The sequence below is a fragment of the Acomys russatus genome, chromosome 15 (genome assembly GCF_903995435.1).
Source record: "Acomys russatus chromosome 15, mAcoRus1.1, whole genome shotgun sequence".
NCBI lineage: Eukaryota > Metazoa > Chordata > Mammalia > Rodentia > Muridae > Acomys > Acomys russatus.
Window position 1 is genome coordinate 24,944,807 of NC_067151.1, and position 72,089 is coordinate 25,016,895.

The window sequence follows — 72,089 nt, forward strand, 5'->3', positions numbered from 1 at the left end:
TATATTCTTTGAAATGCAATTCAAACTAGCAGTTCCCAAAAGCCACCATGCCCCTTTTCTACATCCCTTTCTTCAAAATGATTACATTTTATAAACTTTTAAGATATTTAAAAATAAATACATTATATTTGATGAGTCCTTTTACAATGCTGTAGCAATAATTTCTGTTGATACATTTTTTTCAGGGACCTCAAAAATTATCTCCAACTATATATTCATTTTAAACAGTAAAATGTTCACTTTATAGGATAAATTATGCTTAAAAGTGGCCATGTGATTTCTTTCTTTCACTCAAAGCCAAAACGAAACAAAAATAGTAGGTTCTTCAATGTCTTATTATTTTCCTAGTTATGGTCCTTTGACATGATTAATGTATCAGGCATGAAATCCTTCCTATGGAGCAGATTTCATGTACGATCAAAATCAGTAGCCTGGTAATCCTGGTGTCTTCTATCTCTTCTGGCTCTTATAATCTTTCTGCCTCCACTTCCACATAATTTCTTGTGCTTTGAGAGTTTAATGGAGACCTTCTTTTTAGATTCTGTGACAGTGAAATGCCTGGCTGTGGGTCCATACATTTGTTCCGTCTGCTACCAAAGGTGCCTGGGTGATGATGACAGGCTAAGAGACTGATCTATGAGAATAAAATAATTTGAGTAAGAGGTGTATTTTGATGTATTTTGACCATTAGTATTTGGTTTTACCCAAGGTCTCTGCGCTATCTAGTCTCAGGTTCCTGGTTAACAAAGCAATGTTGCGCATGAATTCTCTCTTGTGGAAAGGGCCTTTAGTCAAATCAGTCGATTGGCTATTCCTACAAGTTTTGTGCCATTATTGCCCTAATGTGTTTTGTAGGCCAGACAGATTGTAGGTGAAGGATTTGTGGCCAAGTAGGTGTCCATATTCTGTTTATACATAAAAAATATCTTTCTGCATCAAAGTGATTGTAACATAGTTTTGAAAGCTTCATGTAAGCACCAGCTCTACTTCTCCATGTTCAGTAAGTTGCATCATTGTTGTGCTTAGCAATGGGGAGAAGGAAAGTTGTGGTATAAGGTCTTTGTGAGCATGTGTTAATGTTGTTCAAAACAAGTGAGAGATCACAGAGGATTTCCTCCTACAAAGCTGCGTCCAAGATTTGGAGGAATTGGATCTTAGGAGCAGTAGAGAAGAAGAGAATTGAGTCTGCCTTCAGCCTACTTGTTTTTAGAGGAATGGCCCTTGGGCTAGCAGGGGTAGCCTGCTAGGATTGGGAGCTGGAATAATGGGACCTAGTGTAGGAAAGGAAGGTTTGAGGTAGTGTAGTGGACAGTGGATCCAGATGAGATATGAGCTGAAGGGGTGAGCACTGGGGATGAGTCTTCTTCTTCTTCTTCTTCTTCTTCTTCTTCTTCTTCTTCTTCTTCTTCTTCTTCTTCTTCTTCTTCCTCTTCTTCTTCTTCTTCCTTCTTCTCTTCCTCCTCCTCCTCTTTCTTCCTCTTCCTTTTGTAAATCCATATTATAAACTCTAATGATTCAGATGAATTAAGGTTCTACTATATGTGTAAATTCTTACTAAGAAAAAGATTTGAAGTTGTATGTAGGCTTAGATTTTTCAAAACATACTTTATTTAGTGTTCTTCACCACTTCAACCTCACTTCTAACTCACTGACCAGAGGAAATAGAGAAAGACTGTTAACAGGAAAAAAGGGTATTTGACCTGTTTAAACAGTTCCTTGGGACAATTGCACTCTGCATTGTCAGGATAACCCAGTTCAGTCAAATGTGTAATTTCAGAAGAGTATAAAATTTCAGATCATGAATTCCTTTTCCTAAAAATTTATAAAACAAAAACAAACACAACCCAAAAAATAAGCACTGGATTTTCCTGAGGAGTGATGTGAAGGATGGGCATTTGTAAGAGCTGTAATGCAGCTTCTTAAAAAGTTGGGGAGGCCTGGTGGCACTTAAACTAAGGATAGCAGGCTACCAGGAAGAGACTTGATACCCTATGAGCATATAGAGGAGGAGGAGGTTTTCCCTCAGGCACAGTCATAGAGGAGGGGAATAGGGGGCAAGCAGAAGGGATGGAGGAATGGAAGGATACAAGGGATGGGATAACTACTGAGATGTATATGAATGAATTAATAAAATATTAAAAATTTAAAAAAAGTTGTCAGCACATGGACTGTTTCTCACTTCCACTTGCTTATTTTAGCTACGTGTGGTGCCCCTAAAGTATAAACCCAACATTCATAATTCTATGCTAACCTAGTTTATATAGCAATGATTTTCTAAATAATAATAATAGATGAACAACAAAATGTTTTATGTTTTGTCTTCAAATGTTTAGTTTCCCATTTATTCATAGGCCATGCCAACAAACAGATCCTGCTGCATTTGAATAAAATTACACAAGGAAAGTAGGAACCAACAGAACAACAATGACAAAAAGATAATATTTTTGTAAAAATGATAAGCAATGCAACTGAAGAGAAATGTGGTCAGTAAGGCCTGGATGTTGTAAAGTAAGGGTTTATTTAGTGTGCACTTTTGTCTTAACGTGTGTTTGCATGTCAGGCTGTGTGAGAATGTCCATTTGCAAGCCCGAGGCAAACATCTGTCATTTGCAATCACTTTCTGGTACCATTGTCGTCGTCATCATCATCATCATCATCATCACCATCATCACCATCATCTGGTCAGGGTTTCTTTTTATAACAAGAACCCTGACTACCCTTGAGTCACTTTTTAGACCAGGCTGTCCTCAAACTCATAGAGATCTGCCTGCCACAACCCCTGAGTCCTGAGACTAAAGGCATAAGCCACCATGCCTGGCTTGAGGTTTCTTATTAAACCAAGAGTTCACAATCTCAGCCTGTCTAGATACCTAGCTTGTCCAGAGGATCTGCTCTATCTTGTATCTCTTTAAATAATCTAGACATTAAATGCTACTTGCAAAGAAAAAGAAATACTGATAATACCTTCCATCTTATACGTTATCTGAAACAGAACTTAAACAAAACAAAACTCCAATTGCTTACTAAGTCAAGTGCTTTTTATATTTCAGGAAACAGTTTTAGTAAAATATGAAAGATCTTCTTTTCGAATAGCTTTGAAGATCCTCAATACCCCAATTTGAATACTAAAACTTCATGTCACACACATGATATATAGCATGCCACATGATTATTTGGCCAAAGAGGACATATTTTGAGAAATATCCACTTAAGCAGTGTTTTGGAAATATATTCAGAGATATTAAATTATATTTTATTATTCCTGCTAAAGAAAAATTAGAATGTTGTCATTGGATTTTCTGGATATATAAGAAGAGTTTCTCTGGGGAAAGTGTCTATTCTGTGTCTATTTGCATGGAGTAGAGAAGAAGACCATAAAGTTCTCTATAACACAAGATAGGATTCAGCAGAGTTCATGCTTATAATACATATAAATATAGATGATTGGAAAATGAAGAAAAAAATGGAATCACCTATTACATTGCAATTAAATGATAAATACTTCAATTAATAAAGTAATTAATAATTAAGTTGTATGCTTAGTCACTGTCCATTATAGCAAAGTGAATTTAATTAGATGCAATGAAATATCTATAGGTAATATTTTTAACTGAACCAGGGAATAAACAAAACGTCTATAAAAGTGCAGTAAAATTATAACATAATTCATTCGTGAAATTTACAGTATACCCACACATACATATTTACATACATTTTAATCATAACTACAGATTGAAGTTATCATAACCCACAATATAAATTCAGTATTCAGTGTTCTCAGGCCTATCAAATTAGGTATCATATACTTGCTTCTTCCTACTGTGACTCTAATTGAAATGTGCTATCTGAGTGTTTACTTCATGAAATACTTTTGGCACTTTAAGTGGGGCTCATTGTGCTGGCGGAAAAAATTTAATACAGGTAATTATCAGCTTTTCTATAGCCAAAAATAATATAATCGGTTTAGAATATTTGTAAGACCTTGAAATTTGCAATGCAACCCTTAGACATGTTTATATTTTCAAATAATATTCAATTTTAAAGTTGTTCTAAGATTTAGATTCGTTTAAAAAACTGAAAAAAAAAACTTTTTAGTTAAACATTAAAGCTGGTTTTCCGTCCATTTTATGAGTGAGAATTCATAATTTTATCCTAGTCGGAATCCATAATGTAGTGCAAACAATAAAAGCAGACAAGTCATTCTCTTCCCAGAGGTTATTTTCATATAACATCTCTGAAGTACAGATTTCAGGCAGAGGACCAAGTGTGAATACTCTTAAAATGTTAAAGCCCTTTCATTCCCTCTCATGTAGATTGGGAGGGTTTGGACCTATTTCCCTGGTGACTGGGCTCCACCTGGTAATGCTGCTGTCCTGGTCATCATATTGCATGACCCTCTGGTGGGTGATTTACCTTTGGTAATTCTCTCAATCTGAAACACTGACTTTCAAGCATCTGAATGACAATGTGGCATCTCAAGTCCATGGATGTGTCCCATGGTGATAACAAGAAGAAAATTGTTTTCTTACAACAAACTCCTTTCAAAAGGAAACTCGAGTTTAGATCTTCAGTCTTAGTGCTGTACGTGTTGGGGACACAATGCCACAGATTTGTAGCATTATAACTTAAAAATCCCGTGTGGCTATAAACTAGGAGGAAAAAAATCCATATCTCTCCAATCATACTCCATATTTTTGGGCAAAGAAGACATTAAACTATCTCTTTATATTGAGTATTCTCAATTTATGGCACACACGATATGCCTCTGCAGTATTGAATGTGGACCGTTTACATTTAATTTGATTTAAAGAAGAGATTTTCATTCCACAGTCATTAAGTCAAACTGCAGACCTTTGAAGAAGGACTTAAGTTTTGAAGTGTGTAACTAGTGGGCCATTTTTAATTTTAACTGAGCATAGCATTAAATAAACATGCAAATGACAAACTGAAGGCTGTTAATTTGTGTGAGGTGTTAAAGCTAAGAAAACAAGAGGAGAGAATCAGTTCTCTCATGCTACTCCTGCAAGGAATCCACAATTCAGACACAGGGGGAGTGAACAGGCAGTCATTTAATGTTATGTCAACACATGTATCTTGCCTTTCATTAGCAAACCCTCCCGCTGGTTTGCACAGCCAGTAGCAGACCACCTACTGAAGTTATAGAGGTGCAGAAACTGGGTGCTTTAATAATTCTGTTTTGTTTAACTCTCTTCCTTATCCTATTCAAAGCCATTTTTTCCTGCACTTTTAGAATAAGTACATATTAGCTTCATTTATAAGATAAATGTTTAACAAGTGTATGATTCAGATGACCTACTTTTCTTTTAATTCCTTGGAGCTCTTTGAAGATCCTAGCCAATAGAGTCACATTTGCCTATAAATTACCCAAGCTTTATCTCTGCACACAGTCTACCCACATCATCTGTGAATAAATAACCATAAAAAATAAATGGAGAGGAAAGGCAACTGCATCCGTCTCCCTTTCTTTCAGAAAAGTGTTCTACTGAGATGTTGGTTAATGATCTAAGCAGTATTATAGCCCTAAAGTGTTTTCCACCTCTCCAGACCAGTCTGACCAAACAAACAACCTCAATTCAACTCTTCTCTGATTTTAAGAAACATTATTTTTGTGAAATGGTTGAGTAAATAAATACAAAATATTTACATAGAAAGTCTGCATGACTATGTAAATAGCAACTAATGTAACTGCAAAAAAAAAAAAAATACAAGTAAGAAAGAGCCAGTAAACTGAAAATTAACTAAATATGGAATTAACGCAAATAATATATTCAGGTATTTTCTAGGCATAATCATGAGTCAGACACAAACTGTCTCATTTTTCTGTTTTAATTATCAAGTATAAGACTGATTCAGTGATATTGAATTACCTTGAAAATTAAAACTTGTAGTATTTTATAATAAGGTCATAGATTCATTTTTATTAAAGTATAATATCTTTATACAAACCCTTACTAAATGGCTATTTGAGATTGTAAATATTAGTAGATATGATATACAAAATAAATCACAATATTTTTGTTTCAGTTTATAAGTCCTCAATGTCAAATCCTCCATTCTTAACTTTTGGTCTTTTGTGTCTTTGGAATAAGTAAAGAACGACTTTATGTTTAGAGTAAATAAATAAATCTAAGTGGAGATTCTAACTTGCTAAAATATTTTCAAGTAAAACCAAGAAAAAATTTGGAAGTATTTGGGTTTTGTGAATTAGTACTATAAGTTTTTAACAGTAATACCAACTTTGAAAGCGCTAATGATGAATGAACTCCAGCTCTCACTGTCTATGATGACACTAGGTGTGTTATACTTATGAAGATGGAAACTGCTATGTATTAGTTATAATAAATCTCACCACAAAGGGTACTTTTCTTTCTTTTTTGTTTATAAGGTTTGTTTCCTGTGTGTTGAGTTAGTGGCTTTGGAAGAGTTGTCAGCATTCATCACACAGAGGGAATTCTTGAACTTAAGAATGGGAGGATACAAGGGATGGGATAACCATTGAGATGTAACAAGAATAAATTAATTTTAAAAATTTAAAAAAAGAATAAATAGATATTTTTCAACTGAATTGTCTCTATAATAAGATGTTTTAGATTTGTCTTTAAAATATCAAGAATTACTAAAATTATCTTTAATTATAATTTATTGACCATAACATCTCTTTATTTTATTTCCTATTTAAAATAAAACATTACTCTCAGGAGACAAGAATTTTGTAAAGATGCTTTAATTATGTGAAAACCTAAGATGATTACAAATCTTCCAACCTAAAATAATGCATGTTTTTTTCATTTTTCTAGAAGTCATGAAATTTTAAGCTTTGAAATAATAAATATTTTTTTTTTATTATTAATTTATTCTTGTTACATCTCAATGTTTATCCCATCCCTTGTATCCTCCCATTCCTCCCCCCCCCCCATTTTCCCATTATTCCCCTCCCCTATGACTGTTCCTGAGGGGGATTACGTCCCCCTATATATTCTCATAGGGTATCAAGTCTCTTCTTGGCTACTTGCTGTCCTTCCTCTGAGTGCCATCAGGTCTCCCCCTCCAGGGGACATGGTCAAATGTGAGGCACCAGAGTATGTGAGAAAGTCGTATCACACTCTCCACTCAACTGTGGAGAATATTCTGACCATTGGCTAGATCTGGGAAGGGGTTTAAAGTTTACCTCCTGTATTGTCCTTGGCTGGTGCCTTAGTTTGAGCGGGACCCCTGGGCCCAAATCTGCCTATCATATTGTACTACTTGTAGATTTCTAGGACCCTCTGGATCCTTTTGTTTTGCTGTTCTCCCATGCGTCTCTCATTTAGAGTCCCAATAGGATGCCTTCCCCTCTGTCCCAGTTTCCTGGTAAGTGAAGGCTTTCGTGGGACATGCCCCTTGGGCTAGTATGCAGATATAAGTGAGTATATACCATTTGATTCTTTCTGCTTCTGGGTTAACTCACTCATTATGATCATTTCTAGCTCAATCCATTTATCCACAAATTTCGGGAATTCCTTGTTTTTAATAGCTGAGTAGTATTCCATAGTGTATATGTACCACAGTTTCTTTATCCACTCTTCTACTGAGGGACACTTAGGCTGTTTCCATGTTCTGGCTATTATGAATAAGGCTGCTATGAACATGGTTGAGCAAATTTTCTTGTTGTGTGCTGGAGCATCTTCTGGGTATATTCCAAGGAGTGGGATAGCTGGGTTAAATTTTTAAACAGTTTATTCATAATATTTGCCACATTAAGGTGTTTTGCTTTGTTTGTTTGTTTGTTTCAACACTGGATCTTACTCTGTATCTCCAGTTGTCCTATAGTTCACTATATAGACAAGGCTCACAGAGTTCCTTCTGCCTCTGCCACATGAATGCTAGGATTAAAGATGTGTGTCACCACCATTTTACTCTTCCATGGTCACTGCCAATCTAACTTGTAAGAATGCAGTTACAAGATTCAAACAGGAAACGTTTTCTAGAATTCCGGACAAACTTTACTTTTACATGAATCAAATGAAAAAAAAAACAAGAAAAAATACTTTCCCCCCATTTTTATAGTTCAAGAATATCTGTCATCATTAATACAGAAATTGTATCCAAGTTTCCAAAGTTGTCCATTTCTTATATTTTGGAAACCGGCTAGAAATTATAGTAATAAATACCTTAAGCAGAAAATAAAGCATAATGAGTTCAAGAAAATTATGTGTAATTTCTTCCTTTATGAGGTATATACTCTTTATTGAGCACAAGGACATGTTCACAGTTAAAATACCCTATCTTTAATGAGTTCTTTAAGTTTATATTGGTTATATTTATTTAATCACAACCCTCTCATTGTAATGTCCTTTAATGTATTTTCATTTATGTCATTTACTATTTATTTAGAAAATGAGAAATTTGTGACATTTCTTTCTACATACTAGTTCTTTAAGTTAACTTTAGATTTCCTTTTTTAAAATATATTTTATTAATTTATTCATATTACATCTCAATGATTATCCCATCCCTTGTATCCTCCATTCCTACCTCCCCCCCCCCATTTTCTCCTTACTCCTTTCCCCTATGACTGTGCCTGAGGAGGTCCTCTTCCCCTTGTATATGCTCAGAGTGTATCAAGTCTCTAAGAAATACATTGCACAGGGAAGACTAAAAAAGTAAAAGCTGTGGATTGTCATTTTGTAGGAGTAAAAAGATCCCCTCTGTCTTTGTCTCTGTCACACTCTCTTTCTGACGCTCTGTGTGTATCTGTCTTTCCTCTCTGTTTGTCTCTGTCTCTTTGTCTCTCTGTCTCTGTATCTGTGTCTCTCTGTGTCTGTGTCTGTCTGTCTGTCTGTCTGTCTGTCTGTCTGTCTGTCTCTCTCTCTCTCTCTCTCTCTCTCTCTCTCTCTCTTTGTGTGTGTGTGTGTCTGTCTGTTTCTTTCCTTTGCCTCACTGTGTCTCTGTGTATGTTTGTGTTCATGTGCATACATGCACCCAAGCATTTAAGGCTGCATTCCAAACAAAATTTGGGAGATCTGTTGCCCTTAAGAAGACAGATCTGACAGAATGAAGTAGCAACTTCTCTTAAAGAACCACAACTCGATTTTTTCACTTAATATATCTGGTTTGAGTTGATTTGAAGATGTCTCCAGCACAGCATTAACAAACACTGTAATTTTCTGGGGTCAGCCAGGTCCATAGCTCGGAGACTGAAAGTCATCTTAAATTATGCTATCATCTTTCGAAAGCTCATTAGACTTAACCCATTTAGGCGCCAGTGACTTCTCGGAATCACCAATAGAACCCTAATCAGAAAACCGCAGAGGAGTCGGGCTTCTGCTATCAGAAACCTCAGTACAATTTGTATATTAATATTTCAAAACGTTTGTAGAAACACATGGTCCCTGCTGAGCACTACAACCAGACCAGATAGGGTTACAGTCAGTCAACCTGGCAAGAGATGCTGGCTGCTCCCTGTCTGTCTCCATACTTGGCGACTGGAGAGAAACACAAAGAGCAAAATGAAATGAATGCCCGCATTTGACTTGTGGTTAATCAGTTCCCATAATTGGAGATCAGATAAGCAGTAAATAGAATAATATATTTACAGGAAATTGAGAATATCCGCCGGTTGTAGTGATATGGGATTCTTAATACAATGTATGTTTCTACAGAAGGAGCACTTTTGAAGTTCAGACCCTATATAATCTAATATTCTTCAAAATGTTCAATCTACTTTTTACTATTTTTGGTGAAAGTGAAATCTCGGTGACACAGCAAAGTAAACTTACATCTAACAAATGCAACTTATAAACATCAATTTAGTAATGAAACATTATGTGTACCATGTGAAATTTCAGTGACTTTTAGACATCTCTGAAAAAACAGAAAAATATAATTTGTATCTGTGTTGAGGAGTAAAGCCTCAAGTTTAGGGAACAAAAGTAAATAGCTACACAGGAAAATATTGACAATGTTAAAGAAAATCTTCCTTTCTGATTTGTTCTCACACAAATCATATATTCACTATATAGATAAAACTGCTCATCGGTAATAGTAATAATAGTGTACAATATTTTTCAAAATGAATCTAAACAATATATTTTCAAATATTTCCAACAACAAATGATTAAAAACATTAAACTAAAAATATTCTAAAATAAAATAATTGTAATTTTAGTTAATGCTTAATATGTTCCCTAAAATAAATAAATAAAACACTGAAACAGTTTCTGGAGTAAGTGTACAAGGCCATAGTCTCCATATCGTAGGAATCTGAACAAGTCTGTACCTTTGATTATTGTAAGTATTGAGTGGATGTCCTTATGAACCATATTGGCAGGACATTGACTGATCAGAGCAAGAAGGCTCTTAGCATATAGGTCTTCTCTGGAAACTTCATTTTCATGAACCAACAAGCAGCATAATTCAGAAAATTCACACTCTTAGTGTGACTCCACCATTTCTAATGTTTTCTTCCCATTCTCACTTTCAGGACAACAAAACCTCCTATGTACATCCTGTGTTACACATTATTTATGTCAAATGTTTTGGAAGATAACTGCTGTTAGGTCTTAATCTACTTTATTTTAATGTTGCTTGATTTATAGAGGAATATATACAGGACAGTCCTTGGCATCCCAAGTTTAAGAAGGAAATTTGAAAGAGGTTCCGTATCTTTATTATATACCTACTTTCTATAACAAAATTAATGATTTCTTGAGAAACATACAGCAATTCAATTTTTGCTTGATATATTCTGTACCATTGTATGCTTTTAGAGTGACTGATAAAGAACCAGCTGGTGTTTGGTGGGGGAGTATTTCTCATTATGCAGAAAAAAGGAATAAGATAAAATTCTGCATTAGAAAAATATTCCACTATATCCTTTTGGAACTGCTCAGTTTTCCATGCTAGTTTCAGGGAATTAGAATAAAAGTTGTTGGTCTTTACTACTTTTACTGAGTCTACACAGGGCATTGTCCTGAATCTTCACTTTCTTCCACCGTCTTTAAAAATGATGAGTTTACTTAAAATGGGCTGTGATGGTACATGCCTGCTCTCACAACACTCTGACAGCTGGGGGTGTGGGGATGATATTTTGAGTTCATTCTGCGCAGCACAGGGAGCTTCAGACTAGAGTGTGACTCAAAATGAGATTAAAGTACAACAACACTCACTCCGAAGAACAGTGGAAAGTGAACAACTGTAGCCTTTCAAAGAGCCACAATGTGCAGGCTAGCTTGTTGTCATTTATGTCCACTAAAAGCTTGTATTTTCATTTCTCCTACCTTACAGAGACAAATACAATCCTGAATTTTATATTTCACTCTTATCTTAAAAGTTTACCATTTTGATTAATTGATTTTTTTTTCAGCACACAAGGAATGGTGGCATCTCTGATCAGAGAGAGGTTCTATTACTAGATTTTTTAGAAAATTCCAGTTTTTCATATTGACTATGCTAGTTTACTTTTATTGACAATTTCTCATTTTCTGCACTTTAGTTTGCACTTTTTTTTCTGCTCTATGGACTACAACGTTCTAAGTTGGGAAAAGATAAGTTATCTGTGGCTTTTCCCAGACCCTTGATGATGAAGAGAGCTTCCATGTTTCTCTTCCACATGTCTGTCTTCTCTTTAAGTGTATCAGTGCTGCTTACCTCCACATTTTCTATGCCAGATATTATAATTTTAGGTGTTGAATTATTTTATTGGTTTATACATCCTGGCTACTATTTTTTGCAGATATGTGATTTGTAGGTATTTCTGTAAACCCTATAGATTGTCTCTCCGCTCTGCAAACTTTATTTTTCTGTTCTAAAGATGTCAATAAGTATATTGATTGATGAATGTGAAAAGAAAATGTATCACTGTTTCAAAACAGAACAATATTAACTCAATAAGTTTGACATTCTCCCATTTGAAGGCTATAAGTGGACCTCAACATCATTTTGTGGAGTAAAGTCAAACACAGGGAATCAAATATTACAAATTTTGATGTATATATAGAAATAAAAAATGTCAGTATTTTAAAAGTGGACAGTATGATAGATAGTATGTGTTAGATAATGTCATATTATGGGAAGGAAGGGTGGTGGGAGGATGATTAATATGCACAAATATTCTCTTGACAAGAAGAATAGTTGGCAGTATGGTATTGGCACAAGCAGATAGCTGTGCTTTATAGTAATTCATTATATACATTAAAATAATGTATAGAGAAAAGTGGGTTTCTAACATAAAGAAATTGTAAAGGTTTAAGATGACATATATGGCAGTTAAACTGATCTTAGTGCAACATATTATACACATTAAAATATGAAATTATCACACTCTGATCCATAAATAACTACTTTTTAAAATTCAGAATTGGCTTTACATAATGCATATAACAGTGAATTACATATTACATAAGCAACTTTTCCTGTTTTATTTGAGATAATTTTTCCTGTGTATCATTTTGAGTGGTTTCACATGCTAATAATTTTAATTTTCAACACCTGAATTCTATTCATCTTATTTCAACTTAATCTTCAACTAAACTGCAGTAATTTGATTACTGTATTTAATATTCAGTTATCAGCATGTCTCCAATAAAATTTCATGATGATAAAATTATACAATTCTCTTTGAGGGTTTTTTAATTTGCCACTATTTATTTGCTCATACATCGACACATCTATGTGTATGCCTTAGTTATATATTTTTAAAATAATTGCTAGATAGAAATGTTACAGATAATGAACTTAAATAATGATGCAATAAGTTTAAAAATTAAGCAATATAATCCACATTTTAACCATTGGCCTATTAAGACAAGGATTCCACAAAACTGCAGCATGTTTCTTTCTTATTAAGACAGAATACTTGCTTTCTATACTGCATATATTAAAATGGTAGGATTAAAAAACACTTTGCTGTATGTTTGTACTTATAATCAGAAATCAGGAAAATAGAACAAAATGTAAATTGAGGTTCTGTAAGTTAAATTTGTCTAGTAGACATTATGGCTTTCACCTGTAATTCCAGCACTTGAGAAGATGAGACAGAAGGATCACCATTTATTTTCGTAACACTTTTGTAAGACTGCTTGACAAATAAAAGTCTTTATATTTAAATTATTTTGTTCACACTGATATTAAAATAAATGCTTTGATGCAATGCATAATATTTAATACACCAATTTAAATTTTACCAACAAATTTACAAGGTAATTCTGTAAAAAATTGGATAAATATATGACTTCTATACCTTCTTACTGATTTCTGTAATTTCTACATCAGTATAAAGCATTTGTAACTTTTAATTCACTGTCTATGCAGTTCTGTAAAAATATTGCTATTAATATAGACACTTAATTAAGCCTTAGCTATTAAATTGAGTCTTAAGGCCTAAGTTTACAGAAGAGGCTGCAAATTCCACTGCATGTGTGCTTGTTTGTAAGCAAGAACACAAGGCTCCAGCCTAAGTTTTGAAATATCAAGGACACTTAACTGAGTGGATGGAAATGTTAAGAAATGACTGATAACAGAGAGGAAACAACCACGCTTTCAAGAAGATGCATGCATGCTGAAGTTCAGTTTGTGTACATTTAGATATAAATCTCCTTGATTCTTCAGTTTAACAGAGAAAATGGAGATATGCTTACATAAACTCAAGCTACAGATTACTCGTAATGTCATGCAATGGGTATGGGGATATCTCCTTGCTGGAAGTGTTTTAAATGTATTGATTCTGTGTTATAAACAGCACTTAAGGCTTATATTCATCCAGATTAAATTACTCAGGGTTGCCAAATAACATGCCCTCTTTAGAAGGATGTTTTACACAGGCACATGCTACATTTTTTTCTGACTATGGTAATGTTTTATCTAAATGTGAACAACCTTTTTCATTCATACCTGTAGTTATAGGACAAAATCAATTATTTGCAAGAAATTCTGAAATTACAGCAGTAAACATCATGCAAATGAATCACTGGATGTAGGGCCTGGCACCCAGTTTCATACTTGATGTGCTCCTAATCAGCAAAGGTACTGGATGCAGATCATTTATTTTCAATGAATCGATCGACTCCGGCTTGGCAAGCTGTCACGCTCTATGCTGGGCATTGAACTTCAGGGAAAGGATCTGGTGTGTGCGTATTCTGAGAAATTTAGCAGGTCACTTTAACAAAAGAAAATTGTCTATGGATTCATGACCCAATGTCTCAAGTTTACATTTTTAGAAAGAGAACTATGTACAAATAAATTAACACATTATCCAATGATTTTTGAAATATAAGACTTTATTTGTAGGCAGTTGAAGAGCATGTACCATACCATACAGTCAGGATACAGACAGTAGAGAAATGGACTGTTTAATTATTCTTAACATGGATGCACCATTTAGATGATAACATCATGAGGGGGGAAGACATTACCCCTGTACTGGCATAGAATGGAACACATACATAGTAATGAAGTCCTATGTTTTCTTCATGAAGTTATCCCACTTTACAAACATGGGATACAATTTGGAACTATAAAACCATTATTAAATAAATACTACACTATGTACTTTTTTTCAGTGCTAGATATGTAGCAGAACTATTATTTTGAGCAACAAGAGGCCTGTTTTTTTTTAATTTTCTGCCAGACTATCTCTGAGTCTGTGGGATGCCTAGCTAACAGCAGTGTCCCTGTTCATCAAGGGGATGTTGAATATAATGGACTGTCTGATAATGTGATTTACAGTGGGAACATATTAGGTAATGTAGTAAGGTGATTTACAGTGTGAACTACTCCACTTCTACTATAGCAGTCTGTAATGTGATTTATACTGGGGACTGCTGAAAAAGATTGTGCAATGATGTGACTTATAGTGGGTACTGTGGATCCAACTGTAGCACCTTGACCTGTAATGAGGATGGATCCCTGAGTTAGCTTTGTAGTAAAGAAATTGAATATGAACTGAGCTATAAACCACTCTGAGCAACACCCAAGTGAGCTTCTACCGATGCTGATATACCAAGCATGTTTACTCTCCTAAGACTTACAGTTGGGTGTAATCACTGATATTTTCGGTCCACAGATCCATCTGAGTATATGATTCCTCTCCAAGTTAGCATTCATGTACTTTTTTTTTCTTTATCTGTTCAGGAACTTTTACTTGTCTCATGAAAATGGGCAATTTTCCAGTTTGTTTTATGACTAAGCTTTAGCTTCCAACTTCTTTATCCTTATATGGATTATATCTTAGCACTTTAGACTGATTTTTGAAAATGAATATTGAACTGCTAAGCATGCTTCTTGCTTGTAGGTAATCATAGTGGATATATAAACATAGATGCTTATAATTCAACATATACTTTGCAAAGTTATATTGTTATGTTTATATATACACAGACATGTACTTATTCATACATGCAAATCAGAGTACACAAAATACTTAAATATAAATAGGTGTTTATATACACATATGTGTATATTTTTATTTCTGTTTTCCAAACTGTAATGGTTATACAATAGAACCTTGTTCTCACTATAAGCAAAATATTCATACATGAGATTGATATAAACATAAAACAGTTTTAGAATGTTTTAACAAACATATTTGGAATCATGCTAATCAACTACCATGAAATGATGGTCAAACTTTCCTTGATATTTATTAGAATGTTTCCAGGCAAAAATCTTTCTTCTAACATTTTAACTGAAATTGGTTGTTTGCAATCTTAAAAGTGACAGGGTATTTTTAAAAACAAATTTAGATTTGTTTCTATGTATTTTTTTTTTATTCCTATATTCTTCTGGCTAGTTTTATGTCAACCCGACATGAGTTAGAATTTTCTGAAAGAGAACCACACCAGTTGAGAAACTGGCTCTATCAGATTTGGCTGTAACCATTTTCTTAATTAGTGGTTAACAAGGGAAGGCCAAGTTCATTGTGAGTGGTTCCATCCCTGGCCTGGTGGTCCTGGATTCCATATGAAAACAGGTTGAAGAAGCCATAGTGAGGAAACAGGTAACCAACACCCTCATTGACTCCTGAAACAGCTCTTTCCTTTGATGTCTTCCTTTTTGAGTTCCTATTCTGACTCTCCTCAGCGATGAACTATTACCCAGAAGAGTAAAGTGAAATAAATCGTGTCCTCCCTAAGTTGCACTGGTCATGGTGTTTCATCATGTCAATAGCAACCTCTTACTAGGATATCTGTTATTCGGGTTACTTTAGCATTGTGTTTACTGATCTTTTCGTGATGTGATACAGCCAATGATTTTGACTCTCCAAGTTCTACTCTAGTATAACTGGAAACATTTTATTCTTTGCCATCTCTGTTTCTCCATTCCAAATCTCTATTTTACATTCTTGGAACTAAACAGTATAATTTAATGATAAAAATACTTTCTAACTTTGTGTATTAATATTCCTCTCCTCTTGTTCATTTATATGTACAAGCAGATGGATTTTATTTTTCACATAGAGATTATTACATAATATTTAGGATATTTGTTTGTTCTTGGTTTATGAAAATTAACAGCTCTAAGATTTTGTCAATTCAGAGACCGGTGGATCACAAATGCCAGAGAAGTTAGTTAGGGTGTCATATCCTGTTCAGAACAGGCAAAAATACAACACTTCGGTTGCAGTCATAGGGGAGGGGAGTGGGGGGAGGGTAAGGGGGGAGGAATGGGAGGGTGCAGGGGATGGGATGGCAGTTGGGATGTGGTATGAATAAATGAATAAATTGATAAAATATATTTAAAGAAAGAAAAAAATTATGATAGTATTCTGCCTAGGAAGGGAAGTAGGCTAGCACCAGACCTTCAGTTTCCACTTGTCTCTTCTAAACCAGTCTCTAGTCTCATCCCTCACTCTCCAGGAGACCACTTGCACACTTGCTGGGACTTCCCTTCTCCTCCTATACCCATCTCTATTGGATCACATAGATATTTCCCTCCATAATTTTTTCTTTCTATTCATTGCTTTGCTCAAAACCCAACACCATCAGATACTGCTGGGGAAACCACAATCTTCTCTGACAACATAAGCAAGCAGTTGACTACAGATCTTCTTGTCCAATGCCCTGTCTCATCCTCGCTCTTAAGGAAATCTTGTACTGTTGCCTCTTCTCACTCTGTGCCCTCATTCCTAGGGTACTATGTAAGCAGATACTTATAAAACTCCTTGATTCCATCACTCATATAAAGGTCGTAAATTGCCTGCAGCCCATCTCGATTGTTAATCTCAGGTACCAATAGGCAGAAATTCATTTTACCTGGAAATTTTATGCCCACACATGTCAGAAATCCAGAAGATTTTCCTACAAGGCAATACACAGCAAATATACTTTTCTTTGCTAGGTGGAAATTTTGTTCCTTTATTTCTGTTTCCAGAGTAACATACCCAACAAAACATTCACTCACAATAGATGGAGCAAAAAGACATCACAATAAAATAAAATTTAGGCAGTATCTATCTACAAATCCACCTCTACATAACATGCTAAGAGGATATTCCAACCTAAAGAGACTACGTAGATTAAAAAAAAAAAAAAAAAAAAAAAAAAAAAAAAGACAGAGGAACTACATAATCCTAACCATAAAAATAAAAAGAAAGGAAACACACACACACACACACACACACACACACACACTCATGCACACACAGAAAAACACATCGCCACCACCACTACCACCAACTACTAGAACAAAATAACAAGACTCCACAATCATTAGTCATTCACATCTCTCAATATCATCAATTGATTTTAATTCTCCAGGAAAAGACACAAACTGACAGAATAAATAGGAAAAGAGGATCATCCTTCTCCTGCATCCAAAATTACACTTTAACATCCAGAAAAGGACAGATATCACTTCATGGTAAAGTGTTAGAAAAAAAGATAATTCAAGAAAAAAGATTTAAGAAACAAGCTGGTATTGCAATTTTTCATTTGTTTCTTTGTTTGCTTGTTTTTGAGGCAAGGTTTCACTGTGTAGCCTTGACTGTCCTGAACTAGCTTTGTAGAACTGGCCGGCCTTGAACTCACAAAGATCCACCTGTCTCAGCCTTTCTGACTGCTGGGATTAAAGGCATGTGTCAGGGTGCCTGCCTAGTGTTACAATTTTAATATTTGACAAAATAGAATTTGAAAGCAAAACTAATAATAAGAGAAAGTAAAGGATACTACATTCTCATCAATGAAAAATACACCAAAACACAGTTTAATTATTGACATCTATGCCCAAACAAGTGAGCACCCAAATTTGTAAAAAGCAATGGAGGGGGAGACCTGGTGGCACTCAGAGGAAGGACAGCAGGTAGCCAAGAAGAGACTTGATACCCTATGAGAATATACAGGGGGAGGTAATCCCCCCCAGGAACAGTCATAGGGGAGGGGAATAATGGGAAAATGGGGGAGGAGAAATGGGAGGATACAAGGGATGGGATAAACATTGAGATGTAACAAGAATAAATTAATAAAAAAAATTTAAAAAAAAAGAAAGAAAATTAAAAGAAAAAAAAAAAAGCAATACTGCTACAGTTTAAACCACATATTTACCCTTACACACTGATAGTGAGAGATTTCAATACCGAATGCTTACCATAGACAGATCACCCAGGCAAAAACTAAACAGAAAAATATTGAAGCTAACTAAAGTTTTTAGACAAGGGGATCTTACAGATATTTACAGAATATTTAACAAAACACAAAAGAATACAACTTATTCTCTGTGCATCATGGAGCTGTCTCTAAAATTGACCACATACTCAGATAAAAGCAGATACAAGAAGATAAAGAAAAACAACCTGCATAGTTACTGACCACCACTTATTTAAAATAAATAGAATAGAACAACCAAAAAACAGAAAGAAGAGAAAGCTTACAAACCCATGCAAACTGAATAACTCTTTACTGAATTAAAAATGGGCTAAGACGGAAATAAAGAAATGGACGACTTTCTAAAATTGAATAAAATTGAATACACAACATTCTCAATGCTTTTGGACACACAAAAAAACTGTCTTAAAAGAAGCATTTATAACAATAAGTGCCTATTTTAAAAAAGGAGGGGTGTCTTATACTAGCTACTAGTTAGCAATTGAAAGATCAAAAACAAAACCAAGAAATAACACATAATAGAAGGATATAACAAGAAATTTTCATACTTAGGGGTGAAATATATAAAACAGAAACAAACGAACACAAAGAAGAAAAAGAAGAGAAGGAAAAGGGGAGCAGGAGGAGGAGGAGAAAAAGGAATTATTGAATCCAAGAATTGGGTCTCTGAATGGAAATCAGCAATATTATAAACACTTGTTCAATTTTTAAAAGTTATAACGAGAATATTCAAATTAAGAAAAAATGAGGGACATACAAACAGACATTAAAAATTGAAGGAGTTACAAGGATATATTTTAAATATTTATACTCCAACAAATTAAAAAAATCTAAAATAAATATAAACACATCTCTTGCCAAGGCTGAACCTAGATTAGAAAAGAACTGTAAACAGATCTATAACCTAGTTAAGTTGAGGCACTCATTACGTGCCTCCTATGCAAAAAAATCTCAGGAACAGATGATTATAATACGGAATTCTTCCAGTTTTTCAAAAAAGACTTAATGCCAATATTCTTTATCTTACTCTACAAACTAAAAACAGAAGGAAAATTGACCAATTCATTTTAGGAGCCCATAGTTACCATGAGAAACCACATAAAAACCGAACAAAGAAACAAAACTTTAGACCGATTTCTCTCATGAACTAAGTGGCAGAAAGCTCAAAAAATATTTGTATATCAAATTTGAAAATATAGGAATAAGAACATCCAGCATAATCAAGTAGGCTTTGTCCAGAGATTTAGGGATAATAAAATATATCCCAATTGATAAAGGTAATTAGCCTTAATAACAAACTTAAGAAGCAAAACCACAGGATAATCTCATTAGTTGCCAAAAAAAGAATATTTGACAAAATACAGCATCCTTCATAATAAAAATCCTGGAAATGCTGGTAATACAAAGGACATATCTAAACATAATAGAGGCAGTTTATAGTAAGCTCACACTGACCATCAACGTAAGTGGAGAGAAAAATCAAAACAATTTCACTGAAAGCTGGAACAAAACAAGGTTTTTCACAACCTATTCAATATAGTGCTTGAAGTCTCAGTGAGAGCAATAAAAAAAAACTGAATAAGATCAAAGAAAGACAGATATCAAAGTATCATTATTTGCAGATGGTATGATATTATACATAAGTGACCCTAACCTAAAAATTCCACCAAAACCTTCCTACAAATAAACACTTTTAGAAAAGTATCTGAATTTAAAGCTAAGTCACAAAAACCAATAGTCCTCCTATATAGAGATAATAAATGAGTTGGAAAGAATCAAAGAAATAGTACCTTTGATAATAGTCTCAAATTATATAAAATATCTTGGATTATCTCTATCCAAACAAGTGAAAGAGTTATAAGATGTAAACTTCACGTCATTGAAGAAAGAAATTGAAGAAAACATCAGAGTCTGGAAAGATTTCCCATATCCTTGAATTGGAAGTATTAACATCAAAAAATGGCCATTTTACCAAAATTAATCTATAGATTCAACACAGTTCCCATCAAAATCCACACAAAATACTTCACAGATGGACAATTTAAACTTCATATGAAAACGCCAAAATCCAAGAATAGCTAAATCAATCCTTAGGAATAAATAGTTGGAGCAATCAGAATCTTCAATATTGAGTTGTACTATATTACTATAGTAATAACAACAGTATAATAGTGGCAGGAATTAGAAACATTCATCAATGAAATAGAAGCTAAAACCCAGACATATATCTACACAACTATGGAAACTTAACTCTTGAAAAAGAGACCAGAAATCTACACTGAGAAAAGAAACATCTTCAACAAATGATGATGGCCAAACTGGATGTTTGCATATCAAGGAATCCAAATAGATTTATACTCATCACACTGCACAAAACTAAACTCTGCATGGATCAAAGTCCTCAACATAGAACCAGAAACATAGAACCTGACAGAAAAGAAAGTGAGGAAAAGCCTTGAAGTCACTGCACATAACAGAACTTTTTGAACAGAACAACATTAGTACAGGCAATAAGATAAAAATTAATGAATGAGACCTCATGACACTAAAAGGCTTATACATGCCAAAGGATACCACTATTCAGATGAATATCAGCCTACAAAATTGGAAAACATTTTTTGCAACTCACATCTAATAAAGGGATAATATCCAAGTTAATAAAGAACTCACAAAAACCAGATATCAAATAAACAAGTAAGCCAACTTAAAATTAGTATAGATCTAAACAAAATTCACAATAGAAGAAACTGAAATGCCTGAGAAACACTTAAAGAAATGTTCAACATCTTTAGTCAATTGGGAAGTACAAATCAAGACTACTTTGAGATTTCATCTTACATTTGTCAGAATGGCTATGATCAACAAAACATGAGACAGGTTATGCCGGATTGGATATGGAGTAAAAAGACCTTTCCTCTATTGTTAATGTGTGTGTAAACTCATACAGCCACTGCAGGAATCAGTGTGGTAATTATGTAAAAATCTCCCAAAAACCACCACAAAAAATCCCAGGGCCAGATGATTTTAGTGTAGATATTTTCCAGCCTTGCAAGGAAGAGCTAATATCAATACTCCTCAAACTATTGTACAAAATAGAAATAGAAGGAACACTGTCAAAATCATTCTATGAGGCCACAGTCACCTTTATACCTAAGCTACACAAAGGCTTAACCAAGAAAGAGAATTTTAGACCAATCTCCCCTACGATCATTGATGCAAAAATACTCAGTAAAATACTCACAAACAGAATTCAAGTACATCAAAAACATTATCCTCCAAGATCAAGTAGGCTTCAACCCAGGGATGCAGGGATGGTTTTAACATACAAAAATCCACCAATCCAATCCACCATATAAACAATGTACACATTAAAATGACAACACTATTCTCTAAAGACATTGAAAGAGCAGTCCTCAACTTCATTAACATGGTATTGGCATAAAACCAGTTTGATCAATGAAATTGAATTGAAGATCCAGAAGTAAAACAGTCCATCTATGGACATTTGATTTTTAATAAAGAAGCCAAGACTATACATTTTCAACACATGGTGCTTGTCTAACTGGATGTCTTCATGGAGAAGAATACAAAAAAAATTCATATTTATCACTCTGCGCAAAGCTGAAAGCAAAGTGGATCAAAAACCTCAACATAAAACCAAACACACTAAATCTAATAGAAGAGAAAGTTGGGAACAGCTTTGATCTCACTGACACAGAAGAAAACTTCCTGACTACAATACTAACAGCTCAAGCTCAAGCACTAAGGTAATGGACACAGTCAACAGGACAGAAGGTAGCCTACAGAATGGGAAAAGATTTTCCCTAATCCTAATTCTGACACAGGGCTAATAGCCAAAATATATGAAGAACTCAAGAAATTAAACACTAAAAACCAAATACTCAATTTAAAAATGGGGCACGATCTGGGCAGTGGTGGCTTACATCTTTAATCCCAGCAATTGGGAAGAAGAGGCCTGCAGATATCTGAGTTCGAAGCCAGCCTGGTCTACAAATCCAGTACAGCCAAGGATATACAGAGAAACCCTGTATCAATAAATAGCCAACAAAAATAAATAAATAAAAGTGGATCACAGACATAAACACAGAATTCTCAACAGAGGAATCTCCAATGGCCAAGAAGCATTTAAAGAAAAGCTATCCTCAGTTATCAGAGAAATAAAAGTCAAAATAACTCTCAGATTCCATTCTACACCTGTCAGAATGGCTAAGATTAAAAAACAAAACAAAACAAACAAACAAACAAAACAAACAAACAAACAAAAACCTCAAGTGGTAGCACATGCTAGAGAGGATGTAGAGAAAGGGGAACATTCTTGCACTGTTGGTGGGAGTGAAAACTTGTACAACCACTTTGGAAATCAATCTGAAACTTTCTCAGAAAACTGGGAATAATGCTACCTCAAAACTCAACTATATCACTGTTGGAGATATACCTGAAAGATGCTTTACCATACCTCAAAGACACTTACTCAACAATGTAATAGCCAGAGATGAGAAACAACCTAGATGTCCCTGAAATGAAGAATGATGCAACTCATTAGTGAGGTAACCCAGACCCAGAAAGTGATGCATAGTATATACTCACATATTATGTGATATTAGCCATATATTAAAGGATAACACAAAGGAGTCAAGGAGGGCCCAGGTGAGGATGCTTGACTCTCACTCAGAAGGGGAAATATAACAGATATCTCAAGTAGATGGTGGAAGAATAGATGACGAAGGTAACAGAGGTGGGGTTTAGGTGTGGGGAGAAAGGGTGTGAGGACAGGACAGGAAGAAAGAACAGAAATTGATGGGGGCATCTCTGGGATAGAGGATGCTCCCAGGAGTCTATGGGAGAATCCTAGCAGCAGGGGTTAAGGAGCCAGAAGTTGCCACTTACTGTTGCCAAGAGGGAGATCCACTAGAGAGAGTAGGACTTCAACCCACTCATAAAATTGTTGACCCAAAATTTTTCTTGCCTACAAGAAGTGTAGGGATTTAGATGAAGCAGAGACCAAGAGGATGGAAACCAATAATTGGCCCAATTTGAGACTTAATCTATTGGAGAGATCCAACCTCTTTCACTATTAATAACAATCTTCTATGCTTGTAGACAGGACAGTAGCATAACTGTCTTCTGAGAGGCTTCATCTAGAAGTTGATGAGACCCATAGCCAACCTATATCCTGAACTCAAGCAGTTCTTTGTCAGAATTGGAGGAAGGATAAAGGGAGGTAGTTGGGTCAAGAACACCATAAGAAGACCTACAGAGTCAACTAACTTGGGCCCATGGGGCTCACAACTACTAATGAAAGAGCATGCATGGGATGGAGTAGACCCCTACACATATATAGCTGAGGTGCAACTTGGTCTATATATGGGTCCCTTGACAATGGGGATGTGACTGTCCTTTACTCTGTTGCCTGCCTCTGGATCCCTTTCCCCTAGTGTGGCTGCCTTATCAGGCCTCAGAAGGAGAAGATGTGGCTGTTCTACTAAGACTTGAGATGCCAGACAGGTTGGTACCACTTGAGGGCCTCCCAGTCTCTGAGAAGAAGGAGAGAGAGGATAGAGGGAAGGATGTGAGGGTGGTACTATAAGGAAAGGAGGGAGGAGGTTGGGATCAGGTTGTAAAGTGATTACATAAACAAACAAACAAATAAGTAAGTAAGTAAATGGAAGAAAAATATCAACAAATCTTACAAGGTGATGGCAAAATAAATTTGTTTTAACATAACAAAAAGAGATAGAAAAAGGTATGCTAAGGGAATGGTGGAACCAAGCTTGTGGGAGTATTTAACACATAATTGATTTAAGATCCACTGAAGAGATAGAAACCATATCTCACACTGCTTGGATAGTAAGAACCAAGGAATAGATGGTCTAAGGATCTAGTGCAAATTAATTAATTAATTAATACTGGCTTTGAAAAAAGAAAACAAACAAATAAAATAAAACATAGTTATAAAATGACTCCTGATGATATTTTGTTACTCACATAGGCCAGTGCCTATGTTCAATATCAGAGAAGCTTTCTCCTGTAGCATAGGGGAACAAATAGATTTCCCCATTATCAACTTAAAACATCTATCTAGACCTTAAAGCATCTTAACTCCTAAACAACTAAGCTTAATTGTAAAAGTTAACTATCTGGTCTTCAACCCCATCAGAGATTTGAGAAGGAATAAAATTAATTATCTGAGTACTCAGAGAATGCAGGTTAGCAGCTTCCAAAATGAGAAGATGACAGGCATGGTTTGTTGCCTAAACACTCACCCAAAACACTCTGTAACTGAAGCATCATCTTCTGCCTTCTGGCCCAATATAACTGACAGACAAATTTGTGAGGCAGAAACTATTGAGGACTTGCTTACCCTATCTTGGCAGAGTTTGGCCATTGACTCTGCCTGCATCCAAGCTTGCCCTTTTTTAAGGCAGAATTCTGTCTGTGGTAGAAATGAGGACAATTTGCTCAGTGGCTTGTTTGCCACATTTGAAACTATCTCCATATGGAGGTTTTTTTTTTTTTTTCATGCTTGTCATCTTCTTTGAGGTAGGCTCAATGTTGCCAGGAGCTAACCTGTCTCTTTGTCAATGAATCTTTAAAATAATAAAAAGATCTATAAATGCCATATTCTGTAGGTATCTGAGGATTTTGAAGACCTTATCTGACTATTTTACCTCATCTTTCTATAGAAGCATATCTATCTGTTCCACCTAGGATATACATTCTTGTGATAAAAATAAACTAGTAATTGATATTACTATGATTTGATCAACTAACAATGAGTTGTATAACTTACTTATCCTAAACAGTCTGCAATAGCCCTTTCAAAGTATTTTTGCATTATAATTGAGTTTCATGGGTACAGTACATCATATTAGAGTAGAAAAATACATGATGTGTGCGAAGAATAATCTTAAATATGGATTCTATACCAATGTATCTTATGTACTTGCAAAATGTAAACTTATTTTGCATCTATATACAAAATTCTGTACCCATGAATTGAAAATAACCTTGTGGGTAACAAGGCATTAAGCTGAGGAGTAGATTCACTAACCTACTTTTGTCCTATCACCTCTCTATATATGTATATTCCCCATTCTTTCTTTTCAACCCCTATTTGCCAAACCTAAGAATGAAGATAAAAGAAAAGAGAGACATCCCTGAGTCCAAGCTTTCAATCACTATAATAATTTGGTATTTTTCCTGGAACTTTAAAATAATTTAAATCTTTATTTATTGCTTCTCTGTTATTGTTTACTTCCATTATTATTTACTTTATATTTATATGCATTATTATTTTTGTGCTACTTTGTCTGATTTGGAAAATAGAGCTCGTATAACTAATTTTAGTATTTGTGGTGGAGTAAATACTGAGCTTATTTGCCCTTTAAAGCTTATGTAATGTGTTTATACCTTGTGTGGCTAAGGAAGACCTGTAATCTCTACTGCCCATCAAATACACCAGAAAGATCACAATGACACAGGCTTTAAGTCCGTGAAGTGGCTCTAAGAGGAGCAGAGCTCTCTCCAAAGTCTCCACTCTCCAGGAGGTTCATTTTGTCCCTCGTTATTATAAATGCTACATTGTCTCTTTCAGCAGCTGAATCTTCAGTTTCGGAAAGTACAGGATCCACTACAGAAAGAAGACAAGAAGGGTAAAATTAGTCTTCTAGTGGACCATTATCTTGTGGAACTCAGCCTGTGCCATAATAGAGAAAAGTCCTGAAATGTGAAAGACTAGATCATTCAAGGACAGCGGCCTGTTTTGTCTGTGGACACAGCAAACTACAGAGACATAGTTCCGTTCAGTTGAATTTCACATCTAATGTCACCATCTCCACATAAAGACATATCAGTCATTATAAAGGAGCTGTTCTTTCAAATGTCTGAACATATAAAAGTGGATTATGGTCTAATCTTTAAGTACAAGAGTAATTTGTTATCTTACGCCTTGAGCTACTCTGTGTGACTTTGAGATGTTCTTAAGCAAGTCTTGTATTTCTGTAGGTGAGAAGGTATCATGAATATCATTTGAAATTTGCAGAAATAAAATACGTGCTCCCCTATATTTTGTTCAGCATTAATAACTTAAGACACCTTTACTTGGTGATGAAGTTGTTACAGAACAGTAATTAGTGTTTTTTAAAAGGGAGTTGAATAATTGTATTTCTATGAGCAGAAACTTGTAATGAAATATTGATTCCCAGAGATGGAAAAGGCTGCTCACATTTTTGCCTAACTCCATTAGGTAATTGGACTTATTGATAATAGTAATGAAAGAATTCATTATTTTTTGGCATTTAGAAAAATGTTGTATATAAGGTAGTTCTAGAGGACCCAGATATTCTAAACTCTGATTTATTTCAATGGCATGCTCACATAGGGTTCTAGGAAAGGCATGAATTGGCAGTTACACAAAAGGAACTCAGTCATGTAAACTTACAGCTAGCAACTTGATTGTTTTCATACCTTAGAAACAAACCTCCAATCTAGTTGTCTTTATAATATTTAATAGGCTAAATGGATTCCCAGTAGTAAATAAAATCCAGAGTTATGACCATGTTTTTTCAATCCATGTGGACATATGCAATAACGTAAGCAAAGTAATCATAAAGTATCTGATGTTGTCACATATTTTGAATGTAGACTAACAAAACTTACTAGGATTTTTTTTTTCATATTTTTTATAGGACAGTGATCATTTCTTCATAGTCTGATAAAAGTTTCAGTTCAACTATGTATAGTATCTATATTATATCATCCTGTACCTTCTGTAAAAAATATTTAAATGATGCCAAATGTTATAAATTATTATTAAATATATGCATGAAAGAAACTGTTATTGTGCTTCCAAAAGTAGAGTGTTAATTATCCCTGGTCACTAAATAATAAAGTAAATCATTGTGGGAAAACATTTTCTAAAAGTAGGAATCAACATTCCATAGAATTATTTTCTGAACTGAATTAAAAAAAAAATGTAATTGCGCTGAGCATCCATATCCTGTTCCTTCTTGACTTTAGACACTGTGTCCTAAGGCTTCTGCTGCTGTTTGCACAGCTTGCCTGCACTGATGCACTCGACCTACCTGAACCATGAATCAGTGATTTATGTTTTATACATAACAAAACACTTTGTCATAGCAAAGGAAAAAGTAAATAATTTGCACATACCTTCTTCTCCTGTGCTTTTATTTTATCTCTTTAATATTCTAGTGCCTGCTAATGTTTATTTCCTTGAACACAGATCTTTTATTCGGTGTTTATTAAAACCTATCTTATAAACTAAGAAAATAAGGTTAAACCTAATACTCATCACAAGTAATTAATCTTGCCATTGTTATTTAGAAAGGGGTGGCAAAAAATAATATAGGCATATTTAAGTAAAAACAGTATTTCATGGGAAACATGATTCTTATAAGAAGTACTACCTTGTCTGTGTTCTTATACTTTTAGATTTTATAAAGAATGAACAGTAGCTTTCATCCACATGATTTGTTGCATCAGTATTTTTGACAAAATATACATGATGGGGTTCAAATCCACCTCATCATTTAAAACTGCATCTGAAATTTTAAGAACATACTATATTTGGATCAGAATAGGATGGTTTATGGACTGTATACATACACACATACATATACCTACCCATATATACCTTAATGTTGTAAAAATTAAGTGGGAATTCACAAAAACTGAAAACTGAAGGATAAATGCTGATATTTATAATTTACTCCAGAAATTGCCTTAAAATAATTCAGGAATGAGTTTGCATTTGTAGTGGTCATGAAGAAAATTAACCATTCGTCCTACCATTAACAAAAGTTGGGCATTCCTTTGATTTTAAAAACACGAAACTGTCTTAAGCATTTCATTAATTTGTGAAATCCCATTCCTAATATGAAGTAAAACTCATTTTTACAGAGAATACATTGATATGTCCTCTGTCACAAGCATGAAAGCTAGACCACACTGAGTGTGAACATCTTTCCTTTTGATTCCTTATTAAAAACACACATGTTGAATTAAAAGGCACAGAGATTAAATTAAAAGCAAAATTGGTTACTTATTTTATTCAAACTCAACATTTAAGTTCAAATACTAATTTTGCAATGCAAGGTAAGAAAGTAAAACAAGCAACATCATCTATAGGCAGCTGTGTTTTCAATGTAAATATCAAACTATGATACAAAAATGTGTAAGAAACTGAAAAGGAATTCTTTTTTAATTTTTTAAATTAATTTATTCTTGTTACATCTCAATGGTTATCCCATCCCTTGTATCCTCCCATTCTTCCCTCCCCCCTATTTTCCCATTATTCCCCTCCCCTATGACTGTTCCTCCCCCTGTATATGCTCATAGAGAATTGTTGACATTTTAAAAACATTATAGTATTAGGCCCAGTGTGGTGGTACATACCTCTAATCCCAGCACTTGGGGGGCAGAGGCAGGTGGACTGCTGTGAGTTCAAGGCCAGCCTGGTCTGCAAAGTGAGTCCAGGACAACCAAGGCCACAAGGAGAAACCCTGTCTCAAAAACAAATTATATCTAACAAAACCTAAAGGTCTTTGAAAATAATAGAACTTGTAGTTTTATTTCCTTTGGTTTTTTTTTTTTTTTTTTTTTTTTTTTTTTTTTTTTTGCATTTTCTTACACTCAGCAAACTGTACTACATATAAACATCAAGTCTACCAAAGATGCTGAAATTCTATATGCATAGTAGCAATTGTGTAGAAAAGAAATCTGCAGTGCACTCTAAGCCTGGCCCTTCTCCTTGTATGTCATCTCCCTCTTTACTATTTTCACCTTCAGAGTATAATCAATTGAAGAAATTCACCAGGATGCTGTAAGGTTTTCTTGTACCCTATGCAGAACTTTCCCCAACTTCCATGATTTCTTCATTTAGATCAACTTCTCCACCTACAGTCATGAGCTGGATGTTAATGTTTATTTAAAGTATGAAGATGACAGCAAGAGTTATGTTGTTGTTTAGTTTGGCAATAAAACCCATGCCATCTTTTAATTTCCTTGAGACTACCAAATATGATGTCCAAGAGTTGATATTAGAATGAAACTCTCTAGGGTAAATTCTAACTCAAATCTATGACTAAGGTAGTCCTGTGAGATTGTCTATTCAGCCAATGTACTCTTTTGTACACAGGATGACTGAAGGGTGCTTGGAGGCCTTTACATGGCAAGCATGGTTCTAGCAGGCCTTGCCTTTCTCCCATTCCTTCTGCCTTGCTACACCATCAGATAATCACCATACATCTGTCTATCAAAGTCTATTTTCTTATTTGTCCAAGTCCTCCTCCTGAGACTGACAACCAAAATCTAGCTACCAAGGTATTGATATCCATCACTCAAAAGCTCCTTTTGGCAACCCTATCAAAATTATTCCCAATGATAATGGAGCAACTCTTTTTAAAATGAGGATTCTGTTTCTTCCTTCATAAGCTGTCATTTGCCTATGGTCCACCTCTGCCTTCTGTCTAACCTTACCCAGGACCCTTTCTCCCCTCCCCACCATTTAAATTGGTGTTACTGTCAAAGAGGTAAGCTCTAAGATCAGGTCAAAATGACATAGAAAATAGATACCTGAGTTGAATTCAGGGACAAACTGCTTATATTTGTTGGCAGAAGTTGGCTTCTATGAGATGTTGGGTCCCTGCTGTCACAGAGTGTCTTTATCTAATAAAAATAACATAGTCTCAAAACAGAAGTAGATGACATTTTTAGAAATTTTTTCTGAGAACAATGCATACACAGGCCACAGGTAAGTCTGCTAAAGAATGGCAAGAAAGCATACAAAGTCAGACATGAGGGAAGTTAAAGATTTCCACATCTTTATTCTTCAACAACTAGATGGACATTTTCAGCACCTAGTAACCCTCATGTGCAAACCAGGGTCCTATGCAAAGTTTCATCAAATTTAAATCCACCATTTGCCTCAAAAATCGGAAAGAGAATGCACTTGGGACTAATGAGAGTTTGTTCATTTAGAAACTCCTGTCAAATTTTTCACAACCAAAAAAAAAATAGAATATTCAGATTTCTTACATAAACAACTCAATACTATTTTAGTAAAATTCACAAGAATTACTCCAAAATAATCAAGATTTGGGAGTGAAATAAGTACTAAATTCTCTTACACAGCATTTGTGATAAATAAATCTTAATCCTAACCTAACTCTCTTATTTTCTTTAAAGAACTTCTGATATTTTACCTAAAATAATTCTCTGGGGGTTTTCACTTTTGTTTTGTTTTGTTTTGTTTTGTTTTTTACTACATATATTTCTAAAAATTATGTGGCTTTTTCAACCTTGTGTCATGTGTGTTTATTGCTTCATATCACACATTTTCTCTGTTTTTTCAGTAGCAGCAAACTTTGAATAGAATATTAACTTAAGAATATGGAACGGAAGAGTGTCTAAAGTCATACTTGTGTTCAAAAGTTACATGTAAGTGTTAAGTTTGAGACAGCTCTTATAACTGAAACAATGTTTGCCCTTCGCCATGCATGTCAAAACAGTTGCGATGGATATGACACTGTTGGAAGCCTGCATATTAACAATTTTTAAAGTATTTGTATGTTTTTTCTCCCTGCAAGCATAAATGAGGTTTTACTGAGAGCATGGAATTAAATTAAAGAAGGTTTCTATTTTGCTTTTATTTCCTTTGACAACTAGCATATTTATATGAGAGGGGGAAATTATTTCTAGTATTTTGTTCTAAAAGATTAATTGCTCCATTAGAAGACTGGGGCAAAAAATTTTTTTGCAACTTTACCTTTGCATCTGTAGAAAGAAATCTCACTTGTTTCAGTAGAATACACTTGTAATTTATGTAAGCCTTACCCACAATGGGAATTTTTTTTATGTCTAGTTGAAAAAATCCATAGTTAATAACTTTTTATCTGAGAAATTCTTATTATGAACAAAATGAATTGATGGAAGGTCTCTTTTATTAGTACTTAAGGAACCCTTCTAGAGGAGGCAGCATGTTCGGGTGTGGATTTTTATCTAGATGGAATGTCTGCTTCATACCATGAACTAATGCTTCACAGTGGCTGCTAATTGAACAGTATTTCCTTTTCAGATTTGGGAGGTATTCAGCAAGGCTGCAATACACACCTATAGCAAAAGTTTTAAACTTTGCCATCATGCCTGCTTTCTGGAAAAGAGTCCAGCTTGTGAGTGAGAAATACCCTGATGTCAATCAGATGTTCTTTTGCAGACTATGACACCTTTGGATCTAACAATAGGTTCAGAAAGACACCACTGGGAACTCAGACACCCACATCCCAAAGACCCTCCCATCTCTTGAACCATCTATAATAGCACCTGGATTTGGCCCATATGATTATTATTTTTTTATATGCAAAAGAAAAAGTGTTGGCACCTGTCCATATGGACAGGAGTATAGAAGGAAGATAGAACATAGAAGAGGTACATACATACTGTCACACTATAGCAATTTGATGAGAAAATTTCTCATGTGTCAATGTACACATGTTCAAATCTGTTTTATTTAAAACTATAGTATCCAACATACCTACAAAAGAGAAATAGGATGGATTTTATGGGCAGGCTGGGGTAGGTGGGGATGAAAACATGAAGGATCACTTTAGAGTTGAGTAGAGGAAGAATAGAGGGAGAGACAACTTGAGGTGACAAGGGTGTTTAGGGGACAATATGGAAACCTAGGACAGTGGAATGTCCCTGGAATCTACGAGAGTGACCTAGCAAAGACTCCTAGTAAAATGGGATACTGAACCTGAACAAGCTAACTTCTGTAACAAGAAAAGGCTTCCTCTGGAGGGACTAGGACACCAATCTTTCCACAAGACCTTCACCCTACAATTTGTCCAGCCTGCAAAATGTGCTGTGTTAAAGGTAGCACAGAACTTGTGGAAATGGCCAACCAATGACTTCTCCAACTTGAAACCCATGTGAGAAAGGGAGCCCATGTCTGACATGTCTGGATGGCCAGGAACCAGATGCTGGATTGCCCATAGACCCAAACATACCTGGATCTAAAAAAAAAAAAAAAAAAAAGTCAATGAAATGATTTCTAATCATATCCTGCTATACTCACAGACCTAGCAGAATCATCACCAGAGAGGCTCCATCCAGCAAGTTATGGGAACAGATGCAAAGACCTACAACAAAAGATTAGTTGGAACTTAAGGACTCCTGTAGACAAAAGAGAAAAACTATAGGAACCAGAGGGGTCTGAAACACCACAAGAACATGGCCCACAGAATCAATTAGCCACTTGCTCATAGGGGCCCACAGAGACAGAAACTATAATCGGAGGCCATGTATTCATCTGAGCTAGGTTCCCTGCCTCTGGATGTACATTATGGTTGTGTAGCCTGCTCTTCTTGTGGGACTTCTAACAAAGGTAGTTGGGGCTGTGTCTTACTCTTTTGCCTGCGTTTGAGACCCTTTTCTTCCTATTATGTTTTTCCCAGTGATGATATAAACAATGTGCTTAATCTTATTACTCCTTGCTACTACATATTTTTTGGTATCCTTTGGAGGCATGCTTTTGGATGAAGGGAGGAAAGGATCTTGGGGAGAGAGGGTAGGTGGAGGAAGAGAGGTACTGGGATGAAAGAAGAAAGGTGAAATTCAGGTGAGGAAATAGTATATGAAAGAAGAATTAAAAAAAAAACTAAAATATACACATTCCATATACAAACTTAATTAAGCTTTTTTCAGTTATATACCAATATACAATTTCATTCTATACCTATAATTTTTCATGAATGCTAATATATATAATATACATAGCTTCACATACATAAGGCAAACATATGTGAACATAATGTAGATATATGATGACTTTTATACACGGCTATTCTATTATGAATGTTTATTGATGTTTAAAGAGCACATATATTTTTCACATATATAAATTTTTCATATATAAATACATATATAGATGCAGATACATATAAAATCTACCTAAATAATCTTTTTAATTCATTATTATTTATTTATTTATATTTGTATGATCTTATGGCTGTGCCACAGTGTTTATAGGGAGGTCTGAAGAAAATTTACAGGATTTAAGCACTTTTTGTCAGGACTTTCTCACAGCAAAGGGAAAAGCAATACAATACTCATGGAGAGATCTTGTTCCAATCCCAAAACTATTGTTCACAGGAATCCACTTATGAAAGTTAAAAAAGGTTCTATCATTTTTTTTTTTGAAAATAGATACTTTTTTTACACAAAGACAGCTGATGTAGACTGTTTCTACCTACCTACTTACCCTCTACCATTTGATTGCAGTCATGAAATTCTGAGCTGAGGAATCGGTTAAGCAATGGTTAACATCTCGTCCAATCGGAACTTGAAGATAATAAATGCATTCCTTATGAGATCTTCATTCACAGTTATGCAATATATTTGGTTACTTTTCTTTTAAATTTCTAGACTTTCTACAAAGAGTGTGAAACCTTGCCCTTATAAGAATTACCTGCATTTTCTTCCCAGTTTTCTTTTGATATTTTAATACTGTAAGATTTAATATTTAATATGATAGCAATCTTATAATTTACAGGATATTTTCACAATTTCAGCCTTATGTATTTTTTGAATCCACCTCAGGTTCAATAGCTTGGAGTGAACATCTTTTACCCACTAAGCCAGTGGTTATCAACTTTCCTAATGCTGTGGCTCTTTAATACAGCCCTTCATGTTGTGCCAACCCACAACCACAGCTTTATTTTTTACTCCTGTATCATAACTGTAATTTTGTTATTGTTATGAATCATATAAATATCAGTTTTCTTATGGTCTAGGCAAATTGCCAAGTTGAGAACCACTGGAAACCATGTCTTAATCCTCAAGTAAATTGTTTCAGATGAAAAATTACTTATTGAAAAAGCAGATGTCAACATGTTCATTTGATAGTCCTGGGAGGACTGCTCTTTTCTTAAAGGAAGTGCAGGAGCAATGTATCTGGGGGAGATGGGAGGTAGGGGGCGACTATGGCGCCTTGATGAGGGAAGATTGAAGTCTGTATATACTGTATAAAAGAAAATTTTAAAAGGAGAAAGAGGGGAATAATGGGAAAATGGGGGGGGGAATGGGAGGATACAAGGGATGGGATAAACATTGAGATGTAACAAGAATAAATTAAAAAAAAAAAAAAGAAAGAAACAAAGTAAATGTAAGTAGCTTCCAAGTTTCTGAGTAGATGTTGTGCATCTGTGAACACAGGCAATACTCTCACAGATTCATTTTTTTTGAGAGATGTAATTAACTCAATGTAAAATATCAATGCTCCTGATAAAACATCCTAGCACTGTGCAGTAGATGAAGGTACTTATGTTGTCTTTTAGTAATCTTTTCTCTAAGAGGAAAAAGCAAATGAGTAAATTATTAACTACATTTCTGCACAACAATCTCTATAATAAATGTATGAATCAAGTATAAATATTGAAAATGTCTATGAAATAAAGCCAAGTGTTTTCCTATGCTACTATCTGTGGAACAAGAAACTGAATGGAAGAGAAATGGATGTCAGAAACTCAAGTTGTATGGCAGGATGGTTTAGAGAATACCACAAATGTCTCATGCAATTCCCCCAAGACAATCATCTGCTAATGATTTGGATCAGAAATTTACTTTTTAAGCTGGTGTGAAAATTTACAATCCTTGTTTACAAGAAGATTATAAACGCACTTAAAGGTGCCTAGTTGCAAAAATAGATTGAAACACACATTTATTTTTTCATGAAGCTTTGGATAGAAAAATAACTACTTTCAACATGATTTGAATAATATTCATTATTTGGGGGAAAATTAGATAAGCCAAAGAATAGACAGGTGGATAAAATATAGATAGATTGATTGACTTGATGATTGACTGGTTCGTGATAGATAGCAAGACGAAGATGTGGTACTGTGAAGCAGTTGATGTATTTAGCACAGTATACCTTCATACGTATTGGTCATTACCATGGTTTACACTGTACCTTATACTGATAGTGTAGTTCAAATATTTCTCCCTATGAGCATATACAGGGGGAGGAAATCCCCCTCAGGAACAGCCATAGGGGAGGGGAATAAGGGGAAAATGGGAGGGAGGGAAGAATGGGAGGGTACAAGGGATGGGGTAACCATTGAGAAGTAATATGAATAAGTTAATTAAAAAAAAAAAACAAAGTGCGAGAGCTTAAATATTAACACATAAAAGGTTGATATTAAGAGTCATGGGGCACTCAGAGGAAGGACAGCAGGTAGCCAAGAAGAGATTTGATACCTTATGAGAATATATAGGGGGAGGTGATCCCCCTCAGGAACAGTCATAGGGGAGGGGAATAATGGGAAAATGGGGGGGGGGAGGAATGGGAGGATACAAGGGATGGGATAAACATTGAGATGTAGCAAGAATAAATTAATAAAAAAAAAGAAAATTAAAAAAAAAGAAAATAAGAGTCATGGGGTTTTTGAGAAGCAGGTATGTACCTATGTATGAGAGATTTGTTGTTGCAAGAGAGACAGGAAACAATGCCTTTCTTCTTTACCCCACGTCAGAGCCAGGAGAAAGCATCCCCTGGAAGAATGTGGTACACACAGGATCTTTAAGCACTGTCTTCTTTGGCTTCCCATTCTCTGGAAATGTAAAAGATAATTTGTTTATGAACGAGCCAGTTCAAAGGTAGCCATTCTTTCCTACAATCATTCTGCCCCACTAATACAATCCGTTAGGATTCAGGATGGAGAATTTAATGTTAATTTTTTTCAAAGGAAAATGATTATAAAATACATCCGAATTCTTCAGGAAAAAATATGTCTAGAATAAATTATCTGATTAGCCAGATATTTTCCCTTTTTTATTAATTTATTCATATTACATCTCAATGGTTATCCCATCCCTTGTATCCTCCCATTCCTCCCTCCCTCCCATTTTCCCCTTACTCCCCTCCCCTATGACTGTGACTGAGGGGGACCTCCTCCCCCTGTATATGCTCATAGGGTATCAAGTCTCTTCTTGGTAGCCTGCTGTCCTTCCTCTGAGTGCCACCAGATCTCCCATTCCAGGGGATGTGGTCAAATATGGGCACCAGAGTTCCTGTGAAAGTCATACCCCACTCTCCACTCAACTGTCCATAAGATATTTTTATTCTTATGTAAATTATACCCCCATGCCTCCTTGTAATCACCCATTTCTCCACCCTCGTTTTTTGTCTATTTTGAAATATAAGAATAAAGCCAAAGAACAACATAAAACAATTAAATTAATTTTATTCTATGCTCCTCATTGCCTTTCACCTTACTAAAGCTGAGTGAACTCTTTTTACCTTACCAACAAACTTTTATTCTTATAGTCAGAAGCGCAGTTCTTTTGTTGATTTCTCCTGTTCATAGATAATTGCTTCATACCATTGTTCCATTTCTGTCTCTGTGCTTCCTTCTCATTCTTCTACCTAGACTCGTTCTTATTATTTATTCACTTATCCTTTCTATCTTCTACCTACCATCTATCTATCTCTCTGTTATATCTATCTTCTATCTTTCACCTATCTATCTTTGAATCATATATATCTATCTATCATATATTTGTATAGATATATCATCTGCATACCATATTTATGCATATGTGCAGATATATGTTTGTTAATTTTTGTATTTTAGAAAATCCAGGGCTGTTAGAAATTTATTACAAATTTTATAATTTTACAATGAACTACTTTTACAGTGAATTACTTTTAGTGTTATGGTATGTGACATATGGAGATTTTAAAGGTCTCTGTTACAAGATTGTGACTGATATACTTCAATTCAATGAGTTGGCCAACCTGGACAAAGTACAATAAATAGTTTCGGAATATACTTCATTTATATCTCCTTAAGACCAAAGTACTCTACCATTAGTTACTATAACTTTTAACTATCAGAAACCTCATAAACATAATAGAAGTCACTGTGGACATGGACAAGATTGTTTGTCATAATAAATTGAATGACACCTGAGTCCTGCTTCTTCAGCTGCAATGAACTAGTTTCCCGTACTCTTTGTCTTGCTTGCTTTCTTCGTGAACCTCAGTGTCACATCTCGACCATTCAGTTAATAGGGTGAGGCAGCTCACATCAAGTAAAGTAAACCTTGACTGCTCCCAGCAGTTTCTGTCTGTACGGTTTGCTGACATGAAGGAATTGATTGATGTGTTCCCATGTAACTCTATCCCTTCTAGCTGTTACCACTCTCCTATCACCTGTCATCACCTGAGAGATGTATCTGTTGATTCATTATCTAAGTGTCACTTTAGATTAAAAGACCTACGGAAAACGACAGCCAGTCTTTTTTTCACTGGTTCTCATATTTACAATGACAGGATTACAGTAGGTGCTCAAGAAAACAGCAAATTATTTCCTATGTTTTATATATATATATATATATATATATATATATATATATATATATATATATATATATATATCTCATTATGAGCTTCACATAATTTTTATGTTTACATTTCCTTACTTTTCGATTTTTTTATTTTTCTATTTACATTTTGTCCCTCCAGTCTATGACTTTTTAAAAATATATTTTATTAATTTATTCATAATACATCTCAATTGTTATCCCATCCCTTGTATCCTCCCATTCCTCCCTCCCTCCCATTTTCCTCTTACTCCTCTCCCCTATGGCTGTTCCTGAGGGGGACCTCCTCCCCCTGTATATGCTCATAGAGTATCAAGTCTCTTCTTGGTAGCCTGCTATCTTTCCTCTGAGTGCCACCAGGCCTCCCCATCAAGGGAACATGCATTGACCCCCATACAATAATAGTGGGAGACTTTAACACTCCACACTCACTGAAGGATAGGTCATTGAGACAGAAACTAAGCTGAGAAATAACATTGACCAATGCCATGGGTCAAATGCATCTAACAGATATCTATAGAACCTTTCACCCAAATAAAAAGGAATATACCTTTTTCTCTGCACCCCATGGAACCTTCTCCAAAATTGATCACTAAAGGTCACAAAGCAAGCCTCAACGGATACAAGAGGATTGAAATAATATGACATTTTTATGACGCAAATGCTTCTAGGTGTATAGTTTTGGTGTTTTCTGTTTATGGAAGCACTTTAGTTAATGATATGTATGTTAGTGTCATCATGAGTTCCTCTCTGTATGCCAAGGCATGCTACCATGAATGTAAGCCTCAGTACACTTCCAATAATCTTTGAAAAACTATTTTAGAGATCTTGTATGTGGTACCCATATAAATCCTTGTATTTCAATAGTATTTAAACTTTTAACGATACGAAGTTCTCTTTTATTTCATTGAATTTGGGTGGTCTTTAATTTTAACATAGATTTCATAGCAGTTGTAAATGAATTCATTTATTACCACATAGTATCTATGACAGTTTCTTCAACTATATTCAGATAGATTGATCAATCAGTGGCATAAATTCTGACATTGGACTTGAGACAATAATTATCAATCCATTTTTTAAAAAGTTAATGCACTCAAACTGTCATTTTAAAAAATAGCCATTCAGTAAGATGCACTTTTGACAGTCACACTTGCAAAAATAGCAATGCAGATAACTGCATTTTAATGCAAATTAGATTTGCATATTCAAAGGTTCAACTTTCTGAAATGAATCACACCATGTTCTTCACAATGGAAGAGACTTGACAATTTTAGCAATTTGTGTGTATGAAGGAAAATGGCAGTTTTTAAAGTGGTTAAAACTCTTTACCCAAACTACTGGAAACCCAAGTTTTGTATCTAATACATGTGTATCTCCATTGTAAACGCTTGAAAAAAATGGCCCCATGTGCTTGTATACATTTAACTTCTACATTCACATTGCCAGCTTTTAAAACCAAAACTTTAATGTTATATGTTTATATGTTGATATTCTACACAGTAATAACATACCACAAAATAAAAGGCGTATTTTCACCAAAACTGCATTTTCCACTCCAACTCAACAAATGATTTTGTAATTTTTCAAAATTATGAAATGGGTAATATACAGTTTTCACTTTTAGACATTTAGAAATTAGGAATTCCCCTCAAAAACACAAAAATGTCAGAATATCATTCACTTTTGTTTTTCCCCGAGTAAAAACTTACACTTAAATCCTTTATTCATAACTCTAAGCTTATGTGTACTTTTCTCTCTTTCCCTCTCTCTGATAAACACAAGCACACACACACACACACACACACACACACACACACACACACACACACACACACACACACATACACACACAGTCCAATGACTTATTTCATGTTCCTTAGGGAAGTTCTTATGCCTCCTTTACGTTAATATTTCTAACACCAGGTCTAATCACACACCTGCATCTACACATAATTCTTTTATCTTTTAGGATGGATAAAACCACTGTTTCCTTCTCCATGTCATGTATTAAAAGAGGAGTCATGCCATGCCTGCTCTCTCTGTTATATCTTTCCCAGGGAACTCTCACCTCTGTGAGTCACACATCAGTCCTGCCCCCAATGATGAATTCATTTTTAGCTTAAAAAATGAACTGTAACACTAAAATATTTAAAAGGAAAATATGGTTTTTAACACAAAACATTTCCCAAGTACTTTTTACCCCATTTTACAAAACCCTATACAAAATATACTTGTACACGCTGACTCCGCGCATTCTGGTATTAGTTCTAAAGGCATTTATACTACAATATTATTTATACCCTAAAGTGTCACTGATATCCGTCTTGTCATATTGTCAAAATTTTAAATAGTTGACAGAGATTCTTCTGTGTTCAGTTAGTGATAAGCCAGTGAAGTTTGAGCTTAGAGTTTTGTTTCCCTCCAGTTCAATCTCATGTGTACGTAGACCGCCTTAGTTGTATGTGAACCTGTGTTGTACTCAAGGGTTCAGGCATATAATGAAAAGCAAATACAAATCTCTCCATTGCATAGGTTAAGATGATTACTATTAATTTGGCTTCATTTCTTCTTGTTGATCATTATTTTTATGAGACAATGCATGATGCATATCAAACCTAGGCCATTAAGAGTATAGGAAAACAATCTAGAGTAAGTCACATGTCTCTCAGCTTGTTATTTGATTATTAAAGTATGAAAATAATTGGACTTATAAAATATCAATTTGATGTTATAAAACATCATCCTTCTTCATGAAATTGTCATAAATCTAAATGTTGGATAGCAAACTTTCTTTTAGAGTGTGTAGGAGATGAAATTCCATAGCTCCTGCAGAGGTGCAATTAGCATGTAACAAGATCATCTTTCTCCATATAAACATTTATAATTCTTACATCCGGTAATTTATTCTGAATGTACATACCTACAACCACAATATTTTTTTATGAATCACAAAATATAACAAACAACTTAAATGTCCATAAATAAAGTACAGGTTTTCTAAAGTATGAAATATTAGTAAAAACATAAGGTCAAATAAATGCTATAAATTAAAAAAAACTCAATTCAAAAGCATTTTTGTAACAAGAATGTGTTTGCATATGTCTAGATTTTGTTAGTTATATATTTTTACAATAAGAAATATAGTAAAAACTTATGAAACCAATGGAAATGATTTTCAATAAGCAGAGGAAAGCTTTAGGAAAAAGATATGAATAAGGATTCCTAGAGCATATTGTTGTGGTGAAGATTAAATTTCATTGCTAATATAAGTAGATGTAAGAGGCAGAGAAAACAGAGGACAACAAAGAAAAAAAGCGCTCTAAACAAAGCTTGATGAATGACTGTGGCAGCATAAACAATGCCTGCACAGATCTAAGCCAGACGGAGTCCCAGAGAAGGGATTAGCATACATGCCCTCACCAGGCATCCAGAAGCTATCTTAGATGCATGACTGCTTGACAATGAAAATTATTTTTCTCCAAGAGTCTCAGTGGGTATACAGACCACAGTTAAGAAATGGCCTCCACCATAGGACCTGAGGAAATCCTCTTCTGTCTGAGGTCTAGAGGAGGGAGGGAGGTGGAGAAGGAAGGGTGGGAACAAGAAGATACAAGGACGGCGTAGTAATCTGTATGTAATCTGAATAAATTACAATAAATTGAAATGTTTAATATCATATATCAATAAAGACAAAATTACAAAATATTTGATAAAATTTAAAAAGAGAGAGAGAGAGCTGGTCTCTTGCTCAGCAGTAAATGGCCAACACCGGTGAATGCAACGCCATTATTGGGAATTCATAGTCTCAAAATGCTTTGTCTGGGCTTCTGTTTTCTTTATGGGTCTCTGGCATATATAATGGCTTCAGGCTTTGTGTTTTCCTGGGAGATCTGTGAGTGTGAATGTGTGTTATTGTGCCTATATTTGTTTCTTGAGCTTTTTCTTTGCCCCGCCTTTTTTTTTTTTTTTTTATGTTTCTAAGTTTGTTTTGTCCTATTCTGCTTTGTTTGTTTTTAAATTATATATTACTATTTTTAATCACAAACACAGGCATACACTCACACACTAAGGAGGGGATTTGGGTGAGTAGGGAAGTCAGGAAGATCTGGGAAAAGTTGAGAGAGAAAAAAAAACATATTCAGAACATATTGCATTTAAAAAAACCTTTCCTTTTATATAAGAGTTGATGTATTTTTAATGAGTAAAAAAGAAACATCAAAACATTATTTTGTAATTTTTTACTTAAATTAAACTGATAGAAGAGAAACTAATTAATCAGTTTAATTAAACAAATAAAAAAAGCTTAATTATTTTGTCCTATCTTGAATCCCTTACGAATTATTATTATTTTTTTAATTTATCCACTTTAAATCCAGATTGTAGCTCTCCCCTTGTCTCCTTTCAGCCCCACTCTCCCTCCCTCATGCCCCTCTCCCTTCCCCTAATCCTCAGAGAGGGGGAGCCCTCCCTCCCTATCATCTGACCCCAGCCTCTCCAGTCTCATCTGGACTGTCTGCATCCTCTTATTCTTTGGCCTGGCTCTGCCAGGAGGAAGTGATCAATGAGTGGGCACCAGAGTTCATTTCAGAGGTAGCCACTACTCCTCATATAATGGGATCCATAAGGAGACTATGCAACCTACAGACTATCTCTGAGCAAGGGATTTAGGTCCTCACCATGCATGGTCCTTGGTTAGTGCATCAGTCTCTGCAGCACCACTCCATCCTCACCCCCAGAGCCCAGATTTGTTGGCTTCATTGGTGTCTTTGTGGAGCTCCTGTCCCCTTTAGATCCTTCTATCACTCAACTCTTCTAAAACTCCTTGAATTCCACCAAAAATGTGGGTGTGATTCTCACATTCAGCTTCGATCCCCCACTGGGTGGAGACTTTCAGATGATCTCTATGGGAAGATCCTGTCCTATTCCTTCTCTTCAACCTCCTTACAGTGTCTATTCTATTAGCCCTTTTTGAATGAGAATTCAGCACACTCCCTAGGGCCCTCCTTGTTATTCAGCTTCTTTGGGTCTGTGTATTGTTGTTTGGTTATCCTGCATTATTTGCCTAATATCTGCTTATAACTGAGTATATACCATCGTGTCTTTCTGCGTCTGGGTTACTTCACTCAGGATGATCTTTTCTAGTTCCATCCATTCTCCTGAAAATTCTAAGATTTCTTTGTTTTTAATAGGTGGGTAGTATTTCATTATGTAAATGCACCACAGTTTCTTCATCCATTCTTTGGTTGAGGGACATCTAGGTTGTTTCCAGCTTCTGGCTATTATGAATAAAACTGCTATGAACATAGCTGAGCAAATGTTGTTGTATGGTGGAGCATCTTCTGTGTATATGCCCATAAATGGTATGGCTGTGTCTTGAGGTAGCACTATTCCCAATTTTCTGAGGAATCACCAGACAGATTTCCAAAGAAGTTTTATAAGTTTTCAATTCCACCCGCAATGAAGGAGTGTTCCTGTTTCTATACATCCTTGCCACCCTGTGCCGTCACTTGAGTTTTTATTTTATTTTTTATTAATTTATTCTTGTTACATCTCAGTGGTTATCCCATCCCTTGTATCCTCCCATTCTTCCCTCCCTCCCATTTTCCCCTTACTCCCCTCCCCTATGACTGTGACTGAGGGGGACCTCCTCCCTCTTTATATGCTCATAGGATATCAAGTCTCTTCTGGTTAGCCTGCTATCCTTCCTCTGAGTGCCACCAGGTCTCTCCCTACAGGGGACATGGTCAAATATGAGGCACCAGAGTACGTGTGAAAGTCATAGATCTTAGCCATTCTGATGGGTGTAAGCTGAAATCTCCATGTCATTTTCATTTTCATTTCTGTGATGAATAAGGACACTGAACATTCTGAACAGTTTCTGAATCAACAGTGAGCATAGCAGTCAGCATAATGCCACAGTCCTAAGAGAGAAGAGAAGAGGAGAAAACAGTGAGAATCTGGGAATTATATAAAAACAATAACAAAACAAAACAAAAAACAAAATCATTACAGGCAATGCCACTAAGTATTTGTTTTCTAGTCGCAAAGCTAAATGGATTTAAGAAAATATTTTAAAATGTTCTTTGCCTTTGAAAGCGAGTCCTGATATCAGTGCAATTGGAGCAGCCCATTTGTATCCATTAGGAAAAATCAAGCATCATCAACATGTGGCACAAAGGTGACAAAAGCAATATAGCAAAGTAGCAGAAGAGATAAACAGTGTATGTGGGCCCTCATCTGCCTGCAAAGAGCAACAGTTATAACCTAGACAGCACAGCAGTCAGTACATTGAGGGGCTCCTTGAGGTACACTCAAGAGGAGTTTATGGACTCAGGGTTAAAGGAGACGGAGGAACATGAAAGATCTTTTCACATCTCACTAGAGCATAACTGGTTATGTTGAACGTATGTGATTCTCAGTATTTTTTGCCAGAAAAATCTAATTGCTGAGAGACAATTGTTCAAAAACAGAAGAAGAAAATTCGTGAAGAAAATGTTTTCAAATTTTTACTAAAATTCCATCCTACTTATCAGACATGTATAATGGCATACGAAAGATACCTGAGGCACACAAAGTCTCAGAGTACAAAGTACCACTTGTAATCAATCCTGCCAACTTAGATTATAAAACAAGCTATCAGACCAAATGGAAACTTGAAAGATAAAAGACTTGGAATTTAAAAAAAAATAGCAGAGCCATGAAGGAAAGTTCCACATAAACAACAAGATCCTCCAGATGGCAATTTTCAGTTAAGCCTGCAGTATAAAATGCCTACTTGGGATCTCAACAATAAAGTCCAGAAGATGAAGAATTTAAGAGTGAGAAATGTGAATGGAAACCAGGGTGAGAATTTATAGCGGGAGAGGGTGAATGGAGAAGAAATTTTCAGAGAAATAATTAAGTAAAATAAATAAATAAATAAATAAATAAATAAATACATGCAAACTGAAAGGGGGAAAAGAAGGAGAAGCTGCTTTATGGAAACGGCATCGATAGTGTGTAAGCACCTGAAGTAAGAGAGTCATTTTGAGAGATACAAGGAACATAAGAAATTATTTGCAACTCTTACTGGCTACTAGAAAACTCTCAGTTGAGTTGTTCATTAGGTCCTTTGAGAATGCAGTGTAATGTGTGCAGAAGAAATTAGTTGACTTAGAAGTGAATGCTATTTATTTCATAAAAACTATGTCCTTTTATATGCCCTTTATAGTTCATTTTCCATAATTCAATTTTTATTTAATAGTCTTACTTTCAAGATGGTATAAAAAAAATAAGGAAATAAATAAGACAGAAAGGAACTCTTGTCACTGAAAGGTTAATTCATGGCATTGATTCTGGTTCATGAGTACTGTGTATTAAATGTGCAAAATTTTGTAGATCATTCAACTTCAGTAAAGTGGCATTAAAAGTTGCCAAAACAAAGCATAAAGAAGGAAAAACTGACAACATAAATACTGTTATAAATAAGACCAATAATTCATGTCTACTGATTTAAAATGAAATGGAACTAGGTTTAAAGATAATATGAACATTCAATTTTTACAAAACACATGTACATTAAAATCCTACTACTTCTGAGTACTGACAATAAATAATTGAAAAAGTAGCTTTGGATATGGTAATTTAAATATTCATTTCTAGTATTTCATTATTTGTGTAAAAATTAAGTAAATAAAAATAACATGAAAGATTTAAGATAATATTTTATACTATATATTTTATTTTTAATCTCATAAACTATAATTAATTAATTTCAAGATTTTTTAATTATCTTTAGAAATTCTTGAATATTCTGCAAATAGGAAGGAGAGAAACAATTCTATTTAGTTATGTATCATTAGCATAACAACTGGAAAAATTAGTTTGCATTTAAGCAATGAAGGGCAAGTTCTAGCATGTCCATGGCATTTTATCGTCTTGCCTTACTGTTCACATTTGCCCCGTATTAAATTCCAACAGTGCCCGGATCTCTGCATGCCTTTTCTCCACTTAGTCTCATTCTTCAATAACATCGGAAACAAGTTGCTAGCAGGGTGCATTTTCACTTTGACAGTGCCTCTGTTTCTACTGCCCTTCTGTGTTTTATGTTTCCTGGGATGCTGATATATGGCAATAAAGGGCATGGAATGATGACTTCTGCGCAGACATTTATGTTTGTGGCATTGGCTGTGTGTAGAAAACTAGTGGCTGCTAAAAAAAAAAAAAAAGAGCTGCTCTTTTGTAGTGCCAGTTCAAAAAAGAAATAATCACTTGGGAAATTTTACCTCTGTATCTGCTGCAAAGAAACCCAGCAGAGAAGAAAGGCTTACAGAACCATAGAAGGCAGTAAATGTCAGGAAAGGTAGGCTGTTCTTGCTCACAACCATGAGGGCAGCCCACTTTACTCAATGTTATTGTTATGCTTAGTCAACTATAACCTTATGTCAAGCTGATCTTTGCTCTGTGGAAGTCGACAAGTAGCTACAGGTAACAAACTTTGGACTAGAATTTTTCGGAAATTTTAAAACTTTTATGTAGTTCAAATACAATATTGATATTGACTCTTTGGAATTATTTGATTATATATTCCACTAACAGAGAGGTTTACAGGCATTCTTTTCCTTAATCATTTCATTTAAGACTCATGCTAATTGATGTGTGCTAACAAATTTAAATAACTCTCTTAAATATATTATGTTTTGTTTTGTTTTGTTTTGTTTGCAGTATCAAGTTGTATTTAGCAGTATCTAAAAGACAATTTGGTGAGGTATGGACTTAGGTTTGGAATACAAAGACATAATAATTATTGTTAATGTAGATTTACAGAGGTTATATAATATCTTTAAAATTGTATTAGACGCTACTAATAACATGAGTAAAACAACAAAAGACCATACCAGTAAGTCATTTAATTTTTCTTATCTAGCCATAATTAAAAAGGGATCTAGATTACTCTATGTGTGTGCTTATATGCCTTGCATATATCTAATTTTTTACTTATATAGATGTGTGTTTACAGAGGCTATTCATGCATCACTGTAAGTATAATATACAGAGGTCAGCATGTCAGAGGTTTCCATCCTCCATCTCTTGCTGTCTTCACACATTTACTTCAGCAGTATTCTCCCAGCCTTACAGGGTGAGTACTCTAAGTTTTCTGATTGTCAGCACTTTAAGTAGTTATCACTTTCTGTTTTAAGCGTTGCTTATTGTACAAAGAAGTTTCTCTGAGCAAGGCATCAATAGTCTACGGACACACACAAATATTTCAGAGTCAGTTTTAATACATGTCCACATATTTAAACATGAGTAATAGACACCTTCCTAGGACTTGTAAGTTTCCAGCCATAGCTTTGGACAAGGTTTACAGTATCAGGTACATAACCCTTCCCATGATGAATCAGGTCTTAAATCCACAAGGTAGCTAGGACAGTCCTATGACTATTGCACTAGTGAGAATACCTAAACTTTCATGTCAATATTACTTTCAAGACATGTCATTTTCTCAGTAGAACCACTTAAACTATATAGAATTGTGAAAAATCCTTAACTGGTTGCATTTTCCGTTCACAAGGAGAGCTTACTCTTACAATCTCTTTAAGTTTTACTGATTGAATCACCCGTGTACATTCTATCATTCAAACTATGTATGGCTGTAGAAGCGTTCACCATAAACAACTTCTCTTTCCTTTGTTGTGTGATTACAGCTCCAACAAAGTATCTGGGTGTGACACTGTTGCCTAGTTTAGAGAAATGAATGAATAAATTAAAGTTAATTTTACATATCCTATCTTATATGGGACAATTTTGTCATTTATCATATGTTCAATTATCCACTTATCCAGAATAATGCCTTCCATAGATGACATTGTTAAATGATGCTATTTTTGTCTTTATTTGGTGACAGATTTTACTGATAGCTTCCCATATTGGCACTAGCTATAGTCTCTTGCTGGCAAAGGCCTCCTAGGCACAGAGTTGTTAAGGAAGGTGATCATAAAGACAGCCTCACAATCTTATCACAACAAATCAAACATCCTTGTCATTTGCTCAATTTATGTTTGCTAATTACAACCCTGAAATTCTGCCTGTCTCTCGTTGGCAAATGTCTATACATTAAAGGTTTTTCCTCTCTTCGTTCTATACTATATTCTAGAAAGTAAATATATATAAATATACTATAAAATATGAAGATACCACTTTAAGTTGAAGAATTATTTTCTATATCTTTGAGGCAGCATATGTATACAAACAGCACAGAAATATTTTAAAGGGATGTTTGTCCATGCTTTTGCGATTTATTCAACATTTTATTTACATCAAATAGATGATTTTATATTTACTTTTTTAATGGACTACAATCCATACAGCCATTTCCTTTGTGGTCACTATTCCCTGAAGTTGTATTAAAAAGGACAGCAGGTTACCAAGAAGAGACTTGATACCCTATGAGAATATACAGGGGGAGGTAATCCCCCTCAGGAACAATCATAGGGGAGGGGGATAATGGGAAAATGGGGGGGGGGAATGGGAGGATACAAGGGATGGGAGAAACATTGAGATGTAACAAGAATAAATTAATAAAAAAAAGTTGAAAAAAAATAAAAATAGTCACCTGCAAAAAAATAAAAATAAAAATAAAAACAACTGTGGTGGCACAGCAATGAAGGCTCTCTGTGGCTACCAATGGAGACCCTTAAATATTCACAGTGAACAAATAGTTTATCTACATCACTTGGTAGTTCAATTGTTAGGTTTTTGAGAATGCTACCTACTTATTTCCACATGGCTGAACCAGTTTATAGTTCCCTAAAAAGCATATAAGGTTTCTTTCAACTACACACATATAGCCTCCCCAGAATTTCTGTTGTTTTCACATGACGGTGTTTCATTTTTAAAAATTTAAAATTTGTTTTGCAAACTGATTTGGATGAGACAGAATATTTTTTCAAATAAAAATTAGGCATAATTAAAACCTAAATGCTACATATTAAGTGTAATGGACAATACATGTGAAGGCCAAAAAAGATTTTTATTTCCTAGAGATTAAGACAAAGTATTTAAAATGATTTAAAGTTTCAAGCTTATATTCATATAACTAGGCAATTAATGTTTTGACTAGCACAAAACAAATATTTTGTGACATTAGTAATGATCTACCTCTATGGATATATGTAGATGTGTACAGATATGTGTTGTAGTTAATCAAACAAATTTATATTCAAGGAGACTTTGCTAATTAGTACAGTAAAGTGGGATTAAATGGATCTTTCATACATTTATTGATATTCTGTTTACTTCAAATTTGCATGGAATAAAATCTTTTTACTTTGCTATAATTATTTAAAATTTATAACCATTTAAAACTTGTTTAAATTACTCTCATCTTAAACACTCATATTTAGTTATTGAAACAACTGTACTTGGTTGGCATTAAAATGCTTGTTTCTCCATGTTCAGTTTCTGAAACTGCTTATCTCTTAAATGAGTTCTTCCTATCTTGAGGAAATAAATTCTGCAGGATTACACTACAATTTGAATGACAAAGAATGGTAAATTGTATTCTAAGTTGGTCTTAAATGTACTCTTCTCAACTTACTCAAAATTCTGTCCCTTCAATTTATATTCTCTTTTCTAACATTTGGCTTTCATTATTTATTGCACATTAGATTATTCTTTATTGTAAGGTGCTTTTGTTTAAAGATAAATACTGCACAGCACTGATGATGATAATGCTTGTTTTGTATGCAATGCAATATTTAAAACTATCTCTAACACTTTGTCTCTGCTGTGTTTATATATTGGTTTTTTAATTGGTAGACTATTATTGATTTTTATCATCTTTACTCTTAAACATAAAAATAACTACACTATGTAAAAAGATGCAAACTACTATGAAAGACTGCTTTGTCTCATGAGATGCATGGTGCGTTACAAAGGCATAACTCTAAATCAAAAAGAGCATATAACATGAAGCGAGTTTAAGAATGAGGTCATTCCATTTTTCTAAGTTGCTTCAAAGCATCCTCTAGATTAGCGAAGAAGATACCCTTTCCCTATGCTTAAATTTAGGATACAATACATATGCATGGGAAAAAGGGAAATATTTTTAATTACTTAATTTATGTATTCACTTTACATCCTGACTTAGTGCCCTCCCTCCTTTCTTCTGAGACTCATCCTTCCACCCTCTTCACCATTCCCTTTTCCCTATTTCTCAGAAAAGGGGAGCCCTCGTACACACTAATACCTGTCCATCAAGTCACATCAGGACAGAATACACTCTCTTCCTGGGGACTGGCACTGCAGCCCTGTCAGAGGGAGTGAACAAAAAACAGGCAACAGAGTCCATGTCAGAGACAGTCATGGCTCTCCTTACTATGGGACTCACATTAAGCCAAAGCTGTCCATCTGCTACATCTGTGTAGGGGGCCTATATCCCTGCTATTTATGGTCCTTGGTTGGTGCTTCAGTCTCTGCAAGTCCCTGCAGGTTGTGGTTAGTTGTCTCTGTTGATTTTCTTGTAGAGCTCCTGTCTTGTCCAGGTCTTTCTGTCTATCTCACTTTTCTAAGAGACTCCCTACACTTAGCCCAATGTCTGGCTATGAGTCTCATCTGTTTGGATCAGTTGCTGGGTGGGGATTCTCAGAGGACTACTCTGCTGGGTTCCTGTCTGCAAGCATAGCATAATATCAATAATAGTTTCAGGACTTGGCTCTCTCCCATAGGGTGGGTATCAGGCAATCTCTTCCGGTCCATATTTGTTTAGTAGCCATGTGAACTAGAGACTGGTTGGCACCTCGAATTTCTGATGAAGTAATTACAGTTTTCTGACTGATCAATTTTAAACACGGTAAATTTATTCTCACCATAATCTTTATTTGAGATTAATATTTAATGTACTAACAAATGAAGTAACTAAAATCTTAATGATGCCATTGCAGAAAGAAGTGGGTGGACCCCCTAAATCAAATTCCTCAGTGTGTTTTACTTTTATCAGGGATTTTTCAACACATTTGCCATTAGAAAACAAACAATAAATTGTGCTCTACTTTCTGATATTGAAAAATATTATTTTTGTTTGATTCGTATTTCAGAATAGGATGAAATATTTGAATATTCTCTTGGAGTTAAATGTTAATTATAATTTTCTATTTTAAACAGATACTATTTAAACATAAATGCAGTATGTCTAAGAACAATTAATGAATAGAATCCAAAATGTTTAAAAATTGAAATTGTTACAATTTCAAATTAATTGAAAACACACTTAAATAAGAATGTCATTATTGAGAACTAGAAAACCATGTTATCAAACATCATTTTGTTTATATTTGTATGTCACATGTCTATAATACATATAAAGTAGGTTTTAGTTTTTTACACAATTAAAAATTTAGTTAAAAAGCATGGTAAGCTCACTTTTGCTCTCTCAAAATTTAAATATTAAAAATGTCTTTATGTTAACCATATAAATCCCACTATATTTCTTTACTCTTGCTACACAAATCCAAACAACAAATACACATACTAAATAGACATAATTTTAAATACTTAAGAAGCATTGATTAGTTTTAGTTTTCTGGAGATCAAGTTTTAACAAATGGATTTTAAATGATAACAAAGGTTTAATATTATATTATGAATATTGAATGGAGAATGTATACATTGTTCAACAAAAAAATGAAAATCAAGTTTATCCACCAGCAGGCAATTAATGTTTTACTGTTTTCCACTTAAGAAGAAAAGAGCTGTCATTAATTATCATAATGTCTATTTAAGCACTTATTTATTTAACAATTTAAGTTCAACTGCAGAACTATCTTCTTATGGTTATTTCTCTACTATTTTATTGAAAGTTTAGAATTCTTTTCCTAGAGTCATAGCATGATAATTATCTTCCTAAAAATAGTATTAAATATCATTAGCACTATCTTTGCTCTAATTATTTTAATTCTGGGTCTAATTTATTTACATGAGCACATATACTTTCTCTGAATGCACTGCATTGATTACTGCATAACTATACAGAGAGAAGCTGTGGGACCAAGTTGAATAGGGAAAATTTTTTTCTCTGAGGGGAGATGAATGGCTTTGGTCCACAATGAATCCATTACAAATCATACTGAAAATATTGAGGGTAATATAGCTCTCAAAGAAAGAATATGAAAAAGAGAGACTTCTCTTCTTTGTATTCATGTAGTCAAAATTTTATTTGAACATCAGTGAAAGACAAATGTACCTTCTAAATGAATCAAAACTGCTGACATAAGTAATGTTCTGCAGAACTATTGAATTTTTAATTTTAAACAAAATAAAACACAAAATGACTTCAACTGCTAATGGGATTTCAGTACCATATTTTTTTTTTTTAAAGATTTATTTATTATGTATACAGTGTTTTGCCTACATCTATACTTGCACACCAGAAGAGGGCACCAGATCTCCTTATAGATGGTTCTTAGCCACCATGTGGTTGCTGGGAATTGAACTCAGGACCTCTGGAAAAGCAGTCAATGCTCTTAGACTCTGAGCCATCTATCCAGCCCTCAATACCACGTTTAAGTAAGTTGCTGACTGTTTGGATTTATTCTGTATATTTATGAAGAAAATTCATAATGATTTAGAGATGAGCTTTGAATAACTGTTTATTTCCCCATGACTCTCTTCTGCTACTGTTTAGAATACTTAATTATTGCCTAAAGACTATAAATCAGAATTAAGTCTTTATAGGCACAATTCCTATTGTGTTTGTTTTGCCTTCTAAGATTTTCAACAATCACAGTAATTATATTTTCAGAAATGAACATGTTCATCTGTGGTTTCCCAAGCAGTAAAGTAGAAATATTTGTGCAATTTAACAAAATTAATGTAAAAGATTTGAACAGCCACTAGTATGTAATTAATGATGGTAGACACATTCAGAGAGTTTAGGCATTTAATTATTTTGTATATAATTAATTATAGAAGGTAATTTAACTTTTTAGTTTATGTATATTTTTGAGATTATAATTTAATTTTCACAATTTCCTTTCTTTTCCTGCTGATGAAGTCTTCAGCATACTGCCTCTGCTCTTCTTCAAATTCATGGCCTTTTAAAAAAAACTGTTTTTCCACACATACAGGAAAGTGTATATGCTTGTGCTATCTCTTAGTAATATCATATTCTACAACCAAAAGTCTCTCCTACATGGCTGCTTATATGTGAGCTGAAGAAGAATGCTACCAATAACATCCTAAACTAATCAAGAGAAAGCCCACAGGGCTTAAACCCTACACAAAGAATGATAAGCAACAGGGAAAGGCTGGGATATGATGATTGACTCCTGTTAAGTTCTATTAGCGTTATCTCCCTGAGTTGCCTGGGAATTCCTCAGTAAGGAAGCATATAACAACTTATTTTAGATGTTTTCAAGATTTTTCATACATCATCTCAATCATCCCAAGAACCATTTAATAATAAATTCCTCCTCTGATTGCTCTGAGAGAGAAGGCAATGAGCAGAAATAATATGTAAAGAAGATCCCTTTGTGCTCTTGGAAATTGCTTTCACCATTTTAATGGACCTAAGTCACATCTACTATTAAAAGGAACGAACAAGTGTGTCCTATGCTGCTTTCTAAAAACTAGCATGGCCTTCATAATCACAAACCATACTATATGATGCATGATATTTGATCGCATTGTGAATCCCAAGATGGTTACTGGGGTAGAGTGGGGGGGTGGGGCTGTTTCTAGTTGTGGTGTGGCTCAGCCCTAGCACAAACCTTTAATCCAAGAGCTTTCTCTAAATAGGACTAAATAAAATCAATCATAATTCAAGAGGCAGAGAAAACAAACAGTTGACAGGGAACATAGAAAAAAAACTGTAGAGAGTGAGTGGAAGTCCTCAGGGCTGATAGAGTGGTGACCAGGAAGTAGAAAAAAGGGACATTAAGTTTGAAGGTTTTTTGAGACAGTGAAAAGAAGGGGCTTTTTCTATCTCGAACATCAGCTGAGTAGGAAGATCAGCTGGGTGCTTTCTCTGCCTCTGAACTAGTAGGCCTTCATACCAGATTCTGGCTCCTGAAACTTTATTGGTAAAAACCAATGTTTGGTATTATGTTTAAAAGCAGCACTTTAATTTCATCCACAGGAAAAATATTTAATCACCTTCAATATACAATACAAAGGAAAGGATGTTTACTGTGTTCTTGCAGGACAAAACTATCAGCAACATATACCAGTCATATGTTCTTTTATCTTGTTTCAATTGTAGTTCTTCCAATCAGAACATGAGCAGTTACAATTATTTGTGCTGCCTTTCTGATTGTCATCTATTTACTAGAAAAGCATTATATTTCAATTATATAATTTTTGACCAACTTACTGAATTACTTCTTTTCTTTTCATTACTTTTGGCAGATGTTTATTCTTTTTTAAAGCATTTCTATTTTTACATACACATTTATATTATTACACACATATATATAATAAACTACCTATAGCAAGAAGAACCTTGACACAATCAGGAATTACATAAATGTTATAGTCTAAGCATTTTGGATATTTGTATTTGACAGCCTTGAAGAAAACATCTTTCCTATCTTGGGTGAATCTAAAATTCTGAATGTAAATCGAACTCCATCACATATTGTCATTACCAACTTAAAACATCTATCTAGACTTAAAAGCATCTTAACCCCTATACAACTAAGCTTCATTGTAAAATTAAACTATCTTGGCTCCAACCCCATTAGAGACTTGAAAAGGAATAAAATCATTACCTGAGTATGCTGGGAGTGCAGGTTAGTACACTTCCAAGTGAGAAGATGACAGAGACAATTTGCTACCTGAATGGTTACCCAAAACCCTCTATAACATTGCCAGAAAGCTGAAAATGATACTTTTTTCTATTTTTTTTTTTACCAGCTATTAGCCTTCCCTTAATAGCAATCACTTCATGAAATCCAAGCAAAGAGATAGGTATATGTGTCAGACACAAATTGTTAATATATACTTAAATAAGCATTAAATATGATACATTTAATATTACTTCACTTAATTTGGCCATTTTTTTTTCAAAATACTCTTTGAGACTTTTCTTTTTAATAATTATTTAATTACTTTATTCAGATTACAACTCATTTGTTATCCCATCACTTATATCCTCCCATTCTCCCCTCCCTCCCACCTTCACCCAATTCCCTTCCCCTAGGTCTATGACCAAGGGGGACCTCTCCCCTCACTTCATGGTCATAGGCTATTAAGTCTCATCTTGGTAGCCTGCTTATTCTTTCTTTGAGTGCCATCAGGCTTCTCCACCAAGGGGAGGTCGTCAAATGTGAGGCAGCAGAGTTCACTACATATTTTAACATCTCCACTCTTGCTCCTTCCCTCAAGTCCTCCAAGATCCAACTCTACATCCCTATACCTCTTGAATTTTTTTCTTCTCCCTCTCTCTCTCTTCCTCCTCCTCATTGTCCTTGTTTATTCTTTACATGTTTGCTGGAGTCAAAATGTGATGCATAACACCAAAGTGATTATTGAAAACTATCACCTTCCTGTTTTGTCTCTTTTATTAATTAAACATTTTTTTTGCATACACATTTATTATCACAAATATATACAATGAACTAAGTGTAGCAAGAAGAACCATGACACAGTCAGGAATTATATAAATGTTAGTTTTAGTGATTTGGCTATTTGTAACACTTTCCTGTTTGAAAGGGTTCAAATTCTTACACTAAATGAAACGTAATAAATTCATAAACAATATGTATGTATGTATGCTTGTGCATGTGTGTGTTAACCCATCCATGTGTGTGTGTGTGTGTGTGTGTGTGTGTGTGTGTGTGCGTGCATACATATGACTGTGTGGGGAGATGTTGACATTGGTGAACAACTTTCTCTTAAACTTCCTTTTTGATACAAGAGCTCTCTCTGAACATGGAGCCCAGAGATTTTAAAAGATTATCTGAGAAATGAATTCCAGAGTTTCTACTGCTTCGATGTGCACAGTGTGGAGATTACTAATGTATATTCCCATACCCACATTCCTATTTGAATTGGAATCTGGGGATCAAATTCAAGTCCTCACACATACATGTCATACATTTTAGTAACAAAGCTATCTTCCTAGCATCTCATAAACAATTTACAACTTTATCTGGCTGTTTATCCAGAGGTCTAGGCATAAATGTGAAGCATAAATTATAAACTATTACTCTTGAGAAAATTACTTTAAATTTTATGGCTAAGTCATTTAATCTTAAAATGGCTTTAAAACTACTCTCCTGAAGGAGTTTATGTTAGTTAGATAGTTAGCTAGTAAGTTAGTTAGTTAGTTAGTTAGTTAACTACTCCACTTGTCACATGTCACATATAGCATTTATTATATTAACCTTTAGGAAATTCAAAGACGAATCTTAAAGCACCAGGATTAAATTAGAAATATGAAGAGCAAAATGGAAGAAGCCAGACTACTTTCTTTTTTTTTTCATATTATTATTTTATTCATATTACATCTTGATTGTTAGCCCTTCCCCTTCCCCTGTTTCCTCCCATTCTTTCCTCCCTCCCACTTCCTCTGTTCTCCCCTCCCCTATGTCTATGATTGAGGGAGACCTCCTCCCCTATATATGCTCTTAGAATATCGAGTCTCTTCTTGGTAACTTGCTATCCTTCCTCTGAGTGCCGCCAGGCCTCCCCATCTGTGGGACGTGGTCAGAAAAGGGGCACCAGAGTTCATGTGAGAGTCAGATCTCACTCTCCACTCAACGGTGGAGAGTATCATGTTCGTCGGCTAGGTCCTGGTAGGGGTTCGAAGCTTACTGCCTATATTCTCCTTGGCTGGTGCCTTAGTTTGAGGAGGACCCCAGGACCCAGATCTGCCTGTCATAAAGTTCTTCTTGTAGGTTTCCAGGACCCTGTGGGTCCTACTATTTCCTTATTCTTCCATGTTACTCTCGCCTAAAGTCTCAATAGGATGTCCTCTCCTCTGACCCACTTTCTTGGTAAGTATCTGAGATTCCATCTTACACCTATCAGAATAGCTAGAATACTTTCATACCTTTCAATCAGTGGAGTATATTCCGGCCTCTGCTTGCTGCTACGTAGATGGTGGTGGTATTTTGTAGCTTTGTGTCCCATTGTGATAAAATCCTGGATGATCCATATCTTCCCCCAACAGTGTGCACACAGGTGATTCAGCTTCCCCAGAAGTGAGACAGGATTTGTCTTCTAGGTCCGTAGCAAGGCAAACCTTGGATCGCCAGTTAAATCTATACCAAATAGAAAAACAAAAAAAACCCAAAACTGATGTTGACCAATGCCTGTAAAGTCTGTCATAAACAAAAAGCCTGGAACAAGAATTGAGGCTATAAATTCTATCTTAGTCAAATTTAGAAGAACTTGTGACATGAGGTTCACAACTCAGGAGAAAATGTTCACACTGTGTTTTCCACCAATTTTTCTAAAGCATACCATCATTGCATGTAGGTTGTTTAGTTACAAAGTTTTGTTTGTTTGATTGATTGATTCATTGTTTTGCTTTCACCAAGTTACCACTTTTTCTTGTTTTTACTTTGTGAAGTAAATAGAGTGGCTTCATGTTCTGGAGTTACTGCTTTACTCCTTTGACTCCATGTGAGTGTATGACTTTCCAGATTAAACAATTCTTCATCAATTGTTTTTCAGACACCTTGTGACATGAGGATTTGCATATGAGCTTACAGTAGGAGATTAGGTCTAGCCTGCTGCACAGACACTTACCAAAAGATGATGCACAGCCTCACATGAGCAGCCAATTGCAAGTGGGAGAAGCTTTTCTAAAATAGATTTAGGTTGTTGCATCCAAGAGCATAACGGATTTCTCCTATTAGTTCTCTGTATTTGTGCTCTGTACCTTGTCATGTATCCACAAATGCTTTTTTTCTTTTAATACTCATACATTTAATTATTATTCATGCTATTTCAAAAGTTTTATAGTATTAATGTCACAGAAAAAATGCCTTAAAATCTCACGCAATTTAATTTTGTAGAAAGTAGTAAAATGCAACACTTCTGTTATTTAACTATGTATATCAAAATCCCTAAGATCATGTTTGATCCCATCTCATCTATCAGTTAAACTTTGAGAATGTGGGGACAGTGGGAATACTTTCGTTAGTAATTCAAAAATAATGGGTCATGATGAGTCTCATTTAAGGTTATAATAGTTTGTTTCTGAAATTGTAATGGCATAAATTAAACAAGATATTTGTGTTTATTTTAACATGCCATTGAAAAATTTAAAAGACATTTCCCAAATGAATGTAAAATCATAGTGTGAACCTCCAAATAGAGTTCTACATGAATATAATGTGTCTTATGTTTTCAGAAATACAATACTCCTCTTTATGGGTTTTTGTAACCACTATGGACTACAATAAGATGCTTCTCTGACCAAGGTAGTGAAACTAACCAATCTATGGATACAAACATAAATACTTAGAAGACAGTTTTGTAACATAACCACTTAGAAAAACATCAAGTGAATTAAAACATAAAAATATTAATAAATTATTAAAAAGGTACACAGATTTGGCTGGAAATGTGATGGTATAAAATCTAGGGAACTTGGGAGACAGTATGAGTTTAAAATAGTCAAGATGCACGGTAGTTATGCATAAATTATTTAAAGATTAAATTAATGAAAACAATATGAATAATTATTTCTTCATCAGAAGGAACAAATAAAGCCATCCTTTCAGTACTTACTGTAGGGGAATCTTTGGTAATATGGCAAGAACATTTGTTTAGTGCAGACCACCATGAAAAGAATAAATCTATACATTCCATTTTCTGTGCTGCTTTCAGCCAACACATTATTAATGTCTTATGACCTCAGAGATTATGGCAGAGAACCATGAAGCCATTGACTTCCAAAGAGATCCATGAACAATACTTGAATAGGTTTGCATAGAAATTGATTGGATTTCTATACTGAGGGAGGTAGAGGCAAGTGGATCTCTGTGAGTTCAAGGTCAACCCTGGTCTACAAAGTCTAGGAGAGATAAGGCTGCACACAGAAATCCTGTCTCAAGTGCATTCTTCCCAGTTGTGCAGAGAGCAGGGAATCAATGTGACATGAACTCTGGTGGCCCCTATCTGACCACTCCTCCTTGGTGGGAGGCATGTGGACACTCAGAGAAAGAGGAAGCAGGTTATCTGGCCAAAATCTGATAGGCTGTGATCATATGGTGGGGGAGGAGAGCCCCTTCTGTCACAGGTCTAGGGGAGGGGAATATCCAAAATATATAAAGAACTCAAGAAATTAAACACCACTAAACCAAATAACCAAATTAAGAAATGGGGTTCAGAGCTAAACAGAGAATTCTCAACAGAGGAACATCGAATGGCTGAGAAACACTTAAAGAAATACTCAACTTCTTTAGTCATCAGAGATATGCAAATCAAAATGACACTGAGATTCCATCTTACATCCATCAAATGGCTAAGATCAAAAACTCAAGTGACAGCACATGCTGGCAATGTTGTGGAGAAAGGGGAACACTCCTCCAAGGCTGGTGGGAGTACAAACTTGTAAAACTTCTTTGGAAATCAGTATAGTGCTTTCTCTGATAATTGAGAATAGGACTACCTCAAGACCCAGTTATTCCGCTCCTTGCAATATACCTGAAAGATGCCCTACCACACAACAAGAACTTTTGCTCAACTATATCCATAGCAATCTTATTCATAATAGCCAAAATATGGAAATAGCCTATATATACCTCAGTCGAAGAATGGCTAGGGAACATGTGGTACATTTACACTATGGAATAGTACTCAGCTATCTAAAACAAGGAAATTTTGAAAATTTCAGGCAAATGGATGAAACTAGAAATGATCATCTTGAGTGAGTTAACCCAGCCCCTGAAAGATACACATGGTATATACTCACTTATAATTGGATACTAGGCCAACATGGATGTCCTGTAAGAGTCTTTACTCATTGGGGGGTTGGGACAGATGCTAGGACTTCCTAATGGGACTCAAAATGAGAGTGGTATAGGAGAATGGGGAGATAGAAGGACCCAAAGGGTCCAGGAACCCTACAGGGTGACCAGCAAGGCTGGCGGGTCTGGACCCAGGGGGTGCTGCACAAACTGCTGTACCAACCAAGGACAATGATTGTAGTAAATCTAGACCCCAACTCCCTATTTAGATCTAATCAATGGATAGCACATTTTCCACAGTTGTATGGAGAAGAGGGACAGATTCTGACATGAACTCTGGCACCCCTTATTTGACCACTTCCTCTTGGTGAGGAGGCATGGTGGTACTCAGAGGAAGGGTAAGCAGGCTATCTAGGTGAGACATGAGAGGCTGTGATCATATGGTTGCAGAGGAGTACCCTTCTGTCACAGGCCTATGGGAGGAGAATAGAATAAAAGAAAGAGGGAGCAGGTAACAGTAAGATACGTGTGGGGGGATAACAAATGGCATGTACTCTAAAAAATTATTTAAATATAAAATAATAATCAGAAGTTAGTTTTCATTTATGAATTGTCCATTTTAGGAATATTTGTTAACATATACAGTAAAGCAATGCATATTTATGTGCTTTATAGGTATTATGAAAATACATAATATAATATCAATTGTACGTCTTAGAGCATGGTCTTGTGCACTATGTATTCAAATACTTATTTCTGTGCCCCAAAATCAGGTTGCATTCAGGGCATGGCCATTGTTATGAATCTCCTGTATCAACGGTGTATAAAGACTGATCCCCAATTATCTCTATTTGGTTAATAAAAAGTTGAACAGCCAATGACTGGGCAAGGAAATAGGAAAGCTGGACTTCCTGGCCCAGTGTGGGGCAGGGAGCAGAGAAAAAGAAAGAGTGGGAGGGAGGGAGAGAGGGAAGTGGAGAGAGAGAGAGAGAGAGAGAGAGAGAGAGAGAGAGAGAGAGAGAGAGAGAGAGAGAGAGAGGAGGAGGTCACCATGACTGAATTACCATGAGGACAAAGATGGAGCAGGAGTACCCACCATACAATAAGATAACCTATAAAAGGTCATGTACTGGGAAATAGCCAGACTAGTGTAAATGGGTTAGAATCTATGAATATCTGCCCAGATACAGGGCTTAAGTTTATTGAATAAATCTTACAGGTATATGTTATCAATTATTTGGGAGCTAGGTTATGTATTAGAAAAGATTCCTACTAAGCCTGTTATTTTACATGTATGCTGTATCATCTATGGGATAAAATATATTCATTATGTTGTGTTTGCTTGTCATCTTCTGTTTTGCTTTGTCTTTCGAAAGCATTAAGGTATAGAAAATAAATACCTGAATTCCTAGATTAGTAGATCTAATCTCTAACAATCTCTAACCAACACAATAATCTCTAACAACTACAATATCGGGACTCATTGTTTCAGCCACCTGTAATAACATTGACTCCTGCACTATAGGGTCATAGACCTAGGGGAGGGGAATAGAGTGAAAGTGGTAGGAGGGAGGCACGGGAGGATAAAAGTGATGGGATAACAATTGAGTTGTAATCTGAATAAATTAATAAAAGTAAAATTAAAAAATAGCATTGAATTCAATTTTATTTTTAATATTTTTTAATTTTTAAACTGCTTCTACAATATATTTTGACCATTTTCCCCCTTCATTGCAGACTCTAGTTCCTTAAATGAAACATGTTTGCCCAATATATGTGATTTGGCTAGTATTTTTCTCTTGCTCTTTTTTATGGCTTGATTTTCACATAACAGGAAATTTTGTAGCAAGATATGTAATAATAATCAAATACATTGAAGACTGGCAAACAACATAATTAACAAATTGTGGAGATGATGATCTATCTAATCTAATGTTCTTGTTTTAGTATCTGATACATAAAAGGAAAGGAAAAAGTAGTTGATTACATTACCACTACGTTAGACGTAGAAATCCTGTTGACTTTTAATAGTTCCTAGAATGACTTTTGAAAACTGTTTCCCTTGTATAATACTTTTTTTTTTTTTAGCTCTTTACAGCCTCTACCACACAAAATAGCTTTACATTTTGACTCTCATATTAGAAGGAAGGAGATTTTATGGCATCCTAGTGCAAGTATTGGGTGATATAGCTGGATATATCTTCATAAGCATCTTAAAATTAAGATGTCAGGTATTTAAAACTGCTTTGGGATCATTTACTGAAGAAGATGTTAGGAGAAAATATCTTATGCAACCCATATATTCATTTTATGACTATATAGTTGAATATTTTGATTCTCTGAGCAAAGTGAATTAAAATATTTAAGCTGCTTTGCATTTCTTTCTCATTCACCAGGTGTTTAGGTATCGTACAGGAATCGAAGGACTTTCTGTGAATGACAAAGTTTAAATATTATACAGCTGCAAATATATTGTTTCCTTCCTGTACATTCCTCTGGTTTTCTATCTTTCTCTTGAAACCACAGTTGCTTCAGGCATAACGAATGCAAAGAATGTATCACTGAAAGGACATGGTTCAGAAATTTGTCAGTGTAAAACAGATGTGCAGTGAATAGTGTGAGCTTTAAACTAATTGAATACAGGATAAATATAAAAGAAAGGAAAGCAGAGATAATTTGTCAGTGATTCTTGCTAAATATCTCCTCAGAAGTGGAGTAGCACACAGTATTTGATGAAGAGCTTTTCACAAAGACTTTACCTGTTAATCGGCACCACAACCAGTCTTCATACTGTAAGAATCAAGGGAAGAAAAGCAAATAAATGAAATACACATATGTAACATTTTCAAAATATGTAAACAAGTGTCAAGTTCCAAAATAAAAGATAGGGAGTATTTTTGTTAAAGAACTTACATGATGTTCAAATGCACAACTAATATAAAATTACTTAGGACTGTATTTTGATTTACTAGAAGTAGACATCAGTAAAGAGCTACCTTAAGAGAGAGAATAAAATATGTGAAGTCAATCACTTTTTATTTTCCACTTTTCAAAACATGTTTGCTCTGTGTATCTCTGGCTGTCGTGCCTCTGCCTCCTGAGTGCTGTGACTAAAGTCTTGTGCCGTACACAGCTGTGTCAAACACAATTTATATGCAATATTTTAAAAGAAAAGAGTTTAATCTTTCACAATCGTTATGATTTTCCTTATCTCTCATTCCTCAAATTCAAACAATGAAATTGTACATTATTGCACCTTTCTGCCATGACACTCTCACAGGCTCTTCATTCAATCTCTATGATCTATTGAAAGAATAGTTCAGATATCTAAATTTTATTTTCAGTTGTTGAAATTTCACTGTCAGTATATGGAGCATTACATTAAAATCGTAATTTTTTTCTCCATACGTGTTGCTTTCTTTAGAAATTCACCAGCCTGGATTAATATTGCGGAGCTCATCCTCACCAATCTTGCCCTGCTTAAGCATCTGTTTGTTCTTCCTGCCCATGCTTTGTATTATTTACTCACCATTAATAAACTTTATATTCCTACCACAGATGATTCTGAACTACAAGACAAAATATGAATTGCACTTTCTGTGAATGATGGAATAGATTTTTTAATTTTAATTTTATTAATTTATTCAGATTACAACTCAATTGTTATTCCATCACTTATATCCTCCCTCCCTCCCGCTTCCACCCTATTCCCCTCCCCTAGGGCTGAGACCAAGAGAGACCTCCTCCCCCAATACATGGTCATAGGCTATCAAGTCTCATCTTGGTAGCTTGCTTATTCTTTCTTTAAGTGCCACCAGGCCTCCCCACCAAGGGGAGATGGTCAAATATGGGGCACCAGATACCATATCAGAGTCAGGCCCCATCTCCACATAACTGTGGAGAATGTCCTGCCCATTGGCTAGATCACCACACAACAGGGACACATGCTCAACCATGTTCATAACAACCTTATTCATAATAGCCAGAACCTGGAAACAGCCTAAATGTCCCTCAGTTGAAGAACGGATAAACAAACTGTGGTACATTTACACTATGGAATACTACTCAGCTATTAAAAACTAGGAAACCTGGAAATTTGTGGACAAATGGATGGAACTACAAATTATCATAATGAGTGAGTTAACCCAGAAGCAGAAAGACTCACATGGTATATACTCACTTATAATTGGGCACTAGCCTAAAAGGCACACCCCACAAAATCCTTCACTTACCAGGAGATTGGGATAGATGTGAGGAAATCCTACTGAGACTCTAGGTAAGAGAAATATAGGAGACAGGGAAATAGAAGGACCCAGAGAGTCCTAGAAACCTACAAGAAGAACATCGTTTTGGGTGGATTGGGGCACAAGGGGATCTGCTCAAACTATTGCACTAACCAAGGCCAATACAAGTAGTAAATATCGAACTCCTACTCTGGAATAGATTTTTTATAGTCAAGTTTTATGTAGAAAAATGAACCTTAACTATCTCTAATTTTTCCAATTTTGATCTCATTTGGTCTGAATTTATTACCAAAAGTTTTTCTGTAGCTTTAAAATTGAGTATGGACTGTAGTCACTGTTAGGGTTGTGCTTTAGTCTGCCTACCTGTGATGTCATTGCCTATCTGCCACAGGGGCGTGGCCCTGCCCAGGGCTTTATGAAAGGATAAACCCAAGGACACTCCCTCCTCTTGACTCTCTCTCTACTCCCTCTACCTGCCCCCCCCCATCTCTCTCTCTCTGTCTCTCTCTCTCTCTGTCTCTCTCTCTGGGGCACCCTTCCCCCTTTACCTCTTTCCCCATGTTCACTTAATAAACTCCTCTGTAACAATATCTGCCGCCTGGTACCTTCTTATCTTATTATTCTCATACATAAACATGATAGTATTTGAAATTAGAATTTTACCCCAAAAATGGCATTGAATGCCATCACTGCTTTTCTAAAATCTCCTACTCAATGTTTCTGGATTTCCAATTAGGTTAAAATGGAGGAAATTCAACAAACGATCAAGGACAGCAGTCCACTCAAGGTGAGCTGCTTAACAGCAGTACTGGAGGTTCTGGACACATTTCCCTCAGATGGAAGGCCGTAACACTTACCTCGGTTAGACTGCAGATTCATTGTGCATGTCTCTCCAAGTAGATGGTACCTGTATTAATTTACTTATCATAGTCTGATAATTTCAGGAAACACTGAGAATACACAAAGCTTCTGAGAGTTGGGTGTTTGGAGTCCCAGGACATGTATCTTTAAACTGTATAAACACTCAAAAGTGTTGAGCTATAAGGGCCTCCTTAATAAAACATGGCAGTTGCTTTTGAAGAGGCCAGATATGTAGTTCCAAGCACCTGTGAGTGGCTTACAGTTTCTTATAGCATGAGCTTATGACTACTAGGGGAAAAGGGTAATGGAGTATCCTAGATTTCATGAGGCTAGGAATGCACACACCCATACGCGTGCGCGTGCACACACACACACACACACACACACACCCCAGATACACAGAGCACGTGTACCCAAGGAAATAAACAAAAATAAATCTAAAAAAATTAGTCTAAATAAAGTTGAGGGAAAGGAAAAAATGTCGACATCTTAGTCTGTGAACCAAGTCGGGGCTAAAGGGATTGCAGAATTGTTATAAATCAATGGTTGTCTCCAGTACACTTTTAAAACCAGAGCTAATAGAAATTTTCTTATAATTGTACAGAGTTCAGGAATGTACCCAGGAAAATTTAAGGGTAACAGGTCTTTCTTTACTTTTGGGGATGTTTGTGATCCTGGAGCACAGGCCTAGCATTTGCAACTGGACCAGGGCCTAATCAGATATTAGGAGTCTATACTCTAAGAGAATACTGTAATTGACAGTGAATATTCTGTTATTCAAGAGGAAGTTGGTGTGAAGGATGGATAAATATTAGTATTTTGTGTTCATAGGCTAATGAATGGTTAATGACAAATTCCCCTTCCCTGGTCAGTCTCACAGACATTCTAAAATCTGGCATAGGACTTTGTGCCAACTACGGGCCTAATAAACCTTGTGGATGGTTCTCAGGTTACTTGTTCTCCTGAAAGTTATTTGTCTCTCATCTAAAATACATCCATTTTTCCTGAAAAAAAAATAAAGGATACATGCCTGTAGCTAAATAAATGTCTTAAGTTGATTGCTCAACATACATGCTTGGGGAACACAATATTCCTTTTAAATTTGAAAAATCTGTGTCTCAGTAAAAGCAGATGTCAACTTTGTCAGTAATGTTCTCATAACTATGGTGAGTTTCATGAAAAATATATTGGGGTTCATTTTATCACAGAAGGATTTATACAACTAGCTTTTTGAGACAAGGCTCTTCTGTGCTATACAGTTGTAGAGATGGTTCTCAAATAATGATTGTATGGAGAAAGAATTCTAAGGTGTATAAATACATTGATGAACAATAAAATATAATATGCCATGTGAAAATGACTCTATAAGCTGTAGTGTTACTCAGAGATACAACTGAAGAGAAAAAGATGTTTAACTCATCTTATAGTGTCACATTACAGTTTCTAAAAAGCAACAATTACAGGCAAATGTTTTTATTGAATCAGAAAAGATAAGTTTTATTCATTTAGTTTTAATTTGTTCACTTTAGCCCCCTCCTTCTTTGCCTCTCAGTCCTACCCTTCATCCCCTGGTCCTCAGAAAGGGGAGCCCTCCTCCCCTATTGTGTCTCATCTGGACTGTGTGTATCTTCTTCTTCTTTAGCCTAGCAAGGCTGCCCCACCAGGAGCAAGTGATGAACCTGTGGGCACCAGAGGACTTAGACCCTCTGCTCAGATGTGGTAGATAGGCAGCACAGTCTCCTTGTGGGTCCCCTAACATTCCTTTATTTTTCATTAATATGTTGCTACATTACTTAAGAACTTTTATTTATTTCTTCTAACCTTTCTCATGCTTCTTTTCTCTCTTAAATTCATGGCTTCTGTTATTTTTTTAAATTTATTTATTACACAAACATATATGTATACATATATGACTGAATATGTAAATATAACTTGCTCAGTCGATATCATGCTGCCTATATGTGTATTTGTTGTGGCCAAAGGTTTAGTTTTCAACCTTCATATAAAATAATTGAAATAGATTTTTGTCAAGAGAAGTATTTAAAAATTTCCGCACGATACGACAGCTTGCCTGCAAGATAGAAGATTAACTTACTAAGAAACGAAAACAAACATGATAGACAACATCATATCATAACTTTCCTTTTATAAATCTGTGATCCATTTTAAAATAGAAATACAAGCATATTTCAGGTCCTATAAATAATACAACCAATTAAATAGTTTCTTTTTACAGTGTCTTTTTTATCCTTTTGTTTTCATTTGAAATCCATGGTTAATGTCGTTTCAGATGTTTATTTTTTCACTACAACTAATTTAATTTTGAGAATACATAAACATATGCATGCAGCAATTTAATTCCAAAGATAATTTATCTGATGAATTTGAGTCACCATTGAGAAAGACAAGAATAAATATAGTCCACGTTTAAAATTCTTTTTGAAATTCACCACATCATAGTAGGGCCCAGACATTCGTACAGCCTCTCATCCACAGACAGCATGCTTTTATTCCTGGTATATTCTTATTTCCATGGATATAATGACCAATTCCCAAAGCTGTATTGTACTAAGATCTAGGAACCAAAGACTGGATTCATCCACATAGACTTTTATATACACCATGCCTGTGAGAAAGATCTGAGAAAGTCTGACCTACCTATGCCTCCCAGAGGTGAAATTGTGGCAAAATATTCAAGGAAATTGACATTCCAAAATTAGTGACAAGTGAGTTTCTGCATTAAGAAGAAATTAGAAGCTACATTGATTTTTCTCTTTTGCCTTCAACCAGGATTTATGTCCTGCGGCTTTACTGGCTGTGTCTTCCTTGACCTCACACCATGAGCCCAGGATAGAGGCAATGCAGTAATTTATCGTATGATTTTACCTAAATATTGGTATCATATCATGATTCTATTTTTTATTCACTAATCATATGTGTGTGTCTCTATGTTTCTAAAATATTATGTAAACCATAATATATATTGAAACTTAATTGCTTCTACCCATTTCCCTTGGAGGGGAGGTCTGGTAGCACTCAGAGGAAGGGAGGCAGGCTATCTGGATGAGACTTGATAGGCTGTGATCATATGGTGGGGCTGATGGTCCCCTTCTGTCATAGGCCTAGGGGATGGGAATAGGGTGAAAGAGAGAAGGAGCTGGGAACGGGAAGATACAAATGAGGGATAACAATGTAATGTAGATCTGATAGGATACAAGGTATTATTTCAATCCTCTTGTATCTATTGAGGCTTGCTTTGTGACCTACGATGTGACCTACAATTTTGGAGAAGGTTCCATGGGGTGCAGAGAAGAAGGTGTATTCTTTCTTGTTTGGGTGAAAGGTTCTATAGATATCTGTTAGATCCATTTGAAACTGGGACAGAGGAGAAGGCATCCTATTGGGACTCTAAATGAGAGACGCATGGGAGAACAGCAAAATAAAAGGATCCAGAGGGTCCTAGAAATCTACAAGTAGAACAATATGATAGGCAGATTTGGGCCCAGGGGTCCCGCTCAAACTAAGGCACCAGCCAAGGACAATACAGGAGGTAAACTTTAAACCCCTTCCCAGATCTAGCCAATGGTCAGAATATTCTCCACAGTTGAGTGGAGAGTGTGATACGACTTTCTCACGTACTCTGGTGCCTCACATTTGACCATGTCTCCTTGAGGGGGAGACCTGGTGGCACTCAGAGGAAGGACAGCAAGTAGCCGAGAAGAGACTTGATACCCTATGAGAATATATAGGGGGACGTAATCCCCCTCAGGAACAGGCATAGGGGAGGGGAATAATGGGAAAATGGGGGGGGGGGAGGAATGGGAGGATACAAGGGATGGGATAAACATTGAGATGTAACAAGAATAAATTAAAAAAAATAATTGAATTAAAAAAAACAATGTAATGTAATCAGAATAAATTATTTATACAAAAAATAAATTAACAAAAAAGAAAATTCATTGCATTGGAGAGTCAGAACCAGGCAGGTCACATACCTCTATTTGAACTTTGTATTTGTGTTATTTAAGTGAAGTTATAGCAGAGTCCTATGATTGGGAAGACAACACAAAAGGTATAGGTGCTTATCATTCAAGTTTGAGTCCCTGACTCTAATCCTTTGAATTCATACAAATGTGTGTGAAAAGAGAAAATTTGAACCCACAAAGTTATTTCTGACTTCCACTAACATGTCATGGAATACTCTTACAACAGACATTCATTGCACATACCTGCACATGCAGGCATACACATGCAGGGAGACACACACATTAATGAAATAAAACATCATGAAGACATTACAGCAAACAATATTTGGTAGACAAACTGTTGTCGTATAACCTCAACCTTGAAATTGCTGTTTTTGAAAATGTTAGTATCATTGACTGCCTCCAAATGTGCCTTGCTGTGCTAAGATTCCAAATGGTAAGTGGAAACTGCCTTCCTCCCCGCCACTGTCCGCCTACAGTCGGAGACTTCTGCTCTGCTTAATTGTGACTTTCTTACAAACATGTTTGCTAATTTATTGAGATGTATTTATTGTCATACATAACCGCTTTAGTGTCTTTTCCATGTTCAAATTCAACAAAGCAGTGCTATATTTGCATGAATTTTAGTAACATTTTATTTTATGAATAGTTTGGTAATAAATGATTGTAATTTGACATGAGCTGTATTTCTCTGAGCAACACTCTGGCACTTCTATGTTTAAAACCAAGAAATGTGTCATTTGACATAAGACTTTAATTCCTTCTGTGAATTTTAATCTCTTCAACATGAAGAAATGGCGTCAAATGATAGGGTAAAGTTGGGAAATTGACGTGTATGCTAAAACCTTCAGTGTTAATGTAACTTTATTCATAGTTTACAAGCTATTTCATTTTTTAAAAGACATGCAATTGAGTGTCAGTCCACAAAGTTTTACTTGAGTAAATAAGCTATACCATTAACGCAAAAAACCAAGTGTATAAACTGTGTTCTTTTTTATAATTTAATAAGATGTAAATTTATTTGGCCTCTAGAATTCAAAGGATGCCTTGAAATTCAACCTCAAAAGATAAAAGTTGGAAAATTCATCAAATTAAATGACACCAGCCATAGTCTACATCATATAAACTGTTTTCTTAAAGCATTGTAGGCATAATAATTTTAACATGTAATCTTTGATTACATCTCCAAGTCATTTGTAAGGGGTTTCAAAATCTATACAGAAATATTTATCATAAAGGCATTTTCAATTACTCTATTAAAGATCATAAATTAGAATCTTCATCTGAATAGACTATTACTTAAAATTTTTATTTTGCAAGTATTAGTGAGCAAATTCATTACATGCATTTATGACTTGTCCTCACAACATTATTAACATAACTCAAAGGCAATATTTCTAAGGTACAAAGGACAAACAGGTTAATATACAAGGATAAGGGGAGTTGAAAAACAGGTCTAAACAGACATCAAATCACATAAACATAATTATGGAAAAATATACTTACCTAGGTTTTAATGTTCTCTCAGTTCTCTACAACACAAGAGAATCTTAAAGACTAAGTTTGCTCCAACCTATTTGCTCAGACAGGCTCATGAAACACTGAAAGCTATCATGCCAGATTGTGGGAATTGATAATGAGTGATTTTGAATTGACTACGTCTTCCATAACCTGTATGTCCCAGAAAGGAGGAAAGAACAGGTAAAGCAAAAGACAGAATAAGACTTCCTTTAGGCGACATCTTAGAAGCATACTACGATGGGGAGAGGTACAGGACTGTTAAAGAGCCAGCGTAAGAATTGCCACTCCATTATGAGTTCACTGCTCTGTCCTTTCTGTATTTAATTCCCAACATCACTGATAGTCTGAGTTTCTACTGACAGTTCTTTAAGAAAACACATGTACCGGAGTAAGAGCATAGAGAGGAGAGTGTGGTCCAGATGGTACTGTGCAAAACCTATCTAAATTAGGATATGTTAACACCAAATACAAAACCAAAGTAAGTTGACAAATAAGAAAGCTGGAAACTTCCTACCCAAAAATGAATAAAACTGGCCATGGACACAGGTGCCGAGGGAATCCAGAGTATGGAGAGATAAACTATGGCTTTTGAATACTAGCATCCACAGCACTGGTAGAGGTATAAGACACTAATGATATGTACATTGTAATATGTTGTATGTGGATTTACAACTAAGAATGAATGCATTTTAAAAAACAAATATACCAAAGTCTACTACATGGCACATTAAAAAATAAACAAACAAAAACTATAGTTCTATTTGTTCTAATCAACTTCCACCTTTTAGAATGATGCATCCTCCTCCCTGAATAAACCATTTCTGCCTCTTCCAAGCCTCTTGTATTTCTATTCACCTGCTCGTAAGGAAACAGATGAACCTGCAGGGGACCCTGAGTCCTGACATCTGACCGTGTCATTATTATCCTACTGCCTAATTTATAATTTGTATCTAAATGTTACATTCATTGCACATCTAAGTAATCCATAGAAGCAAGCTCCTTACATTTTTAGAAATGAAACACAGATTTTTGTCCTGTTGCTGTGTCTTTTGTCTATCACCGTGACTACAAATCCCCTCCACTCTTAAAACATCCACTGGCATAAGGCAAATTGAAGTGACAGCAGATGATCATAATTCCATTATCATGCTGGGGACGGTGATAATAACAGGCATTCCCCTGCCTAACGTTTAGTAACTGCAGCAAATTATCGGCTGACACGATTTGTGACCAAAGTGATCCACGCTGACTTGCCAAGAGCTACTCATTCTGTTTGTTGCGATGAAGACAAAGTCATGTTCTATGAACATTGCACACGGGCCCCGTCCATATGGGATTTACTTGAGAACATAGACTTTTATTTTCAACTACTCTTTGTGGGAGAAATCATATAATTATATCATGATTTTAAATAACTTTCAAGGATATAAAGGGAATTAATAATAGCCAATTATCTTTTTGACCAATACTTTGCTATAAACTACAGTGTGACATGCAGAGCCAGTCATCACAGGAAATACGTTTTTCTCATTCTGTACTGAGCAGCTTGTAGGCTTT